The 72,089-nt window shown below is 40.2% G+C and overlaps 1 long non-coding RNA gene across 1 annotated transcript; it reads left to right on the top strand.

Annotated features, from left to right (window-relative positions):
* The first annotated feature begins 14,742 nt into the window (after positions 1 to 14,742).
* Positions 14,743 to 50,727, top strand: LOC118833204. Its single transcript, XR_005009293.1, has 5 exons — positions 14,743 to 14,812; positions 19,207 to 19,352; positions 24,056 to 24,121; positions 24,906 to 24,955; positions 49,281 to 50,727. It is a non-coding gene; the product is annotated as an uncharacterized LOC118833204 (long non-coding RNA).
* The last annotated feature ends 21,362 nt before the right edge of the window (positions 50,728 to 72,089 follow it).

The raw sequence follows: 72,089 nt of genomic DNA, 5'->3' as shown, positions 1-72,089 counted from the left end.
AAAGGGTATATATACTCTGAGGTTAGCATTTTACTTTGGGCCTCACTCATTGGAAGAGTGTTCATGTGATTTTGCCAGATGAGATTCTGGGTAGCTGTTAGTGCGCACCGCACCCCCCCCCCCTCCGCCACAGCTTTGCAAACCCAGATATTGTCGCTACTCTCTCTGATAACTATGTATGTGTAGTGTTGGTCAGACAGTTGGATATGTCTGTTGATCTGTGCTAACTTCTCGACATCCCTGTCTCTTCATCTTTGCTGTTTGTAATTTCTGCTTGTAATTTATATTTGTATTTTCTCTGAAGTTCAGGATGCTGATTTTTCCTATGAACTAAGTGAACGATATATATGTTTAATTTAAGTAAGATTGTTGACCCCTTTAAAGCTGCTTTCCTTTACAAAAGCAGATCAAAGAATCTGTGCAAGGAGTGCTCCTGTGCGCTGGTCTTACTCTTCCCCAGCAACTCCAAGTAGCATTGCTGTTACAGTAATATGTAAGTTTTTGCCTGCTTTTATGATACCTCCCCTACATATTCCTTATCATCCAGAGTCCTTCACCTGCTAGTTTTCTCTCAAGGTTCCAATCCCTGCTCAAGTTTTAACAGTAGGGTATTATGACCAAAAATTCTACAAGGACCAATAACTAAAGCCTCTAACAGTGGAATTCCAAACAGCTTGAGAGTAAATGGGAGAGAGATTTTGAGCAGGGTAGGGACCTAATGAATCACATCACGTAAGTCATGACTCGCTCATGTGGTTGCTTAAGTTTACTCTTACAAGAAACAGGATAGAGAAACTCTTTAGTGAGGTATTACAAACCCATAGAAGGAAGGAAAAACAGAGAGAAGGTCTGAAACCATCTGATATGATTTCCCTTATCTCTCCTCCTTCAGACTTGCAAACCTCTCTACTCTCTGTTAAATTTCTTTCTTTCCAGTTTCAGTCATTTAGTCAATAAACATTAAATACCTATCTTATTGTCAGGCCCTCTGATAAAGCTCTAGGGATACAAAGAAAGGCAAGAACTTGTTGCTGTTCTCAAGGAGCTCACAGTTTTAAAGGGGGCAGGGGAATAAAATAGAATCTAGATAGCCAGTGAATTTCACTTCAATTCCTAAGAAAATTCAAGAAGAGATTATTAAAGAGCTCTTAGAAAGATAATAGGTGATTATAAAGAGTTTATAGTTTCATCATGAACAGACAAAATCAAACTAACCTTATCTCCTTACTGAGATTACTAAAATGATAGTTGAAGAGAATCCTATGAATATCCCTAGATTTAAAAAAAATAATTGATTAAATATTGCCTAGATTTTGGAAACACTTTTGATAAATAATGCTACTTTTAAAGAAGATGAAGAGATATGGATTAGATAATAATTTAGTCAGATGGATTTAGAACTAATTGGATGCCCAAATTCAAAGACTTCCTATTAACATTTGAATTTCTTTTTTTGTGTGTTGTGAATTTTTTAAAATTTATTTGATATATTAAGTTTTCAGCATCGATTTTCACAAGAGTTTGAATTACAAATTTTCTCCCCATTTCTACCCTCCCCCCCCCCAAGATGGCATATATTCTGGTTGCCCTGTTCCCCAGTCAGCCCTCCCTTCTGTCACCCCACCCCCCTCCCATCCCCTTTTCCCTTCTTTTCCTGTAGGGCAAGATAAATTTTTACACCCCATTGCCTGTGTATCTTATTTTCTAGTTGCATGCAAAAACTTTTTTTTTTGTTTTTGAACATCTGTTTTTTTTTTATTTTTAATTTAAATTTATTTATTTAACATATTTAGTTTTCAGCATCGATTTTCACAAGAGTTTGAATTACAAATTTTCTCCCCATTTTTACCCTCCCTCCCACTCCAAGATGGCATATATTCTGGTTGCCGTGTTCCCCAGTCAGCCCTCCCCTCTATCACCCCACTCCCCTCCCATCCCCTTTTCCCTTCCTTTCTTGTAGGGCAAGATAAATTTCTACGCCCCATTGCCTGTGTATCTTATTTTCTAGCTGCATGCAAAAACTTTTTTTTTTGTTTTTAAACATTTGTTTTTAAAACTTTGAGTTCCAAATTCTCTCCCCTCTTCCCTTCCCACCCACCCTCCCTAAGAAATCAAGCAATCAACATAGGCCACATGTGTATCATTATGTATAACCCTTCCACAATACTCATGTTGTGAAAGACTAACTATATTTTGCTCTTTCCCAACCGATCCCGCTTTATTGAATTTTCTCCCTTGACCCTTGTTTGTTTGTGATTACCTGCACCCCCATCTGCCCTCCCCTCCATCATCCCCCCCCTTTTTATCTTCCTCCCTCTTCTTTCCTGTGGGGTAAGATACCCAATTGGGTATGTATAGTATTCCCTCCTCAGGCCAAATCTGATGAGAGCAAGGTTCACTCATTCCCCCCTCACCTGCCCTCTCCCCTCCTGTAACCAGAATGGCCTTTGTTTTCTTTGAATGACTCAGCTTACCTCATTGAGCCTCTGGACACTGTGGCTTGCTCTTCCGGGGAAGGAAGCCCAAAGAGCATTCCAGGAAGCAGACAACTTCCTGTGTGATGAGTCATGGGGCTGGCTGAGGGGAGGTGTTAGCTCCAGAACCTGTTCTACGCTAGGGGGAGGGGCCAAGTCAAGAACCAATCGGCCCTGGTCATTCAGGCGGTGCTTGATGATGTCAAAAACCCTATAAGAGGGGAGAGGACAGCTTGAAGCTCTCTCTTTCCTCTTCAGGTTGGTGTTGGAAGCAGCGGCAAGCAAGTGTGACTGTGGGCCAGCCCTTGCTCTCGGGCCGAGCCCAGATGTTGGTAACTATGAATTGTACTGGGTCTGTCTGTTGATATTTGTAATTTGTTTATATTTTGGTTTTGAGGTTCGGGGTGCTGGTTTGCTTTTTCCCCCGAACTAAATGAATGTTTTGAACCTCAGGGTGCTGTTTTTTTTTTCCCCTGAAGTAAGTCAATGAATCTGTATTTGGTCTGTCTCTTGATGCTTGTCTGTATACTCCCCTGAACTAACTGAATGCTAACTGAATGCTGGCATTTTCCCCTGAACTAAATGGATGTTGTCTGTATGCTAAGTGAATGCTGGAATAAAGTAAGCTGGTCATCCCTTTCACCGTGCTTTCCTTGTTTAAGCAGATAAAAAGAACCTGTGCTTTCCCGGCAGCTTCCTGGGTGCCGGCTGTGGGGGAGGGATCTTACGCCCCCACCGAAGCTGCTAGCTGGGTTGTTAAAACATCTCCTCTCAGAGAACTGCTTTTTCTTGCCACTTTTATGTGAGATAATCCACCCCATTCTATCTCTCCCTATCTCCCTGTTTCAGTATGTTCCTCTCTCATCCCTTAATTTGATTTTATTTCTTTTAGATATCTTCCCTTCATCTTCAACTCACCCTGTGTCTGCTCTCTCACTCTCTCTTTTATATATGTATATATATATGTATATATATATATATATACACATACACATACATATATATGTATATATATATATACACATAGATATATACATACATACACATTCACATATATATATATATACATATATATATATATATGCATATTCCCTTCAGCTACCCTAATACTGAGGTCTCATGAATCATACACATCATCTTTCCATGTAGGAATGTAAACAAAACAGTTCAACTTTAGTAAGTCCCTTGCAATTTCTTTTTATTGTTCTTTTTCTTGATTACCTTTTCATGTTTCTCTTGATTCTTGTGTTTGAAAGTCAGATTTTCTATTCAGCTCTGGTGTTTTCACTGAGAAAGCTTGAAAGTCCTCCATTTTATTAAAAATCCATATTTTGCCTTGGAGCATGATACTCAGTTTTGCTGGGTAGGTGATTCTTGGTTTTAATCCTAGCTCCATTGACCTCCAGAATATTGTATTCCCAGCCCTTCGATCTCTTAATGTAGAAGCTGCTAGATCTTGGGTTATTCTGATTATGTTTCCACAATACTCAAATTGTTTCTTTCTGGCTGCTTGCAGTATTTTCTCCTTGATCTAGGAGCTCTGGAATTTGGAGACATTATTCCTAGGAGATTTCTTTTGGGGATCTGTTTGAGGAGGAAAATGGTGGATTCTTTCAATTTCTATTTTGCCCTGTGGCTCTAGAATATCAGGGCAGTTCTCTTTGATAATTTCTTGAAAGATGATATCTAGGCTCTTTTTTTGATCGTGGCTTTTAGGTAGTCCAATAATTTTTAAATTATCTCTCCTGGATCTATTTTCTAGGTCAGTGGTTTTTCCAATGAGATGTTTCACATTGCCTTCCATTTTTTCATTCCTTTGGTTCTGTTTTATAATATCTTGATTTCTCATAAAGTCACTAGCTTCCACTTGCTCCAATCTCATTTTTGAGGTAGAATTTTCTTCAGTGGTCTTTTGGACCTCCTTTTCCATTTGGGTAATTCTGCCTTTCAAGGCATTCTTCTCCTCATTGGCTTTTTGGAGCTCTTTTGTCATTTGAGTTAGTCTATTTTTTAAGGTGTTATTTTCTTCAGTGTATTTTTCAGTATTTTTTTCAGTCTCCTTTAGCAAGTCATTGACTTGTTTTTCATAGTTTTCTCGCATCCTTCTCATGTCTCTTCCCGATTTTTCCTCTACTTCTCTAACTTGCTTTTCCAAGTCCTTTTTGAGCTCTTCCATGTCCTGGGACCAGTTCATGTTTTTCTTGGAGGCTTTTGGTGTAGGCTCTTGCACTTTGTTGACTTCTTTAGGCTGTATGTTTTGGTCTTCTTTGTCACCAAAGAAAGAATCCAAAGTCTGAGACTGAATCTGGCTGAGTTTTCGCTGTCTGGCCATATTCCCAACCAACTAACTTGACCCTTGAGTTTTTCAGCGGGATATGACTGCTTGTAGACTAAAGAGTTCTATGTTCCAAGTTTGCGCCGGATGCGCCAGCTCTGCCACACCAGCACTCTTCCTTCCCCAAGAACCCCCAACCCTGACTGGGCTTAGATCTTCAGCAGGCTGTGCACTCCTGCTCTGATCTGCCACTTAATTCCTCCCACCAGGTGGGCCTGGGCCTGGAAGCAACTGCAGCTGTAGCTGCCCCACCTCAGCTGCCCCGGGGCGGTGGCTGAACCTCGAACTCCTTCCACTCCCGCAGCTTTTCCAACTAACCTTCTCCACTGTCTTTGGTGTTTGTGGATTGAGAAGTCTGGTAACTGCCACAGCTCACTGATTCAGAGCGCTAGGGCCCGCTCCACCTGGCACCTGGTCTGGTTGGTCCGCGCCGCTCATGCTGGGCTCTGCTCTGCTCCGCTCCCAGCTCCCAGCTCCGTGTGGGATAGACCTCACCAAGAGACCATCCAGGCTGTCCTGGGCTGGAGCCCTGCTTCCCTCTGCTGTTTTGTGGGTTCTGCAGTTCTAGAATTGGTTCAGAGCCATTTTTTATAGGTTTTTGGAGGGATTCAGCAGGCAGCTCAGACTAGTCCCTGCTATCCAGGTGCCATCTTGGCTTCTCCGAGGAAGTGTTTTTCGGAACTCAAAGTTTTAAAAGCTGATGTTCAAAAAAAGTTGTTTTGCATGCAACTAGGGAATAAGATATACTGGCAATGGGGCATAGAAATCTATCTTGCCCTGCAAGAAAGTAAGGGAAAAGAGGATGGGGGGGAGTGGGGTGACAGAAGGGAGGGCTGACTTGGGAATGAATTAATCAGAATATATTCCATCTTGGAGTGGGGGTGATGGTCGAAATGGGGAGATAATCTGTACTTGAAAATCTTGTGGAAATCAATGCCAAAAACTAAAAATATTAAATAAAAAGAAAGACACATGTGGTTGGTGTGGAAATAAAGAAAATGTCTGTGATGTGTCAAACCCTGGGAAAAAAATAGAAAACCGTGGAAAATAAGTCAAGGACTTGCCAAAGGTGACCCAAAAAATACTGAAGAAAAGAACACCTTAAAAAATGGACTAACCCAAATGTCAAACGAGCTCCATAAACCCAATGAGGAGAAGAATGTCTCTAAAGGTAGAATTAGCCACATGGAAAAGGAGGTCCAAAAGACCAGTGAAGAAAATACCCCCTTAAAATTTAGATTGGAGCAAGTGGAAGCTAGTGACTTTATGAGAAATCAAGATATTATAAAACAGAACCAAAGGAACGAAAAAAAAAATAGAAGACAATGTGAAATATTTCATTGGAAAAATCACTGACCCGGAAAATAGATCCAAGAGAGATAATTTAAAAATTATTGGAGTGCCTGAAAGCCATGATCAAAAAAAAAAAAAGCCTAGACATCATCTTTCAAGAAATTATCAAGGAAAACTACTCTGATATTCTAGAGCCAGAGAGTAAAACAGAAATTACAAGAATCTACCAATTGTCTGTTGAAAAAATATCCCAAAAGAAAAACTCTTATTAATATTGGAGACAAATTCAAGAGTTCCACATCAAGGAGAAAATATTGTAAACAGCTAGAAAGGAATAATTCGAGTATTGTGGAAACTCAATCAGGATAACACAAGATCTAGTAGCTTCTACATTAAGGGATCGAAGGCTAGGAACATGGTATTCCAGAGGTCAAAGGAGCTAGGATTAAAACCAAGAATCACCTACCCAGCAAAACTGAATATAATATTTTAGGGTAAAAATGATTTTCAATGAAATAGAGGACTTTCCAAAATTCTTTTTTTTTTTCAAGTTATGGACAAGAACCGTGATCAATGAAATGAATCATACAAAAGAAGAAACAGGAACAAAAAAAAAACCGAAAAACAAAAACAAAAGAGAGAAAAAGAAAAAAAAGGCAGGGGGGGGCGGGAAGGCTAGCATGAAGTGTGCCTCAGTCTGCATTCATACCTCATAGTTCTTTCTCTGGATGTAGATAGCATTCTCCATCGTGAGTCCTTTGGAGTTGTCTTTGTAACTTGTGTTGCTGAGAAGAGCGAAGTCTGTCAGGGTTGGTTCTCACAGAATCCATATGTCTGTGGTTGTGTATAATGTTCTCCTGGCTCTGCTCCGCTCACTCAGCATCATGTCGTGTACATTTTTCCAGGTTGTTATGAAGTCCATATCATCCCCATTTCTTATGGCACAATAGTATTCCATTACCTTCATATACCACAGCTTGTTCAGCCATTCCCCAATTGATGGGCGTCCCTTGGATTTCCAATTCTTAGCTACCACAAAAAGAGCTGCTATAAATATTTTTGTACACACAGGTGCCTTTCCCACTTGTGTAATCTCTTTGAGATACAACCCTAGAAGTGGTATTGCTGGGTCAAAGGGTATGAACATTTTTATAGCCCTTTGGGCATAGTTCCAAATTGCTCTCCAAAATGGCTGGATCAGTTCACAACTCCACCAGCAATGTAACAATGTTCCAATTTTCCCACATCCTCTCCAGCATTTATCATTTTCCTGTTTTGTTATTTTAGTCAATCTGACAGAAGCGATGTTGTATCTAGGAGTTGTTTTGATTTGCATTTCTCTAATCAGTAGTGATTTAGAGCATTTGTTCATATGCCTATAGATATCTTTAATTTCTTCCTCTGAAAACTGCCTGTTCATGTCCTTTGACCATTTCTCAATTGGGGAATGGCTTGTATTCCTATATATTTGGCTCAGTTCCCTATATATTTTAGAAATGAGGCCTTTATCAGATATACTAGTTGTAAAGATTTTCTCCCAATTTTCTGCTTCCCTCCTAATTTTTGTTGCATTGGCTTTTTTGTACAAAAACATTTCGATTTAACATAATCAAAATTATCCATTTTGCATTTTGTAATGCTCTCTATCTCTTGTTGGGTCATGAATTCTTTTCCATAAATCTGATAGGTAAACTATTCCTTGCTCTCCCAAATTACCTATAGTATCACCCTTTACTCCTAAATCATGAACCCATTTTGCCTTTATTTTGGTATATGGTGTAAGATATTGGTCTATGCCCAGTTTCTGCCCTACCATTTTCCAATTTTTCCAACAGTTTTTGTGAAATAGTGAATTATTAGCCCAGAAGCTGGCCTCTTTCCGTTTATCAAAGAGTAGATTGCTATAGTTGTTGACTGCTCCATCTTGTGTTCCTATCCTATTCCACTGATCCACAACTCTGTTTCTTAGCCAGTACCATGTAGTTTTGATGACTGCTGCTCTATAGTACAGTTTAATATCTGGTATGGCTAGGCCACCTTCTCTAGCATTTCTTTTCATTAATACCCTAGATATTATAGACCTCTTGTTCTTCCAGATGAATTTTCTTATTATTTTGTCCAGCTCAGTAAAGTAATTTTTTGGTAGTCCAATTGGTACGGCACTGAATAGATAGATTAATTTAGGTAAAATTGACATTTGTATTATATTAGCTCAGCCTAACCATGAGCAACTGATATTTTTCCATTTATTCAGATCTGACCTTATTTGCATGAAAAGTGTTTCATATTTATGTTCATATAGGCCCTGGGTTTGTCTTGGCAGATAGACTCCCAAATATTTTATAGTGTCTACAGTAACTTTGAATGGAATTTCTCTTTCTGTCTCTTGCTGTTGGGCTTTGTTAGTAATGTGTAGGAATGCTGAGGATTTATGTGGGTTTATTTTATATCCTGCAACATTGCTAAAGTTGTTTATTATTTCAAGTAGTTTTTTACTTGATTCTCTAGGATTCTCTAAATAAATCATCATGTCATCTGGAAAAAGTGATAATTTAGTTTCTTCTTTTCCTATTCTAATTCCTTCGATTTCTTTTTCTTCCCTTATTGCTACAGCTAATGTTTCTAGAACCAAATTGAATAGTAGGGGTGATAATGGACATCCTTTTTTCACCCCTGATCTTATTGGGAATGCATCTGGCTTATCCTCATTACAAATAATGCTTGTTGATGGTTTTAGGTAGATGCTATTTATAATTTTAAGGAAGGTTCCATTTATTCCTATGCTTTCTAGTGTTTTTAATAGGAATGGGTGTTGTATTTGGTCAAAGGCTTTTTCTGCATCTATTGAGATGATCATATGGTTTCTGCTAGTTTTGTTGTTGATACGGTCAATTTTGCTAATAGTTTTCCTAACATTGAACCAGCCTTGCATTCCTGGAATAAATCCTACCTGGTCATAGTGTATTATTCTCGTGATAAGTTGCTGCAATCTTTTTGCTAATATTTTATTTAAAATTTTTGCATCAATATTCATTAGGGAAATTGGTGTATAATTTTTTTTCTCTGTTTTGACTCTACCTGGTTTGGGTATTAATACCATATTTGTGTCATAAAAAGAATTCAGTAGGACTCCTTCTTCACCTACTTTCCCAAATACTCTACAAAGTATAGGAATTAGTTGTTCCTTAAATGTTTGATAGAATTCACATGTAAAACCATCTGGCCCTGGAGATTTTTTCCTAGAGAGTTCATTGATGGCATGCTCAATTTCTTTTTCTGAGATGGGGTTATTTAGAAATATTACTTCCTTTTCTGTTAACCTGGGCAATTTATGTTTTTGTAGACATTCATCCATATCTCTAAGGTTGTCAAATTTATGGGCATACAGTTGGGCAAAATAATTCCTAATTATTGTTTTGATTTCCTATTCATTAGAGGTGAACTCACCCTTTTCATTTTTGATACTGGTAATTTGATTTCTTCTTTTTTTTTAATCAAATTGACCAAAGGTTTATCAATTTTATTGATTTTTTCATAAAACCAGTTCTTGGTTTTATTTATTAATTCAATAGTTTTCTTGGTTTCAATTTTATTAGTCTCTTCTTTGATTTTCAGTATTTATAATTTGGTATTTAATTGGGGATTTTCAATTTGCTCTTTTTCTAGCTTTTTCAGCTGTATGCCCAGATCATTGATCTCCTTTTTCCATATTTTATTCATGTAAGCATTTAGGGATATAAAATTTCCCCTAAGAACTGCTTTTGCTGCATCCCATAAGTTTTGGTATGTTGTTTCATTATTGTCATTCTCTTGAATGAAGTTATTAATTTTTTTTTGAGGGAGGAAGGCAAGGCAGTTGGGGTTAAGTGACTTGCCCAAGGTCACACAGCTAGTAAGTGTGTTAAGTGTTTGAGGAGAGATTTGAACTCAGGTCCTGCTGCTATGTATATCCCTTTCAATCATCATAATACCTGTACCATTCTCAAGACTGACATATATATGTCTACATATAAAACATACATAAGATGATATTATCTTATACAAAGATGCAAATAATTTGCCTTTATTGGTTAATAAGGTTTGTGGGGATTTTCCCCCTGTTTACCTTTATATGTCTCTCTTGAGTTTTGTATTTGGAGATCAAATTTCCCATTGAGTTCTGGCCTTTTCATCAGGAAGGTCTGGAATTCCCTTATTTTGTTGAACATCCATCTCCTTGCCTCAAAAATTATGCTTAGTTTTGCTGGGTAGTTGATCCTTGGTTGCAGTCCTAGCTCCTTTGTCCTTTGGAATATCATATTCCAATTTCTCCTGTCTTTTAATGTGGAAGCTGAGAGATCCTGCGTGATCCTGACTGTAGTTCCACGATATTTGAATTGTTTCTTTTTGGCTGCTTGCAGTATTTTCTCCTTGACTTTGTAGTTCTGAAATTTGGCTATGATATTTCTTGGTGTTTTCAGTTTGGGATCTCTTTCAGGGGGTGATTGGTGAATTCTTTCAATGACTATTTTGCCCTCTGATTCTAGGACCTCTGGGCAGTTGTCTTTGATCATTTCTTCAAAGATACTATCAAGGCTCTTTTTTTAATTGTGGATTTCTGGTAGACCAATAACTCTTAAATTGTCTCTCCTGGATCTATTTTCAAGATCAGTTGTTTTCCCAGACATTTCACATTTTTTTTCTATTTTTTCATTCTTTACATTTTGTTTTACTACTTCTTGGTGCCTCATAGATTCATTAGCTTCCACTTGCTCAACCCTAATTTTTAATGAGTTAGTGCTTTTAGTTTTCTTTTGAGTCTCCTTTTCCAATTGGTTGATTTTGCCTCTCAGGGTGTCATTTTATATCTTTAGATTCTGAATCTCCATAGCCATTAAGATTGGCGACAATCTTATTCTTTAGGGACTTGATTTCATCGGTGGATTTTTTTTCCATATTTTCTTTTACCTCCCTAATTTGGCTTTTAAAATCCTCCTTTAGCTCTTCCAGCAATGCTTTTTGGGCTGGAGGCCAGTTCACATTACCCTTTGAGGTATCAGATGGATCTACATTGTTATTGCTGTCCTTTTCTAAATTGGCATTTTGATCCTGCTTGTCTCCATAAAAAGAATCAATGGTCCTCGGTTTTTTTGTGTTCTTCTTCATGTTGGTTTGCCTTCTCCTGGCTTTACAACAAATATCTTCCTTTGGGGCTCAGGGCTCTCTGTCCCAGCTTTCTTATTCTGGGGGTTGTGAGTCTAGAATTATATCCTTCAGTTTCCAGAGGTGTGGGGGTGGGGTCTGGCTTCCTGACATCTCTTTCCCTAGGGGTGCTCTCCAGCATTGTTGCTCTTCAGCAATGGTCTCAGCTGTTTGTTGTTTGAGCTGATGTCTGGCACTTCCCCTGGGGCAGCAAGATTACATCTGGGCTCCTGGTGTTGGCCCCTGCCGGCTTTGCCCTTCTGGGACTAATGAACTTCTACTATTTGAGCACTGAAGCCCCACTTCTTTCTCCTCTGTCCCAGCGTTCCTTTTTTTTTCCCCCGAGGAATTCTCTGGGTGGGTAGGGGAGGGGAGGGATTAGAACCGTTTACCTGGCCATTATGGCTCCCAGAAGTTCAAGAATCCCCGTTTCATACCTTTGGGCTGCAAGCCTCAGGAGTTGTTTTTTCACAGCCGGTGGTGTTGTGCTGCCTCTCCTCGCTTCCACAGACTGCCATCCTGTGTTGGGAGGCCTGGGGATCTCCGCTGGTTTCAGGTTCCCAGCTTTCTCCCAACCTGCCTCCCATGTGGGTTTCCCGGTTGGCCGCTTCCGCTTTGGTCTGGAGCAGCTCTGCACGCCGAGCACTCTCCAAGCCTACAGATTCGTGCCTTCAGCCTTTCAGACTCTCCCGGCTCGGAAATTTACCACACTCAGACTGCACAGACTCTCAAATCTGCTCAAATTCACTACTTTATAGGAATCTGACCGACCTTGTGAGAGAGCTCTGGTAAGATGCTGTTTTCATGCAGCCATCTTGGCTCTGCCCCCCAGGAGAGCTCGACTTTCAAACATTCTTGATGAAAAGACGAGAGCTGAATGGAAAATTTGACTTTCAAATACAAGATTTAAGAGAAGCCTGATAAAGTAAACAGGAAAGAGAAATCAGAAGGGATTTACTGAAGTTGAACTGTTTGCATTCCTACATGGAAAGATGATATTTGTAACTCATGAGACCTTTCTCAGTATTAGGGTAGTGGAAGGGAATATACATATAGACAGAGGGCACAAGGTGAGTTGAATATGAAGGGACAATATCTAAAAAATACAATGAATGGGTGAGAGAGGAATATATTGGGAGAAGAAGAAAGGCAGAGATAGAATGGGGTAAATCATCTCATATAAAAGTGGCAAGAAAAAGCTGGAAGGGAAGAGGGGATAGGTGAAAGGCAATGAGTGAATCTTGCTCTCATAAGATTTGGTTGAAGGAGGGAATAACATACACACTCAACTGGGTATCTTACCCTATAAGAAAGTAGGGGGGAAGGCAATAAGACAGGGAGAGGAATGATAGAAGGGAGGACAGATTGGGGGATTGTGTAGTCAAAAGCAAACACTTTTGAAAAGGGACAAGCTCAAAGAAGAAAATTTCATAAATTAGGGATGGGATAGGTTGGAGGGAAATATAGTTAGTCTTTAACAACATGACTATTATGGAAGTGTTTTGCATAATGATACATGTATAACCTATATTGAATTGCTTGCCTTCTCAAGGAGGGTGAATGGGGAGGGAAGAAGGGAGAGAGTTAGGAACTCAAAGTTCTAAAAACAAATGTTCAAAATTGTTTTTATTTTCTCTTCTTAAAAATTATTTTTACGTGCAACTGGGAAATAAGATACATAGGCAATGAGGTATAGAAACCTGTCTGGTCCCACAAGAAAGTAAGGGGGAAGGGGATGAGCAGTAGGGAGTGGGGTGATAGAAAGGTGTAATAGTAATTAAGGTGGGACTTTTTGCTGTTGACCTTTAGTGATTCTGGCCTTTGTTTGAATGGGGCAGATAAAGTGGGATGTTTTTGTACTTGTCAGCACTGAGACAATTGGGAGCCATTGATTTGTATCTGATGTGATATTGGGGGTGGGGAACTTCTCCATGCCCAGCCTGGGTGAGGTAGCAGCGTCGGGGCCCTGAACAGGATATATAAGCACAGAGGTTAGCATTGTCTCTTGGAGCTCTGAGCCACAACAGGAGTGGCATGTGACTCTGGGCCAGCCATTCTAATGAGCTCCCCAGCTGTACACCCAGATGTTGATAACTATGAATTGTATTTGGTCTGAAGTTCAGGGTGCTAGCTTTTTCCCCTGAATTAGGTGGATGATATTTGTATGCTGGATTAAAGTAGGATTGTTAACCGCTTAACGTTGCTTTCCTTAGTAAAGCAGATGCAAAGAACCTGGACTTGCAGCGTTCTGTGAGCTGGCTGTTGTTGGTTTCACACCCCCACAGCAGTTGCTAGCCAGATTGTTGAAACCAAAGGATGGCAGACTGGGGAAAGGGGCAATCAGAATACATGCCATCTTGGGGTTGGGGTGAGTAGTGATGGAGAGAACATTTGTAATTGAAAATCTTGTGGAAAGGAATGTTGAAAACTAAAAATAAATAAATTAATCTGAAAAAAATAAGGAGAGAGGCTAGGGGTGGACATACAGAGATTTGAAATTTAGCTCCATAGAGAGTATAATTAATCCCATGGGATCTGATAAATCACTGAGTGAGAGAATACAGAGACACAATAGGAAAGGGCCTAGGGTGGAGCTTTGGGCAACACCTACAGTTAGGAGTCCTGACATATATAACGAATCGGCAAAGGAGACTCTGAAGGTTGTGGGCAGACTGGTAAGAGAAGAACCAGCAGAGAACAAAGATACTAAAATCTAGAGAGGAGAGAATATTCAAGAGAAATGGTTGGTAAGTAGGGTTAAATGTTATAGGGAGGTGCAGAAGGAGTGAGAAAAAGCCATTCGGTTTTGCCATTGAGAAATCATTGTTAATCTACAGGGATACTCCATTTCCTCCCAATTATCTGCATCCACACTGGGTCATTCGTGGTGGCAACAGTTATAAACCTTAACCCACATGTATTAATGCAAGCTTTATTATCATTATTATTATTATATCTTATATAAAATTAGAGATAACAGAGTGTAGCATACTATGTAAGTGATTGGATTTGGAGTCAAAAAGACTTCAGTTCGAAGTCACTTGCTGACAAGTGCCAAGAGGACCAATTAATTTTTAGATATTGTTCTGTACCTATGACTAGCATGAAGAAATATGTAGAATGCCTATTTCAGACTTTCATATACTGCAACAGAGGTGTTTTGAATTATAGTTGTTTTAAAAAAAAATTATTTTACGTATAAGCCAAAAAAAAAAAAAAAGAAAACTGGAAGAAGAAAAGGAGGTCATTGGGTTTCTCCATTAGGAGGTCATGGATGATTTGGGGGAGAACAGTTTGATTAGGGTCATAGGAATGGGAGCCAGATCGCAAAGAGATGAGGAGATCCTGGTTATTGCCAAAGTCGAGGCCTGAGGCATAGACAAGTTTTTCATGAATTTGGCTGGTTCGGGGTAGAAGGAAAGGATTTCTCTTTTTCAGAAGAACGGTGGACGCTTGAGACTGCAGACAGGAGAGGGAAAGACTGAAGGTGATAATAACACTAAGGAATGACATTCATGGGATTGTAAAGGTTGGTAAAATCGTCCTTTTCGTACCTGATCTCACGGAAGCCCAACAACCACCCTGTCGAGTAGGCTTTCTTACCTACCTCATTTTACAGATGAGGAAACTGAGGCTCAGAGAGCCCCTCTCCCCCCCTTCTCTCTCTTTGTGAACAAGAGGCAGTATAAGGCAAAGGGAAGAGTGTGTACTTGCAGACAGAGCACTTCGTCTTAAACCTCGGCTCTGCCAAGTATTCCCTAAATTGTTACAGTAACAGTAGCATAAAAGTGAGTCCCGGCAGCGTGGCTGAGGCCGTGGGGTGGGGGCCCCGTGTGAGGAGGGGCCGGAGGCGGAGGCGGGAGGATCTGAGGCGGCTGCCTCCGCGGTGGGCTTGTTTATTCTGGGGAAGAAGTTTGGGAAGCCGGAGGAAGGGGACGAGGAAGCGGAGGGGGAGGGAAAGAAGGATGCGACACAGCGGAGGCAGCCACACCGGGAACAGCCCACCTTACCTTCCTCCGTCCCCGCCTCCGCCCCTTCCTCCGTCCCCCCCTCCGCCCCTTCCTCCGTCCCCCCCACCGCCCCCGCCTCCGCCCCTTCCACCGTCCCCCCCACCGCCCCCGCCTCCGCCCCCTCCTCCGTCCCCCCCACCGCCCCCGCCTCCGCCCCTTCCTCCGTCCCCCCCACCGCCCCCCCCACCGCCCCCGCCCCTTCCTCCGTCCCCCCCACCGCCCCCGCCTCCGCCCCTCCCTCCGTCCCCCCCTCCGTCCCCCCCACCGCCCCGCCTCCGCCCCTTCCTACCGTCCCCCCCACCGCCCCCGCCTCCGCCCCTCCCTCCGTCCCCTCCACCGTCCCCCCCACCGCCCCCGCCCCTTCCTCCGTCCCCCCCACCGCCCCCGCCTCCGCCCCCTCCACCGTCCCCTCCACCGTCCCCTCCTCTGTGCTCTGCGTGAGAGGAGCCGTGGTCAGGACGCCCCGCCATCCCCGCTGCCGAGCCCGGTAAAGTACTGAAGTGTGTATTACTGACCTGATAATAAAAACCTGCAGTAAAATGCCATGTCCAGGGCACCCACCTCACCTCCACCTGAAGAGATAACTTGTGGGCCTATAGCCGGAAGTTGGTGTTATACGCAGGTTAAAGTGCTAAAATTGTCCTACATGTGGACCATTCATCACTTCGGCTTTTGTGGAGAAGAAATAGGTGAAGTTTTAAAAAGTTCTGCATTTTCATCAGGCCCAAATGATAAAATGAAATGGTGCCTGAGAATAAATCCAGAGGGATCAGATGATGAAAGCACAGACTGCTGGTCCTTATGTTTGCTTTGAGTCAGCTGCTATAAGTTAATGCATGGTGGACGATACTGAAATTCTGCATAATGTGAACAGGGCAAACCATTTGAAAACTCCGTTTCATAAGCCAGTTCTTATATGAATTTTAGCTTTACATAACATGTTCAGTGTTCCATAGCTTTGCTTACAATTCGAGGGGGGTGGCATACCTGCAGTGGTGCACAGTACAGGAAGAGCAGGAAAGTAACAGTTGAGTTACTGCTTTTAATTTAATAGTGATAATACATAAATTGATTCTGGGCAAAAACAATTTTGTTTGATGACAAAGAAAGAAGTGTCTCACTGGAAAATAAAACAGTTTACATATATATATATATATATATATATATATATATATATACACATATGTATATACAGTTACACACACACACACACACATATACGTTTATAATTTTATTCACAAAAAGATTGTAGTTTGCCTGTAGAGTTTTACAGTACACGGCAAAAGACTTTAAAATTTATCTTCCAAAATAATTTGTGGTTCCCAAGTCTTCATTAGTAATCTTAATGTTTAAGGAAGAGAATGTACACGTGTTTGCACTTAACACTGAAAAGTAAACATTTATTTACAAACTGGAAAGACTTTAAAGGTTCATACTTTAAAATCTTTAAATCTCTTTCGGTGGTTTTAACTGTATTTGTCAGTTTTGAAATTGGAAATCATTCCTTGGGCAAGCAGAAAGATTAAAGTTGAGCAGAAGATTCCTTCCTTGATAACAGGCTCCTTCTGTCCTTTGGAGCAGGGAGAAGAGTAAAATGGATACTTCTCTTGACTCCACCATGAGATTGAGGGATATGCATTTACAATGTGAAGTTAGTTATTTTCAGAATTTTCTTAACTCCCCCTAGAGATCTCTGAGACTGGCTACCTGAGGTATAAATAATGTTTCCTCCACCTCAATTTAGTGAAATCTTTCTGCCATGGGTTATAGTAAAATTTAAGGTATGCATATGTGTGATATGTGCTGTATGCGTGTGTATATACACACATATATACACACAGATATAAAGATATAAGTACATATACACACATTCACAAGTATATCTCGCACCATGCATAAATTCACTGCTGAAAACGACAGCTCTAAAATACAGTGACTTCAGTAATGTTGATTACTGTGCAACATTCCCTTCAGCTTGTTCTAATATAATATCGCTGTCTACTGGAAAGCTTAAGGATTTTCTGATGAAGATTTTGTAAAGCTCAATAGCACATTTTCTACCAAAAATGTCGAACGCTGTGCTCTAAGAATATCTACATTTGTAAAAAATGTCCACTTTTCAGATAATTCATTACATTACCTTCCTTACACGAACAGACAATTGCATGGCATTGTTTTGCTTATTTTTATTTATTATGTATATTTTTAGTTTTATTATGTCTTAAGGAAAAGGTAAACAGTTGCTGTATTCTCAACTGGATGCATTCATTATTAGGATTTTGGTTGCATTTAAATCCCATGCAACATTCTTACTGGGTCTTGTCCTTTTGAATCACCAGCTTGCCCCTATGTCCCTTTTTTGTTACTTCCGAGGGGGCTTTCCCCTAGAAATGTAGTGATTAATTTCAGATGTTCTGCATTATAAAATAACCATCACAAAGTGTTTTTATTCAGTCTAAGATTTTAAAATAGTGTGTATGTATGCGTGTGTTTTGTTTTTTAAAACTGTACGAGTGTTTGGAGCACAGGTGTGATGGTGCCATAACATTTGGGCTTGTCAACATTATTACCTCCTTAAACATTCGCCTCTACTACCTTCAGACTTTTTTGGGGAATCTTGCATGTGTTATGTGGTCATGTTGCGTGTATATACACACTTGTATATATGTGTGTGTGTGTGGTATTTTTACAGAGAGAGATTTTTCTGAAAATAGGACTCAAATATTAGAATTACAAGTTAGTTTCAGATATTTCATTTCAACTTGTTTTATTTAGGAGGCAGTTCATGAAGCAAGGAACCTATAAAATATTTTTATATGGTCAATTTACTGCATACTGAACTAAGAAAATGCAGTGCCTTTTTAGTACTTCTATTATAAAATTAAGTTATAAAACATTAAAATATCTTACGTTTTCTCAAGTATTACTGATGTATATGTAAATTACATTGAAAATAAATTATGAAAAGATTGGATTAATTTATTTCCCTTTTTAACATTGTAGTAAGCTTACAACTGAAATACGAAAGCAAATGTGCTTTCCTGATGTGTAATTGAGAACAACATTCCTAAATCCTAAAATCTAGCCAAGTCCTTTATTCAGATTTTTAAAAAGTCTAATGCAAGCGGTCCTATGTAGTGTTCTTGAACAAGTTTTTTTTTTTTAATTCAAACATAACGGATATTTATATTTGCATTCTCATGGTCTAAAATAAGTATCTTAAGAATGAAATTGTAAGAATTCATTATTTCCTTGTAAAGATGTTTCATAGGTTAAAATCAACATTTCAGTTTCGATTGAAATGTGTATCCAAATTTTGAGTATCAACTTCATTTATTTGAAATTGATTCAGTAATATTTATCATTGGTTTTAATGTATTGGAAAGATACACACACACACACACACACAGATCTTATAAACTATCAAGACTGAACTAGTTTGAGCAGTTCTCTGCACATAGTAAGTGCTTAATAAGTGTCTTCTGAATTGGATTAGACTCACTGCTTGTTTTCTGTTTGCAGTAAATGGATTTCATATTTGAAAGGGAATTTGTGAGAATTATTTAGATGTTTGACTTCACCATCCTGCACAGCAGTTCAGTTCATTCTGGATTCTGTGTTTAGAAGGAAGGCTTAACTTAAATGACTCGGTTTGGGAAATAAACACATTGTTAAAATGATTTAAAGACCAATATTGGGGTGGATATGATTTAGAAAATTCATAATATATGTATAAACACTTGCATCAAACCAGCCAGCCTCTTTTTTAATCAGCTGATGTTAACGTTCAGATACTTTTTGTATCTTGTTGCTGAAAATGTTTTTGCATTTCAACACATCAAGTTACAGTAAAGTTACTAGTTATGCAGAAAAAAAATAAAAATAGCATAAGTAACTCCATTTTGTTTTTTAGCCACCATTTTGGGAAGTTCAGTTTCAACTCCATGTAAGTCACCAGGTTTTGGAGATGACACAAGATGACTCCCCCTCCCTACTGTCACCCCACCACAAGAAGACCACTCTACCCTTCACCTGAGTGTCTCCAGATCTCCTCTACCAGTAAGAAACCAGGAGACTTTATCCTTAATCCTGTTTATCACTCTCTCCAAATTGTATATTAGCCATATAGAAACAAGTGTTCAGGGCCTCTTGTGTTACTGAGAGCCTTGGGCCTGATTTGTTTCTGCAAATACATGCCTTGCTGGATAAATTGTGTGGATGATGGTCATTTTCTCTATTTCACTGTAACAGTATGTCCTTGGACAAATCGTGGAGACCTCTATTTGTATGTGTTTCCTACTTAGTAAGAGAGGGAAGGGAATCTAAAAACAGACGGGCCTGGAATATAGGAGTCACATTGGTAGAGTTTGGCCAGGGTATTGGGTGCATGAACAGTGAATGGCTAAGAGATGCCTGGGGATATGGGTAGCAATCAGATCATGGGGAGGCCCAGGGAGCAGATTGCCTACGTCATTTCCCCTGATGAGTGTTCCAAACCTTTCCCTGTCTCCTCAAGCCCCAACCAAAGCACTGGACACCCTACACACACTCTCCTTGTAGGCTTAGCCCCACGAAGGGAATTGAGGGCACCTAACTGGATTTCCCGAATTCCCTTTCTCCACTCCTCAGAATTTCTCACTACCTGCAGCCATTTTCTCCCCTCTCCTGCTTGTTTCATGACTCCTCATTTAAGCACATCCCTCTGCCTGTGCCAGGTGGGTCCTCACACCTTTGCTTGTTCTATATCCCCTCTCCCCTTTCTGAGTGCTGAACTTGGCAGAGGCAGGAAGAATTAGGCTCCAGTCGAGCTCCAGTCTTACCACTTATGAGACCATGGGTGGGTCTCTGAGCTTCATTTTTCTCTTCTGTGAAAAGAGGCAGGCCAGGCCAGTAGTTCCTACTTAAGAGGGTGGTTTGAGGGTCCAGTGATATCAGGTAGGGAAAGGATAGTTTGCAAACCTTGTGTTTCCATAAGTGCCAGTTGTTATTGTTGTTATCATCTTCAGTCTTTCTTCAGGCCTTTCCATCTATCTACAGTCTCTTCTCTCTAACCTGGTTGCCTAGGAGAGACTGCCAGGGTCCTCCTGTGGTCCTGGATGGGGGAGGGGTTGTGGTGCTTGCGATGCTGATTGGAGGATGGACGAGTCACTGTAGTGGAGGCTGCAGCAGGGCACATGTTCTCCAGGGTGGGGGCAGAGAGCAGCCAGGAGCAGGTAAAAGAGGATGGATGGGTGACACAGGTGCCCCTCTGCCCCAGATGCTGTGAAACTGGTGAGTGGGAAGTTGGGGGACTGGAACCTGGGGATGTGTTAGTCTGACTCCTCCCTCTTATTTCCTGCCCCCCCCTCCATCTCTATTCCCTCCTCCTCTTTCTGTTACCTCAGCCCCCCTCCTTCCTGCCATCTGTCTCTCTCTGTTTTTCCCTCATTTCTCCTCTCCTTTCCCCTCCTGTTCCCCTCTTCCTTGTAACCTTCTCCCTCTTCCTCCTTCCCCTCATCTTCCTCTTTCTCCTCCTCCTTCCTCCTCCCTGCCTGTTCTCTTTCCATTCCCCTGCCTCCTAGAATTCTGAGCTTCTTCTAGGCTACATCCCACATGAAGGCTTTCCCTGTCTGGATACAGCTAGGTGCCAATGTATTTGGAACTAGGAGGGAGGGGGAATCTTTTAGGAATCCTCCTGAGGCCTCTCTTTCTGAAGGTGACTTTCAGGTTCCCAGTGGCTCATCTCCTCAAGAAGCTCTTGGAGGTTGGCTTTATTATGTTCTCTCCCTCTATTTTCTGGGTACTTCAGTTGCTGTTCATGGTAACTTTCTGGATTTGACTTGCATCTGGAGAGCAGCAGCCAGCAAGGTGACTGGTCTGAGTGGCCAAAGTCAAAACCTCCAAGAATCTTCAACCCTTCCCCTCCCTCCCTTAGCTGTATCTGACCTTGGGTTTGTGTAGCCCTTTTTATGCTTGAAGAGGCAGTGGGTGACAGTGGACTTGGTGTAAGGAAGACCTAGGGTCCAATCCCTCTGCTGTCTCTACATCTCCCACTGGACCATAGATTCAGAACTGGAAGGGTGCTTTGAGTACATGTCGTCTACCTCTTCCTCCCCAACCCTCCATTTCACAAATGAGGAGCTGAGACCCAGGAAAGTTAAGTGCTTTGCCCAGTTAAGGAAGCCCTAGTCAGACCAGTCCTCAAACCCAGGTCATCTGACTCCAGCCCAGAGCAAATTCCCCTCCACCAAGGCCACTTTCCTCAATGTTCTGGATTCTAGTTTGGACTTGGGATTGACATGGAATGCAAGAAGAAGCAGTAGCAGTTGATGAGAGGGACCACAAGCAAGATGCCCTATTTCAACTATAAGCAAGAAAAGTGGGGGACAGCTAGGCGGTGGAGTGAGTAGAACACCAGCCCTGGAGTCAGGAGGACTTGAGTTCAAATCTAGCCTTGGACACTTGATACACTTACTATCTGTGTGACATTGGGCAAGTCACTTAACCCCAATTGCTCTGCCTTCCCCCCTCCAAAAAAAGAGCCTGTAGTGAAGCTCATCATAAAGATAAAAATATTTTGGGGGCACCTAGGTGGTGCAGTGAGTAGAGCAGTGGCCCTGGAGTCAGGAGGACCCGAGTTCAAATTCAGCCTCAGACACTTGACACACTTACTAGCTCTGTGACCTTGGGCAAGTCACTTAACCCCCAATTGCCCTGCCTTCCCCCCTGCAAAAAAAAAAGAAGAAAACAAGAAAGCAGACAACCCCTTTTCTAGTGTTCTGCATTCAATCTCAGTCTACACCTCAACTGTGCCAGGGTTGGTGCACTTTCAGTACAGAAGCTCTCTCCACCTGAGGAAGGTCAGCCACTCAGCTAGAATTACCTTGGGAGAGGGGTGCCTCAGGGTCTGAGCAACGATGGACAGCACTGCCTCTCCAATCACAAACATGCAAGTTTCCAGGAGCTTTGTCTTTGCAGATTAGAGGCAAATCAGGCTTACTTTGTCATCATGATGATGAAGCGATATCACTACAGACCCCATCTTTTCTACAAATGTTCAATCCAATACCACTTGTTACATAAGTTTAGGTTTAATATGTTTAGATAAGGTAATCCATTTCCTAAGACTTAAGAAGCAAAAGAATGCCAGACTTTTATCAGGCAGTTTTTCTCCCGGTCTTTCTCTAAAACATAACTATATCCTCACTAAATGCTTTAAATATGAAGGTTCTTATACTTTTTAATTACCTGTATGTTAATGTGAATACTTTTTGGGAAAAAGTGTCTGTCACTTTGGTTGAGATGAATTCCCAATCTGAGAACCGTATAAGACTTTTTGGTGCCTGTTCCGAAGAATTCGATATGTTATAGAGGTGGCATATTCTAGACATGGTCTCCTCATCACTATCACTCTTAGGTGCATGAGATGATGTGCAATTTGCATGGGATCACATGGCTGAATCTGGGCCTAAACACACACACTGGCACCGTGTGAGGTAGTGAAAACATGGCCCCTCTCTCATCATCATAATCCTATGGTACCTACTATGTTCCAGGCACCATGCTAAGACCTTTACAATTATCATCTCCTTTTTTCCTCACAATCACCCTGGGAGGAAGATGCTGTTTTTAGCCCCATTTACCCCAGTTGAGTGAATGAAGGCAAAGGAGGGTTAAGTGACTTGCTCAGGGTCACACAGCTAGGAGGTGTCTGAGGCCAGATCTTCCTACAGGCCCAGGGCTCTATTCATTGAGCCACCCAGCTGCCACTGACAGCAGAGACCTGTCAAAAGTGGGATGACACCCCCTGCCTCCATACAGACCATGTGGGTGTGTGATTGAATGAATCATAAAAATCACCAAAGCTCCTTATCTTGCCAAGTGTGCTAGTAATGGCTCTGTGTCCTGGTATTGCTGTCTATTTTCATGGACCCCAGTATGACTGTCAAAGAATTCTTAGTTCTGAGGATTTAATATGTCCCATTCAAGGTATTGAAATTTTTAAGAACCATTGTCTTGTTCCCCTGAGAAGGGCTCTCAAATGCTTTAAAAGAGGAAAAGGTTCACTGGAGTCTTTGGTTTTTTTGCACCATCAATGTTTCACCCAGTTTCCCTCCCCCTCCCTCTTCCAGAGAGCAATAAGACAAATAGTATATAACAAAGCGTGTGCTTTCAGTTTCCTTTTCTTGTCTTGTTGCTGTTGCTGACAATCCTACAACAATACCAGATAACAGGGGAAAGGGTGGGCATCCTTGTTTTAGTCCCATCCTTCTTGAAAAGGGCTCTGGTGTGTCTCCACTGCCTATGATTCTTGCCTTTGGTTTTAGAACTTATTTTGATATTAAAAAGGTCCCTGCATGCCTCTACTCTGTGGGGGTTTTAGCATACAGGTGTGTTGTACTTTGTGAAAGGCTTTTTCTGCTTCTAGTGAGATAATCATGTGGTTTGGGTTATTTTCATTTTGAGGATGATGAATGGTTTTGGAGGGTTTTCCCCATGTTGAGCCATCCTTGCCTCCCTGGGATAAATCCATCTTGGTCATAATGAATCACTTCTTGGGTGATTTGCTGCAGTCTATTTGACAGGATTCTATATAAGTTTTTTGAATCAATTTTCATGAATGATATCGGCATCTAGTTCTTCTGTGTTTTATTCTACCATAGATTAGGTATTGGGAATTTTCTTTGTCTCATAAAAGGATTCTTGTAGGGTGCTTTCTTTCTCAGTGTTTGAGAATAATTTGTGTTGTATATGTACTAATTGTTCTTTTAAACATTTGATAGAATTCTGTCAAAGCACAAGAACCAGGACGTTGCTCCCCCACCCCGGCCTTTGGTTGTTCCTTCACAGTAAGTTCTATTTCTTTTTCTGATATAGTGTTTTTAAGTTCTCTATTTGGTCTCTGTCATTTTTGTATTGGGTATTTTTGAAAGTATTCCTCTTTGTCTTTTGTATTCTCAGGTTTTTTTTTATTTTTTGCTTTTCACACATATCTATAACTGATTATCCTTTTTAATTACTTCTGGCTTTGTTCTGATTTTCCATTACTCTACCACCAGGCACCATGGTAAGTGTTAAGGATGTGAAAGAAAGAAAAGACAGTCCCTGTACTCAAGGAGATCACAACACATTGGGAGAAAATAATGTGGAAAAGGAAGCTGAAAAGCTGGGGTTGGAGTTAAAGGGGCAGGGGAAGTCGGTACCCAGTGGACAGCCCAAAGATTGCAGGCTGGTAGCCAATGAAAATATGGCTGGCCCAGGAGTCCTCTTTAAATGGAGCAGTTCCTTGCTCCAGACCCTGTAGTCCTCCACTCAGAGAGTGATGTGGCAGTGTGAGTACGAAAGCTGATAAAGCCTCCCTGGATGATAAGTATCCTGATAGGAAGGTTCCTGGGGCTTGGTGGTATCCAAGGAATACAGGATGGTGGGAAATTTTAGGAGGCTTTGCAAAGAACCAGTTTTTAGTTATCGTTTCTGTAGAGATTTCTTTGTTTTTCAGTTTGTTTCCAATTTATTTGCTTCTCTAATTTCTAATAGCTCCTTTTTCTGCTTATTTTAAAGTTATGTGTTTATTTTCTAATAGTCTAAATTTATATTCAGTTCATTAATCTTCCCTTTTTCTGTGTTTGCAAGGTTATGATTTTCTCCTTGAGGACTGCTTTGGTTGCATCTCAGAAATTTGGGTATGTTGTTTGATCGTTATCATTTTCACATAATTATTAACTATTTCTTGTTTAGAATTTCATTATTGTCTCTATGTGGGCCTGTATCTTTTTTTGTAGTCCCTAAATGGAGCACAGTTTTCTCTTTTCTTATGGTGTGTAAAGGATGGGTTTTCCCTACCTAATAGTATTTCTTTTTTTCCAATTACACGCTAAGATCGTTTTCAGCATTCACTTTTACAAGATTTTGAATTCCAAATGTTTTTCTCCCCCCTCCCACCTTCCCAAGACAGCATGCAATCTGATACAGGGTATACATGTACAATCATATTAAACATATTTCCACATTAGTCATGTTGTGAAAGAAGAATCAGAAGAAAAGGGAGAAACCATGAGAAAAAAAGACAAAATGGTATGCCTCTCTCTGTATTCAGATTCCATAGTGCTTAGAATTGTCTTAGATCTTTGCATTCTAGAGAAGACCTAAGTCTGTCAAAGTTGGTCACTGCCCAATGTTGCTGTTACTATGTACAATGTTCTGGTTCTGCTCACTTCACTTAGCATCAGTTCATGGAAGTCTTTCCAGGTTTTTTGCTCATTATTTCTTATCAAACAGTTGTATTCCATTACACTCATATACTACAGCTTCTTCAGTCACTCCCCAATTGATGGGCATCCCCTCAACGTGCAATTCTTTGTTCCTACAAGAAGAGCTGCTATAAATATTTTTGTACATGTAGGTCCTTTTTCCTTTTTTATGACCTCTTTAGAATATAGACCTAGTGTTGGTATTACTGGATCAAAGGGTATGCACAGTTTAGTAGCCCTTTGGGTATAGTTCCAAATTGTTCTCCAGAATGGCTGGATCAGTTCACAACTCCACCAGCAATGCATTACTGTTCCAATTTTCCCACATCCTCTCCAATATTTATCATTCTCCCTTTATGTCATATTAGCCAATCTGATAGATGGGAGGTGGTATCTCAGAGTTGTTTTGATTTGCATTTCTCTAATCAATAGAGATTTAGAGCATTTTTCATGTGATATAAATAGCTTCAATTTCTTCATCAGAAAACGGGCTGTTCATAACCTTTAACCATTTATCAATTGGGGAATGACTTGTATTCTTATAAATTTGACTCATTTCTCTATATATTTTAGAAATGAAGCCTTTATCAGAGGCCATGGTTATAAAAATTGTTTCCTATCTCTCTGCATCTCTTCTAATCTTGGTTGCATTTGCTTTGTTTGTGCTACAACTTTTTAATTTAATGCAATCATATGATCCATTTTACATTTCATAATCTTCTCTATCTCTTCTTTGGTCATAAATTCTTCCCTTCTCCATAGATCTGACTGTTTTTTGTTCTCCTAATTTGCTTATGATATCACCCTTTATTTCTAAATCATATACCCATTTTGACCTTATCTTGTTATATGGTGTAAGATGTTGATCTGTGCTTAGTTTCTGAATACTGTTTTCCAGTTTTCCTAGCAGTTTTTGTCAAATAATAAGTTCTTTGCCCAGAAGCTGGTGTCTTTGGTTTATCAAACACTGGATTACTATAGTCATTCAAAGTGTTTTATGTGCCTAACCTGTTCCACTAATCCACTACTCTATTTCTTACCCAGTACCAGATAGTTTTTGATGATTGCTGCATTATAATACAGTTTTAGATCTGGTATGGCTAGGCCACCTTCCCTTGCATTTCTTTTCATTAATTCCCTTGATGTTCTTGAACTTTTGTTCCTCCAGATGAATTTTGTTTTTTATTTTTTCTAGCTATATAAGATAAATTTTGCTAGTTTGATTGGTATGGCACTGAAGAGGTAAATTAATTTAGGTAGAATTGTTATTTTATTATGTTAGCTCAGCCTACCCATGAGCAATTGGTATTTTTCCACTTATTCAAATCTGACTTTATTTGTGTGAAAGTGTTTTGTAATTGTCTTCATATAGTTCCTGGGTCTGTCTTGTCAGATAGATTCACAAATATTTTATATGGTCTATAGTTATTTTAACTGGAATTTCTCTATCTCTTGCTGCTGGACTTTGTTAATAATATATAGAAATGCCGGTGCTTTATGTGCATTTATTTTATGTCCTGCAACTTTGCTAAATTTATTTACTATTTCAAGTAGTTTTTTTTCCTTGATTCTCTAGGATTCTTTAAGTATACCATCATATCATCTGCAAAGAGTGATAACTTTGTTTCTTCTTTGCCTACTCTAATTTTCTTCAATTTCTTTTTCTTTTCCTATTGCTAAAGCTAACATTTCTAGTACAATACTGAATAAGAGTAGTGATAATGGACATCTTTTTTTTCACCCCTGATGTTACTGGGAATGCTTCTAGCTTATCAGCATTACATATCATGCTTGCTAATGATTTTAGACAGGTGTTACTTATCATTTTAAGGAAAATCCCATTCAGCCCTATTCTCTCTACTGTTTTTTAATAGCAATAGATGCTGTATTTTGTCAAAAGCTTTTTCTGCATCTATTGAGATAACTATATGATTTCTGTTAATTTTGTTATTGATGTGGTCAATTATGCTGATAGTTTTCTTATTGCTGAATCAGCCCTGCATTCCTGGTATAAATCCCATCTGGTCATTGTGTATTATCCTCATGATAAGTTGCTGTAATATCTTTGCTAATATTTTATTTAAAAATTTTCGATCAATATTTGGTAGGGAACTTGTTCTATAACTTTCTTTCTCTGTTTTGGTTCTTCCAGGCTTAAGTATCAGGACCATATTTGGGTCATAAATGGAATTTGATAGGACCCCTTCTTTGCATATTTTTAAAAACTTTTTTATTTATTTAATATTTTAGTTTTTAACATTGATTTCCACAAGATTTTGCATTATAAATTTTCTCCCCATTTCTACCCTCCCCAACATTCCAAGATGGCATATATTCTGATCGCCCCACTCCCCAGTCATCCTTCCCTTCTGTCACCCCACTCCCCCCATCCCCTTTCCCCTTACTTTCTTGTAGAGCAAGATATATTTCTATGCCCCATTACCTGTGTATCTTATTTCCCAGTTGTATGTAAGCACAACTTTTTTTTGAACATCTGCTTTTAAAACTTTGAGTTCCAAATGCTCTCCCCTCTTCCCTTCCCCCCCTCCCTCCCTAAGAAGGCAAGCAATTCAACATAGGCCACACATGTATCATTATGCAAAACCCTTCCACAATACTCATGATGTGAAAGACTAACTATATTTTGCTCCCTCCTATCCAGTCCGCCTTTATTCAGGCTCTCCCTTGATCCTGTCCTTTTTTGAAAGTGTTTGCTTTTGATTAACTCCTCCCCCTATCTGCCCTCCCTTCTATCACCCTCCCTCTTTTTACCCCCTCCCCCCTTCTTTCCTGTGGGGTAAGATACCCTATTGAGTGTGTATGTTATTCCCTCCTCAAATCAAATCCAATGAGAGCAGAATTCACTCATTCCCTCTCACCTGCCCCCTCTTCCCTTCCAACAGAGCTGCTTTTTTCTTGCCATTTTATGTGAGATGATTCACCTCACTCTTTCTCTCTCCTTCTCCTTCTCTCAATATATTCTTCTCTCATCCCTTAATTTGATTTTATTTTTTTTAGATATCATCCTTTCATATTCAACCCACCCTGTGCCTCCTGTCCATATATATGTATATTCCCTTCAGCTACCACAATACTGAGAAAGGTCTCATGAATTACACACATCATCCCTCCCTGTAGGAAAGTGAACAAAACAGTTCAACTTTAGTAAGTCCTTTGTGATTTATCTTTCTTGTTTACCTTTTCAGGCTTCTGTTGATTCTTGTGTTTGAAAGTCAGATTTTCTATTCAGCTGTGGTCTTTTCACTGAGAAAGCTTAAAAGTCCTCTATTTTATTGAAAATCAATATTTTGCCTTGGAGCATTCATTATACTCAGTTTTGCTGGGTAGGCGATTCTTGGTTTTAATCCTATCTCCTTTGACCTCCGGATTATCATATTCCAAGCCATTTGATCCCTCAATGTAGAAGCTGCTAGATCCTGTGTTATCCTGATTGTGTTTCCATAATACTCAAATTGTTTCTTTCTGGCTGCTTGCAGTATTTTCTCCTTGATTTGGGAGCTCTGGAATTTGGCAACAATATTCCTAAGAGTTTTCTTTTTGGGGTCTTTTTCAGGAGCTGACAGGTGGATTCATTCAATTTCTATTTTACCCTCTGGCTCTAGAATATCAGGGTAGTTCTCCTTGATAATTTCTCGAAAGATGATATCTAGGCTCTTTTTCTGATCATGGCTTTCAGGTAGTCCAATAATTTTTTAAATTCTCTCTCCTTGATCTATTTTCCAGGTCAGTGGTTTTTCCAATGAGGCATTTCGCATTGTCTTCCATTTTTTCATTCTTTTGGTTCTGTTTTATAACATCTTGATTTCTCATAAAGTCACTAGCTTCCACTTGCTCCAATCTCATTTTTAAGGTCATATTTTCTTCAGTGGTCTTCTGGACCTCCTTTTCCATTCGGCTAATTTTGCCTTTCAAGGCATTCTTCTCCTCATTGGCTTTTTGGAACTCTTTTGCCATTTAAGTTACTCTATTTTTTAAGGTCTTATTTTCTTCAGTATTTTTTGTGTCTCCTTTAGCAAGTCATTGACTTGTTTTTCATGGTTTTCTCGCATCCCTCTCATTTCTCTTCCCGATTTTTCCTCTACTTCTCTAACTTGCTTTTCCAAATCCTTTTTGAGCTCTTCCATGGCCTGAGACCAATTAATATTTTTCTTGGAGGTTTTTGATGTAGGCTGTTTGATTTGTTAACTTCTTCTGGCTGTATGTTTTGGTCTTGTCACCAAAAAAAGATTCCAAAGTCTGAGTCTGAATCTGAGAGCATTTTCACTGCCTGGTCATGTTCCCAGCCAACTATTTGACCCTTGAGCTTTTTGTCGGGGTATGACTGCTTGTACAGTAGAGAGTACTTTGTCACAAGCTTCAGGGGCTGCGCTGTTGTTTTCAGATCTACTTCTACACAGCAGTCTCTGCCACACTAGTGCTCCTTCTTTCCCAAGAACCACCAACCAGGATTGCAGCCCAGATCTAGGCAGGGCAAATTGCATTCCTGCAGTAATCTGCCACTTAATTCCTCCCACCTGGTAGGCTTGGGTCCAGAAGCAACTGCAGCTGGTACTCTCGAAGCAGCCTCAGTGCTGTACCACCTCCACTGCCCCTGGGGCGGTGGCCAACTGCACACTCCTTTCACTTTGTCCCAGAAGTTTTTCCCACTAATCTACTTTGGCGTTTGTGGGTTGAGAAGTCTGGTAACTGCTGCAGCTCAGTGATTCAGGGACCTACCGCCTGTTCCACCCAGCTCCAGGTCTTGTTGGTCCTGACGTGATCCACGCTGGGCTGTGCTGCTCTCTGCTCCCAGATCCATGTGATAGACCCTTCCCACTGATCATCCAGGCTGTCCTAGGCTGGAGACCTGCTTCCCTCTGCTATTTTGTGGGTTCTGCAGCTCTAGTATTTGTTCAGAGCCATTTTTATAGGTGTTTGGAGGGACCTGGGGGAGAGCTTAAGTAAGTCCATGCTTTCCAGCCTCCATCTTGACTCTGCCCCCTTCTTTGCCTATTTTTCCAAATAATTTATATAGTATTCGAATTAATTGTTCCTTAAATATTTGGTAGAATTCACTTGCAATTTCTTCTGGCCCTGGATATTTTTTCTTAGGGAGTTCATGAATAGCTTGCTCAATTTCTTTTTCTGAAATGGAGTTATTTAAACATTTTATATCCTCTTCTGTTAATCTGGGCAAAATTTATATTTTTGTAAATATTCATCCCTTTCACTTAGATTGTTAGATTTATTGGCATCCAATTGGGCAAAATAGCTCCTCATCACTGTTTTAATTACCTCTTCATTGGTGGGTGAATTCACCCTTTTTTTTATAATTCTGACATATAAATTAGTACAATCACTTCGATTTGGTTCTCCAGTTTTGAAACTTAAGAGAATTTCAGTTAATTTGTTATTTGCTGTTTCTTTCCTTACCTAAATCCTGTGCCTGGTATAAGAATCCTTTAAAATGTGAGGGTCCAACCATAAAATGAGCTCATTTGCCTTTTAAAATTATCAGCGACATACTTTAATAAAAGGGAAAGATAATGTCAGTTACTTTTACCGCTATCTTGTACAATTTTGGGGCAGAAATACAAATTTGAGATCTTATTACCAAAATATGCTTACAGCTTGAATTTCCATGATAGATACATTTTGGAAGCCAATCATATCCATCTGTACATAATTCTTAGAGGAATCAGTCTGATCCTGTTGCTTTTCTCAAAATTTGCTATCCTTTTTAGTTAAACATCTATCACATTACATCTTTGTCTTATTACTTTGTCTAATAATTTCCTCCTATGAAGGATATTATCTCTATAGTATATATATTTGGCCTTGAATATAGTTTAAAATTGTCAGCTATTCATTTTTGCATCCTCTTATAGTGACTCAGAGATCTTCCAGTTTCCACTATTATTTAATAGATTTAGTATTATACCTAAAGAACTTCTTAATAATAGAAATTTGCTATAAAAGAAAAGAAGGGACAATGTCATATATCCTAAGAGAAGGAAAGAACTTCCTCGTCTCTGTTTGAGTCCATGCATGAATAATGTCTGACTTCCAGTCATGAAGTTACTAAAGGTTAAAAGCAGGGCTGAGGATTAATCAGGTGGGGAATTTTCCTTTTCAGAAAGGAAGTGGCACAATTGGGAAGGAGAGTCAGGAAGATCCTACCTTTATTGGCTGTGTCCAAGGTTGTCATCAGAACTCTTCCCAGGCACAGACATCCACCTTAAGTAGTTCTCAGCTTCCAGCAGCCATTCTACTATTGGCTTCATGAGAACTCACACAAATGTCCCTGTGATCAAAGCTCAAAACCATAGTAAATTGCAGTTCCATAAAGTCTTGAATAGCAAGTTCCAATAATCAGGGCTTCAGATGAATTTGGCTCTCAAGGATCACGTATCCTAGATAATAAGAAAGTAATCTCACACTGAGAAGAGTAAGATTGATCACAGAAAGATACTACTGCTCTCAGAATCCCTTTAAATAATTGTAACCAGAATGGACTTTGTTTTCTTTGAATGACTCAGCTTACCTCGTTGAGCTTCCCTGGACACTGGGGCTTGCTCTTCCGGGGCAGGAAGCCCAGCGGCCGTGCCGGGGATCAGGGAGCTTCCTGTGTGATGAGTCATGGGGCTGGCTGAAGGGAGATGTGTTAACCTGGTCTATGCTAGGGGAGGGGCCAAGTCAAGAACCAATCGGCCCTGGTCGTTCAGGTGGCGCTTGATGGCGTCAAAAACTCTATAAGAGGGGAGAGGACAGCTTGAAAATCCTCCTTTCCTTTTCCAGTTGGAGCCAGAGATGCCTACAGCTGAAGCTGAGCTGCCGGTAGCAGAGCTGACTGGAGGCTAGTGGGTAATCTTCTTACTGTAAAGCATGTATACGATTTTGCCTTATACCGTCTCACTTTTCTGTGGCCTCCTGGTTACCCTTGTGAGGCGGACTTATTGGGCCTGGAAGCTTTTGATGAAAATATCACAATGGGGATGCTGGTGTCTGGGATTGTTACGGTGGAGTGTAAATACATGCTTTAGTTCTCCTGCCTTCTGCCTAGAGAATTCCTTATATCCTGCGGTTCCGGACCTTTTAGGCACATATGAGATTCTCTTTGAAATCATAAATTCTGCCTTCCTAATATAATAATGGAAACATCTTAAGGTGAGTCTTAAGCAGTTTGCACAAATTTTTGCACATGTTCTACTTCCAGATTTAATAGAATATTGGATTTCCCATTAAGATTACACAAAAGAGCTCATACGTTGCTACTTCTCACTAACATTCCTTTCTGTTAATGGAATTCCATTCCTTAAATGAAACAAAAGGTTCCTAACTTTAACCTCACAAGTTGATGAATTTATGTCCTTGTTTCACAAGCTTGTTTATCCTTCTCTAATTATACTCAGTCTGGAAGAACGAGACACTTCAGGAATTAAATCCTATACATATGATAAGTTCAAACACTAATTGCGCTCTTGCTTAGGCCTTGGAATGAATATGAATTCAGATCCAAACTGCAAGATCTTTTCTGCTTTAAAGCTCATTACATTAGTTTACCAATAAATTATCTTGGAAATGAAAATTTAGTAAATCTTCTAAAAATCACACAAGGTTTTTCAAAACATATTTCCCCTAAACATATTTGCCTTTCTTTAAAAACAGTTTTAATATTTATCCTTAAGTGAAGAGGAAAAATCACTAAACTTTTATGAAGAGAATTAGCTGGAAAGTTTTAAAGTTACAGATATCTCTCTCTTCCTCCTTAAAGCAAAAGTAAACCTTTAAAATTGGAATTCATTCAAACTAAGTTGGTATAAAATGTCTTTAAGTAATGTAAATTCCCAAAGTATTATAACAAACTAAATTCCTAGTTAATACAGAATTCCTAGATATCACAAAGTTCCTTAGTCAAAAAGGTGTTTGTAATGGAGAGGTGATTGTTTTCCTAAGTCAAGGAAAACATATCCAATTAACTTAGCCTTATCATAATGACAAAGATTATCAGGCCTTTAAAAATTTACTTAGTATCTTTTCTTTCCTTTGTCTTTAAATGTATCCGTAAAAACTGGGAAAATTATTACATTCTGAAATCTCACATAGATAGTGAATGTGGTAGTCCATAAAACTCCAAATTAACTTACGTAAATGTATCCTTAGATACAGTAGGCTTGAAAATCACACCCATGCATTTTTTAAGTATTCTCATTTGCACAATAGGAATTCCACAACACAAACTTTTGCACAGTTTCTAAGAACTTTAAGTGAAACTTCCTCTTAAATATAGACAAAACTTGAAGGTTTATCCTAGCCCATGCATTCTCCTCCATTTTTTTAAACAATTCTTCATCTAGCATCTAGTTCATAAGAGGAACTGCTTTTTCAAGAACATAGCTGATACAACTGTTTAACAAATTACACATTTTAGAAATGTAGCCATATCCTAAATATTATTGCGTATTTAAAACTTGAAACAACCCATTACCAATTTAGATGAATCACTTCTGAATCACTTTGCACAGAGAATCATTCATCTCATCATTAATATGTTGAAGCTATAATTTTAAACCACCATATATTTTGATAATAGCTAAGATTTTCAGAAGAAAATTCTGCTATCATGTTAAATATCAGTATTCATCTGTTTATAACCAAATATACCTCATTAAATATTAACAGTTTTCAAATCCTCTAATTTTATCACATCCTTTAAAAACCCAGTTGATACGCAATAAAATCCAGATTAAAAGTTGCTTTAACCCTGTTTGCAATTCTCAGTGGCCTCCCAAATTTTACAATTTAAGAGAGTTTGGAAATTTTAGAATTTTAGAAATACAGTAATAACACAAACAATAAATTTCAGATGACATCAATTGCATTTCCGGATCATCACATATGGAAATTATTGATCTCATTACTTTTGGTATTTAAAAACCCAATTGAATGTCATCAGGCATGGAACAATTACATTAAATTGGAGAGAGATAATAATAATAATGCTGTACCTGACATACTCCAGTCATTGCGTTAAGCATTTTACAATCATTATATCGTTTTGATCCCATAACAACAACCATTATTATTTTCCCTTTACAAATCAGGAAATGGGGCAAACAGATAAAATAGCTTGCCAAAAATTGATAACATTTTACAACTGGAACAGTGAAATATGGGGTTTACCAAGAGCAGAGGCTGGCTTCTGAGCTCATAGTGGCATGCCAGGCTTTGCCAGGGGCTCAGGTGGCTGATGCCAGAGGCCTTCCAGTGATGATAATTCTTGGTGGCAGGGCTAGGGGAATATTTTCCACAGCCCTGACTTGTCCACCTCTCCCTTCCCCCAGAGTTGCAGAATGTACTGAGCCTTGGGCAGTTTGCAGCTGCTGGGGCAGTGTGGGCAGAATTAGGACCCAGAGAACACCTCTGAACATTGTTGCCTAGAAGGGTGACCTGCAAGGTGCCCAGGGGCACAGGGCTGCTAGGGCTACTGCCAGTCTGTGATTACTGTCCTTCCCCTCTTTTTGCCAGGTTGGGAAGGGTGATTTGTTTTCCCTATAGTTCTTCTGCATTCTCTTCTCTTACTCTGATCTGGGATGAGAGGGGTTAACAAGAACCTTTGTTGCTGTTACAACCCCCAATACCCTTTTAACTCCAGGGATGGAGAGGAGAATGCTGAGTAATCAGGATTGGGGGGGGGGTGTTTCAGAAGTTCCTGGAATTGTCCCAAAAGTTACAGGAGTTTTCTCCTTCAGTCCCCAAATGATCAGTTTCCAAACTCCTCAGTGATTAATCTGAAAACCTCCGTAATGTGCTAGGATGTCTTTAGCTGTATCTAAATTTTCATTGTACCTCCAGGTTGGCCAGACCAGGAACTACAGGTTTCTTTGGTTGCTTTTCTAGCTGGAGCCCTTAGAAGTCTCTGATTGCCTGCATTTTAAATCTTACAAGGTTAATAGACTCATTCACAGCACATATGAGGAACAATGAGGAACAGGGGGAGGGAAATTCAAATCAGAGATTGGGATAAAAAGCTGTGTATTTGTCTGAAACATGTGTGCCCACTTGTGGGTCACCCACTCTTGCTAGAACGTTAAATAAAAGTCCGTCCTGATTGACTACCAGCCACGTGAAGTTCTCAGTAAGACACTTGTTTCTTACCATTATCACAACGTATTGGGAGAAAATAATGTGGAGAAGGAAGCTGAAAAGCTGAGGTCAGGGTGAAGGGGTCTGGTGAAGTCGATACCCACTGCACAGCCCAAAGAGTGCAGGCTGGTGGGAGATGAAGAGATGGCTGGCCTGAAGCCCTCTTTAAGTGGAGGAGTTCTTTCCTCCATCCTGTAGACCTCTACTCAGAGAGTATTGTGGCAGTGTGAGTAGCAAAGCTCATGAAGTCTCCCTGGATGATGAGTATCCTGATAGGAAGGTTCCTGGGACCTGGTGGTGTGCAAGGAATGCAGGATTGTGGGTCTTTTCAAAGAACCAGTTTTTAATTATTGTTTCTATGGAGATTTCTGTGTTGGCAACCAAAAATGGGCTCCTTAGCACTTAGTCAACAAGTGGCCTTGACTAGTTTGGCTTTTTCCCCTGAACTGAATGCTGTTTGTATGTTGGACTGGAGTAAGCTTGTCGGCCCCTTCACCTTGCTTCCCTTGCTTAAGCTGATGGAAAGAATCTGTGCTTTCCCGGTCAACCCCTTCACCTTGCTTAAGCAGATTGAAAGAACCTGTGCTTTCCCCGGCGTACCTTACACCCCCGCAGAAGCTGGATGGTTAAAAGCAGCTTCTGTTGGAGCCAGAGGCTGCTACAGCCACAGCTGCAGCTGGCAGTAGCAGAGCTGACCCTACGGGAGGAAGCTGAACAAGGACTTGAGTCCGGTGGGTAATCTTTTTACCATAGAGGGGGAAGCATGATTTTGTTTTACATCATCATGCTTCTCTGTAGCCTCCTGGTTACTCTTGTGAGGCGTACTTATTGGGCCTGGAAGCTTTTGATCAATATGTCAAAATGGGGTTGCTGGTTCATGGGTTGGTTACTGTGGAGCCTAAATATATGTTTTGATTCTTCTGCCTCCTACTTTGAGAGTTTCTTATATCCGGCGGTTCCGAACCTTTCAGACATGTTTATGATCCTCTTTGAGATTATAAACTCTGCCCTCCTAATACAATTTCTTTGTTTTTTACTTTGTTTCTAATTTATTTGCTTCTTTAATTTCTAACATCTCTTTTTTTGTGCTTATTTTAACATTGTGTGTTTACTTTCTAATTGTCTACATTCATATTCAGTTCATTAGACTTCTTTTTTTATGTTTGTAGGGTTATAATTTTCTCCCTGAGGACTGCTTTGGTTGCATCTAAGAAATTTGGGTATATTGTTTGATCGTTATCACTTTTCACATAATTATTAATAGTTTCTTTGATTTGTTCTTGTACCCAGTCATTGTATAGAATTTCCTTGTTGTCTCCATGTGGGCCCGTATATTTATTTGTGTTCTCTAAATGGAGCACGCTTTTCTCTTTTATTATGGTGCATATAAGATGATATAACTTTATTTTTTTGAATTACATGCTGAGATAGTTTTCAACACTTATTTTTACAAGATCTAGAGTTACAGATATTTTTCTGCCTCACACCTCTCCTTCCTCTCCTAGATGGCATGTGATCTGCTACAGGATATACATGTACAATCATATTAAACATAGAAGAATTAGGACAAAACGGAAAACTCAAAAGAAAGGAAAAAAAGAGAGAAAATAGTATGCTTGGTTCTGTATTCACACCCGATAGGGCTTAGAATTTTCTTCGATTATTGCATTGTTGAGAAGAGCTAAGTCTATTAAACTTGTTCATTGTAAAATGTTGGTGTTACTAAGTACAATGTTCTCCTTGTTCTGCTCACCTCACTTAGCATCAGTTCGTGTAAGTCTTTCCAGGTTTTTCTGCTCAGTATTTCTTATAGAACAGTTGTATTCCATTATATTCATATGCCATAACTTGTCCAGGCATCCCCTCAATGTTCAATGCTTTGCCACCACAAAAAGAGCTGCTATAAATATCTTTGTATATGTAGGTCCTTTTTCCTTTTTATAATCTCCTTTTATTTATTTATTTTTATTTTTTTAATTATAAATTTATTTTTTTATTTTTAGTTTAGAACACTCAGTTCCACAATTTTGGGGGATCCAAATTTTCTCTCCCTCTCCTCCCCCGGACCCCCAAGAAGGCATGTAATTATATGTAGGTTCTACATATACCTTCACAATGAAATTATTTACATAATAATCCAGTTGTAAAGAAGAATTAGAACCAATGGGATGAATCATGAGAAAGAAGACATGAAACCAAAAAAGAAGAAAAAAAGGAGAGCAAATCATTTGCCTCAATCTGCATTCAGACTCCATAATTCTTTCTCTGGATGTGCATTGCTTTTTCCATCATGGGTCTTTTGGAGCTGTCTTTGAACCTTGCATTGTTGAGAGGAGCCAAGTCTATCAAAGTTAGTCCTTACAGATACCGTGTGTCTATAATTGTGTCTAGTGATCTCCTGGTTCTGCTCCCCTCATTCAGCATTATATCATGTAGGTTTTTCCAGGTTATTATGAAGTCCGTGTGCTCCTCATTTCTTATAGCACAATAGTATTCCATTACATTCATATACCACGACTTGTTTAGCCATTCCCCAATTGATGGGAATCCCCTTTATTTCCAGTTCTTTGCCACCACAAAAAAGCTGCTATAAATATTTTTGTAGGTACTGGTCCATTTCCCACTCATGTGATCTCTTTGGGATACAGCCCTAGAAGTGGTATTGCTGGATCAAAGGGTATGCACATTTTTATAGCTCCTTGGGCATGGTTCCAAATTGCTCTCCAGAATGGTTGGATCAGTTCACAACTCCACTAACAATGCATTAGTGTTCCAATTTTCCCCCATCTTCTCCAGCATTTATCATTTTCCTGTTTTGTCATGTTAGCCAATCTGATAGGTGTGATGTCGTACTTCAGAGTTGTTTTCATTCGCATTTCTCTAATCAGTAGCGATTTTAACATGACTATAGATGGTTTTAATTTCTTCATTTGAAAACTGCATGTTCATATCCTTTGACCATTTCTCAATTGGGGAATGACTTGTATTCCTATAAACTAGTCAACACTTAAAAAATGTCAGACTGTTCATCAGAAGGTCAAAGAGTAAAGCTGAAGCTTAAATACTCTGGCCACATAATGAGAAGATGGGACTCATCGGGAATGACCCTGATGTTGGGGAAGATCAAAGGCAAAAGAATGAGGGGACAGAAGAGGATGAGATATCTAGAGAGTGGCATGGAAACAATAAATTATTACCTTGGACAACCTTCAAGAGATAGTGGAGGATAGATGGGCTTTGTGTGCTGTGGTCCATGTAGTCACGAAGAGAAAGATACGACCGAAACACAAGAAGACTACTGGAACCATATTTGAGGAATAAATGAGCCCTTTTATGTAAATTATTCAAGGATTCCATTGTCAATATATGAGTAACTCTAGACAGATTTGTATGTTTTTACCATTCTGTTTTGAAATTTATATCAATCTGGAAAGGCTTTGCATATAGTTGGAGCGACTGATAAACTCTTTTCTAAGAACTGAACAGAAGTTTGTCATCAGTAAAATGGCTAATGTATGATGATTCCTTTGGCTATAGTATCCCATGAAAGAAAGTGAAAAAGAAATTGGCTTCTGCTCTTTCCATTTTTGAAGTGACAGTGACAGTGAGGTATAAAATGTGGCAGCAGAGTGGGTGTTCTAAATGTAAGAGGCCTCTCCAGTAGCCAGGAAGTGGAACAAACTACTAGAAAAAGTAAATCACATCAGTTTCAATATTCTGTCAGTAAATGAAACCAGAAGATGAAAGAAGCCCAGCTGAATGGAAGGATGGTTCACAAGTTCTGCTTTGGAGATGCAAATAAGGGACATGGTGGAGTTGGTTTTATCATGTATCCAAGATGTATAATATCATTGGGGTAGTTGGTTTTCTGGTGCTGCAGTGCTCATGGTAGGCACTTGGAAAAATATCACAAAGATGCTAATTACAACTTATAGATGAAACATCAGTTGAAGAAAATGAAGAGGAAAAGAAAGTATAAGTATTTAAGTGGTTGTTCTAAGTTGTTTCTAAGATCATCGTTTCCTTCGAAAGTTTAGTTGATATAAATCAATCTCTACAAGGGCCTGCTAGGTGGCGCAGTGGAGAGAGTGCCAGCCCTGGAGACAGGAAGTCTTCCTGAGTTCAAATCTGGCCTCAGACCCTTACTAGCTGTGTGATCCTCGGCAAGTCACCTAACCTTATTTGCTTCAGTTTCCTCATCTGTAAAATGAGCTGCAGAAGAAAATGGCAAACCACTCCAGTATCTTTGCCAAGAAAACCCCAAATGGTGTTATGAAGAGTTGAACATGACTGAACGACAACAAAAACTTCTACAAAGCAGTCACTAAGTGAACTTAGAAGCATTCTTAGCAAGCCAACATTTGGCCTGGGTCATCTCTGATGAAACTAATTTAAAAGACAATCAACAAAAGTCAATAGGCATGCAGGCTGGGAATTTTGAAGCCAAAAAGGTACTTAACTGAAGTAGCAAAAAGAAAATTAGAGTAGAGCAAAGCTTCACTGAATAGCAATGCTGGAGGCAGGGACCCATCTTCCCCTGTGGCTTTGGGAATGAGCAACAGCTGTGATGAGAGTTAGGGGTGATTGATGATGGCCAAGGCAGAAACAGCTGATTGACAGTGAATGATACAGTGTCTTGCTCAGTGATAGATTAGGAGAAAAGGGACTGTTTGGAGAGATGGTTGAGAAGGAATTCAGGGCAGCCTTCTCTTGAAGTGCCATGGAATGATGAGTTAGGAGATGTGAAGTTATTCTAGCAATGGATCAGGACAGTCCCTTCTTCCTGTGACTTTGGAGAATTACTCCATCTTCTCCTGGATATTTGTTTCCTTTTCTCATCTGGCACAAAAATCTTTAATGGAATTGTTTGCTATTGCTTTATGAGGGGAAAAGGACAATTTTATCCTGTGGGGTTTGCTATTAACTGCATTTGTTGATATGATTGAATTAAATATTTTATTATTTGATTTCCAGTGATTGATCTATGAGTAGTGTTTGTACTGGACAGGTCTGGAAACAAGAGTATATTCCCTTTTCTCCTCCTGGAACTCAAGTCAAAGGGATTCTCAGAGCAGAACAGAAACTCTTTACATTTCTGTGTGTTCATGGTTCATGGTATTCTAGGTTGTTAGAGGTTTTGCTTTGATTGGAACTTTTTAAAAATTCAGGCATAAAGTAAAAGATTCCCCCCTTACTCCCATTATATTGATTTCTGTGGGAGTTCATCTTGGCTGGTATTATTAAGGTCAAGCTAAATCTATACATACTGGCACTCATTGATTAAAACTTTTTTCTCCCTCAAAGTCTAGACAGGAAGTCTTAGCCGGGAAGTTTTTTTTTTTTTAGGATTTTGCTGTTTGTTTTTGTATTGGGGCCAATTCTGTTAGTCATCCAAGCAACTTGAAATAATAACAAGCCTATAACAGTGTTCTCTTATAGTTTATTTGTGAATGGCCACCATAGGTACCCAATTACTAGAGAGCTAGTACTCAGTGGCAAAACTGGACCCCCATCGAGGTCTCTTTGTTTTGTGAACGCCTATTGACTGTGATAACGATGATATCAAAGGGACTTTGCTCCACACCATGCAAACTTGGGAGTGATGCAAAATACTGAACAAGGTGAACAGAAAAGATTATGACACTGTTAATTGTACTATATGAGCTGCCTTAAACTGTGTGAAACATTCCCAGATACCTAAAGAGATAATTGGCTACCATGGCATATGGATAATGCCCACTGAATCTGCGACTATTAAACCAAGGGTGGGAGAATGAATATAATGTTCTCATAATGAGAGCAGAGTAGACTGAGGATGTTGCAAAAAGCCCACTAAGGGAAAAGATCCCCTCCCAAGCATCCCAATGACGCAGGACAGAGAGCATTTCCTGTAGCAGCCAGCGTCCCTATAGCAATACTGGAAGGGCTTAGAAAGGCTTTCCTCCTACATATACAGTTACTGGGGAGTTGAGATGGAAAAGTCATGATCATTCTCAGGGGGACATCCTCAGTCCCTAGAAAAGGAACCTTTTGAGTCTTGGTTGGGGTGGATTTCCCAAGTAAAGGCAGGGTGTAACCATACTAATGCAGAAAAACAGAGAACCTCAGGGCCCTGATTTTCACCTCATGTGTAGTTTGAAAATTCAGCAGCTGAGGTCATGGTTCTGTAGTGACAGAAGATTCTTTAAAGCAAGCTTGGAGGCACTGAGAGTATACAGTGAAGCTCTATACAGTCAAGTTCCCAATATGCTGGAGCAGGAAGGAGAAAGATCTTCTAACTTTGTACTGCAATTGAAAATGTTTCCTTTCAAAGAGAGTTGTACCTGTTGTGCAAATAATCATTGCTAGACTGACTCAAATGACTATGGATTGGCATATAATACAGATCTAAGGCTGACCCAATCTGGCAATCTTTGAGCTTACCATTTACCTAAAATTCACAGGAAAGGTCAGGAAAATTAAGGTAATGATAGTGGGCTCAGAAGCAATAGCCAGACCTGAGTGTTTCCAAGTCATCTCCTGAACTATGGGTTACAGAGACTGAGAGATATGAATTCAATTAAAATAGTTACAATAATATTAATAATAATAAAGCTTTTATATAGTACTTGAAGTTTTGCAAAGTACTTTATATACATTATTACATTTGATCCTCTATCAGTAATTAAGGTGGGACTTTCTTTTACTGTTTTCTCTTTTAGCACTTATTTAATCAAATGCCCTTGAAGAGTCTGGCCTTTGTTTCTTTGATTGGAGCTGGAGTCTTTGATGACTTGCTTGCGTCAAGGGAAAGCCTAGTTTACGTGAAGTTCAGGGTGCTGGCTTTTCTTCCTGAACTAAGTGAGTTATATATGTATGTTTGATTAAAGTGAGATTGTTAAACCCTAAAGATACTTTCCTTAGTAAAGCAGATCAAAGAATCTGTGCTGGCAGCTCTTGTTGCTGTTCTTATTGGGTCTTACACCTCAACAGCTGCTAGCTGAATTGTTGCTACAGATCCTCACAATAACCCTGAAAGGGAGGGGCTGTTATTATCCTCATTTTAGATATGAGGTTGTTGTTCTTTGTCCTTTTATCATTCTCCCTTTATGTCATATTAGCCAATCTGATAGGTGTGATGTGCTATCTCAGAGTTGTTTGAATTTGCATTTCTCTAATCGATAGTGATTTAGAGCATTTTTTCATGTTAGTATAGATAGGTTTAGTTTCTTCACCTAAAAACAGCCTGTTCATAACCTTTGACTATCAGTTGGGGAATGATATGTGTTTTTATAAATTTGACTCATTCCTCTATGTATTATAAAAATGAAATCTTTATCAGAGACCCTGGTTGTAAAAATTTTTTCCTAGCTTTCTATTTCTCTTCTGATCTTGCTTTCATTGGCTTTGGTTGTGCAAAATCTTTTTAATTTAATATATCAGAATGATCCATTTTGCATTTCATAATCTTCTCTATTCTTTGGTCATAAACTTTTGCCTTCTCCATAGATCTGAAAGATAAACTATTTCTTCTTCTCCTAATTTACTTATGGCATCACCCTTTATATCTTTTTTTATAATTAAGATTTTTTATTTTTAGTTTACAATGCCCAATTCCACGTAATTTTGAGCTCCAGATCTTCTTCCCCGCCCCCCTCCCCAATACGGCATGTAATTCGATATAACTTCTACATAAGCATTGAACTTACCTATACAATAGTCAAGTTGTAAAGAAGAATTATGACCAATGGGTCAGGATAAAGCAGAAACAAAACCAAAAAAAATGAGAAACAAACAAAAGAAAAAAAAACAAAGGGAAAACAAAAGAGGAAAGCAAACAGTGTGCCTCAAGCTGCATTCATACTTCATAGTTCTTTCTCTGGATGTAGATAACTCTCTCCATCGTGAGTCCTTTGGAGCTGCCCTTGCACCTTGCATTGCTGAGAAGAGCAAGGTCTACCGCTATAAATATTTTTGTACATATGGGTCCTTTTCCCACTTGTGTGATCTCTTTGGGATACAACCCTAGAAGTGTTATTTGTGGGTCAAAGGGTATGAACATTTTTATAGCCCTTTGGACCTAGTTCCAAATTGCTCTCCAGAATGGCTGGATCCATTCACAACTCCACCAGCAATGTAACAATGTTCCAATTTTCCCACAACCTCTCCAGCATTTATCATTTTCCTGTTTTGTCATTTTAGCCAATTTGACAGGAGAGATGTCGTACCTAAGAGTTGTTTTGATTTGCATTTCTCTAATCAGTAGTAATTTTGAGCATTTGTTCATATGCCTATAGATACCTTTAATTTCTTTAATTTCTCTCTCTGAAAACTAACTGTTCATATCCTTTGACCATTTCTCAATTGAGCAATGACTTGTATTCCTATAAATTTGACTCATTTCCCTGTAGGTTTTAGAGATGAGGCCTTTATCAGAGACACTAGTTGTAAAGATTTTCTCCCAATTTTCTGCTTCCCTCCTAATCTTTGTTGCATTGGCTTTTTCTGTACAAAATATTTCAATTTAACATAATCAAAATTATTCATTTTGCATTGTTCTGTATTTCTTGTTGTGTCACGAATTCTTTGCTTTTCCATAAATCTGATAGGTAAACTATACTTTGCTCTCCCAAATTGCTTATTGTATCAGCCTTTATTCCTAAATCATGAACCCATTTTGGCTTAATTTTGGTATATGGTGTAAGATATTCGTCTATGCCCACTTTCCGCACTACTGTTTTCCAGTTTTCCCAGCAGTTTTTGTGAAATAGTGAATTATTAGCCCAGAAGCTGGCCTCTTTCGGTTTATCAAAGAGTAGATTGATATAGTCGTTGACTGCTACGTCTTGTGTACCTAACCTATTCCACTGATCCACGACTCGGTTCTTAGCCAGTACCAGGTAGTTTCGATGGCTGCTGCTTTATAGTACAGTTTAATATCTGGTATGGCTAGGCCACCTTCTCTAGCATTTCTTTTCATTAATACCCTAGATATTCTAGACCTCTTGTTCTTCCAGATGAATTTTGTTATTATTTTATCGAGCCCTGTAAAATAATTTTTTGGTAGTCCAATTGGTATGGCACTGAATAAATGAATTTAGGTAAAATTGTCATTTTTATTATATTAGCTCTGCCTAATCACGAGCAACTGATATTTTTCCATTTATTTAGATCTGACTTTATTTGCGTGAAAAGTGTTTCATAATTATGTTCAAATAAGCCCTGGGATTGTCTTGGTAGATATACTCCCAAATATTTTATAGTGCCTACAGTAACTTTGAATGGAATTTCTCTTTCTATCTCTTACTGTAGGGCTTTGGTAGTAATATATAGGAATGCCTAGGATTTATGTGGGTTTATTTTATAACCTGAAACTTTGCTGAAGTTGTTTATTATTTCAAGTAGTTTTTTTACTTGATTCTCTAAGTAAATCATCATGTCATCTGGAAAAAGTGATAATTTAGTTTCTTTTTTCCCTATTCTAAATCCTTCAATTTCTTTTTCTTCTCTTATTGCTACAGCTAATATTTCTTGTACCAAACTGAATAGTAGGTGTGATAATGGACATCCCTTGTTTCACCCCTGATCTTATTGGGAATGCATCTAGCTTATCCCCATTACAAATAATGCTTGTTGATAGTTTTTGGTAGATGCTATTTATAATTTTAAGGAAGGCTCCATTTATTCCTATGCTTTCTAGTGTTTTTAATAGGAATGGGTATTGTATCTTGTCAAAGGATTTTTCTGCATGTATTGAGATGATCATATAGTTTCTGCTAGTTTTTTTGTTGATATGATCAATTATGCTGATAGTTTTCATAATATCGAACCAGCCTTGCATTCCTGGAATAAATCCTACCTGGTTGTAGTGTATTGTTCTTGTGATAAGTTGCTGCAATCTTTTTGCTAATAGTTTATTTAAAATTTTTACATCAATATTCATTAGGGAAATTTGTCTATAATTTTCTTTCTCTGTTTTGACTCTTCCTGGTTTGGGTATTAGTACCATATTTGTGTCATAATAAGAATTTGATAGGACTCCTTCACCTATTTTCCCAAATGGTCTATAAAGTATAGGAATGAATTGTTCTTTAAGTGTTTGATAAAATTCACATGTAAAACCATCTGACCCTAGAGATTTTTTCAAAGGGAATTCACTGATGGCTTGCTCAATTTCTTTTTCTGAGGTGGGGTTATTTAGGAATTTTACTTCCTCTTCTGTTAACCTGGGCAACTTATATTTTTGTAGATATTCGTCCATATCCCTAAGGCTGTTAAATTTATGGGCATAAAATTGGGCAAAATAATTCCTAATTATTGTTTTAATTTCCTCCTCATTGGAGGTGAATTCACCCTTTTCATTTTTGATACTAGTAATTTGATTTTCTTTTTTTAATCAAATTGACCAAAGGTTTATCAATTTTATTGGTTTTTTCCTAAAACCAGCTGTTGGTTTTATTTATTAATTCAATAGTTTTCTTGATTTCAGTTTTTTTTTTTAATCTCTCCTTTGATTTTCAGTATTTCTAATTTGGTATTTAATTGCAGATTATCAATTTGCTCTTTTTCTACCTTTTTCAGTTGCACACCGAATTCATTGATCTTTTTCTCCATTTTATTCATGTAAGCATTTAGAGATATAAAACTTCCCCTAAGAACTGCTTTTGCTGCATCCCATATGTTTTGGTATGCTGTCTCACTATTGCCATTCTCTTGAATGAAGTTATTAATTGTTTCTATGATATGTTCTTTGACCCTCTCATTCTTTAGAATGAGATTATTTATTTTCCAATTAATTTTTAGCTTATTATCCCCTGGGTCTTTATTACAAATAATTTTTATTGCATCATGATCTGAAAAGGATGCTTTGACTACTTCTGCCTTTCTGGACTGTGAGGTTTTTATGCCCTAGTACATGGTTAATTTTTGAGTATGTGCCATGTACCACTGAGAAAAAAGTATATTCCTTTTTATCCCCATTCAGTTTTCTCCAGAGGTCAATCATATCTGCCTTTTCTAAAAATTTGTTCACCTCCTTAACTTCTTTCTTGTTTATTTTGTGGTTAGATTTATCAAGTTCAGAGAGGGAGAGTTTGAGGTCTCCCATTATTATGGTTTTGCTGTCTGTTTCTTCTTGTAATTCCCTCTACCTCTCCTCTAAGAATCTGTGTGCCATACCACTTGGTGCATATATGTTAAACAATGATATTGCTTAATTGTTTATGGTGCCTTTGAGAAGGATGTGGTGTCCTTTCTTAGCTCTTTTAATTAGATCTATCTTTCCTTTTGCTTTGTCTGAGATTGGGATTGCTACCCCTGCTTTTTTTTTTTTCAGTTTAGCTGAAGCATAATATATTCTAATCCATCTTTTTACCCTTACTCTTTGTGTATTCCCCTGTTTCAAATGTGTTTCTTGTAAACAGCATATTGCAGGATTATCCTTTTGAATCCATTCTGCTATCCTTTTCCATTTTATAGGAGAATTCATCCCATTCACATTCACAGTTATGATTACTATCTGTGCCTTTTTCTCCATCCTATTTCCCCCATTTATGCTTTTATTTCTCCCTTTCCCCTTCTGCTCCTCAACAGAGTTTTGCTTTTGACTGCCACCTTCCTCAGTTTATCCTCCCTCTTGATTTCCCTCCCTTATCTTGCTGTTTTCCACTTGCTACTTCTTCCCGTCCCTTCTGACCACCCTCTCCCTTTTCCCCCCTTTCCCCTCCTACTGCCTGTAGGATAAGTTAGATTTCTATACTTAACAGGGTATGTTATTCCCTTCTTGAGCCAAATCCAATGAGAATAAAGCTCAGATACTGCTCTTCTCCCTCCCTTGTTTGCCTCTACTACAATATGTTTTTGTGCCCCTTCATGTGATGTAATTTACCCTTTTATACTACCTCCTTACCTCTTCTCCCAGAACCATCACTTTATATCTCTATAATTATAGGTTTTTTCCTAATTACGTCGGTTATTTTATTCTGACATCTACAATCTATGATATCCCTTTCAATTGTCTCAAGATTGACATGTATATTTATCAAACATATATAAAACAAAATAACCCTATATAAGGGTGTAGTTAATTAGCCTTACTGATTAACTAGGGTTTTTCCCCCCATTTACCTTCTTATGTCTCTCTTGAGTTTTGCATTTGGAGATCAAATTTTCCATTGAGCTCTGGCCTTTTCATCAGGAAGGTCTGGAATTCCCTTACTTTATTGAATGTCCATCTCCTTGCCTGGAAAAATTATCCTCTGTTTAACTGGGTAGTCGATCCTTGGTTATAGTCCAAGCTCCTTTCCCTTTCCAAATATTGTATTCCAATTTCTCTCGTCTTTTAATATAGAAGCTGAAACATCCTGTGTGATCCTGACTGTAGTTCCATGATATTTGAATTGTTTCTTCCTAGCTGCTTACAGGATTTTCTCCTTGACCTGGTAGTTCTGGAATTGGCCTATGGCATTTCGTGGAGTTTTCAATTTGGGATCTTTTTCAGGGGGTGATCGATGGATTCTTTCGATGACAATTTTACCCCCTGGTTCTAGGACCTCCAGGCAGTTTTCTTTAAGGATTTCTTGGAAGTTACTGTCCAGGCTCTCTTTTTCATCATAGCTTTCAGGTAGACCAATAATTCTTAGATTGTCTCTCCTGGATCTATTTTCCAGGTCAGTTGTTTTTCCAATCAGATATTTCATATTTTCTTCTATTTTTTTTATTTTTTAGATTTTGTTTGACTGATTCTTCGTGTCTCCTAGAGTCATTAACTTCTACTTGCTCAATTCTAATTTTTAATGTTTTGTTTTCTTCCTTTATCTTCTCTATCTCATTTTCCACTTGGTTGATTTTACTTTTTTTTTATTATTATTTAATATATTTAGTTTTCAGCATTGATTTTCTTTTTTTTATTAAATTTTTTTAAATTTATTTAATATATTTAGTTTTCAGCATTGATTTTCACAAGAGTTTGGATTACAAATTTTCTCCCCATTTCTACCCTCCCCCCCCACTCCAAGATGGCATATATTCTGGTTGCTCTGTTCCCCAGTCAGCCCTCCCCTCTGTCACCCCACTCCCCTCCCATCCCCTTTTCCCTTCCTTTCTTGTAGGGCAAGATAAATTTTTATGCCCCATTGCCTGTGTATCTTATTTTCTTGTTGCATGCAAAAACATTTTTGTTTGTTTTTGAACATCTGTTTTTAAAACTTTGAGTTCCAAATTCTCTCCCCTCTTCCCTTCCCACCCACCCTCCCTAAGAAGTCAAGCAATTCAACCTAAGCCACATGTGTATCATTATGTATAACCTTTCCACAATACTCATGTTGTGAAAGACTAACTATATTTTGCTCCTTCCCAACCCATCCCGCTTTATTGAATTTTCTCCCTTGACCCTGTCCCCTTTCGAAAGTGTTTGTTTTTGACTACCTCCACCGCCATCTGCCCTCCCCTCCCTCTTGAGATGTCTGTGAGCATAGAACTGACATTAGAATGTAATGCCTTGATGAAATTCACACCAGTTCTTTTGTAGTCATAGTAGGTTCACTGTCAATGATTTTGTTGAGTTTTGAGACTGGAAGCTGATTCCCCATCAGTGGCATTTTAGCCCATGTTCTTCTTTATTTTTCCCACACAGGTCATATGAAGAACGACTCTTTCTGGAAGATGAATACCCCGAACCCAGGGTTCGTAGACAATCTCTGTCCTTTTGCTCTTCCCTGATGTGACTTCGTACTCTGATGTCTATACCTGTCCTCAGTTGTGTGAGGCTGGGTAAGGAGAAAATACATTTGAGCCAGATGGAATTTGCTCCTATATCTCCCCTCTAAGACCTATATGAGTATCATTAAAATATGGATATTGTATGCAAGAGAAGAAAGAAACCATCCAAAGGAGGCTAATTGAATCAATGATAATTGAACTTTTAGTGTTTAATATTTTGTTACATTCATATTGTTTACTTGTGTACCATTTGTAACCTCAAAAGGAGCAATCCCTTCCACCTTCCCAGTGTAGACCATCTCTTAAGCTCATCCACTTTGTTCATGTGACAGGATACCTACAGAACCTTTCCATCTTCTTTGGCGCAGAAGTGATGACTCTTATTTAACCTGTTGATATAGTAAGCTGCCGTGGAAATCCTTTCAAATCTCTCATTTCAAAGGTAAAGCAAGAGCCAAGGAAGTTGTTCGTTCAGGATGGACGATCCTTTACTAGGCAGGAAATGAAAGAACTCAAATCAGACCAACGAGTGCATCACTATCTGGAACACTGAACTACATTCAGTCCTTACAACATGGAACTCTGTATATAGGGGAAATGATTTTTCTTTTAAAATTTCCTAAAGAAATTTATCCCTTACACATCTAGTCTTAGAGCACATATAGAGCTGAGAGGAACCAAGTGAGATATGGGGATAAGTGCCACCAAGATTTCCTGGTTACACCTCTGATCTTTGAGTCAGGTAGACCTGAATTCAAATCCTGTTTCAGGCACTCGCCTTCAGCCGCACTGTTTCAAGCAAGTCACCTCTCCTCTGTTGGCCTCTGTCAAATAAGGGGTTTGATGAGATGGCCTCTGAGGTGCCATCCAGGTCTAGTTTCTGACTATGAGCCTGTGAACCTTATTTAGGGACCTCAGGAGTGGCCGGGTGGAGAGGAAATTTAAGACAGCAGATGGAGACCATACGTTTGGAAAAGTTGGCAGTGATGAGAGAGAGACAGACAGAGAGACAGAGACATACAATCACAGAGCATTTTCTTCAGACTGGAGTGCTTCCTTCTTTCTTAGAGGAAAATGGAGGATGTGCTCCAGTAGTAGGACCACTGAAATTGGAGTCAAAAGCACCAGGGGAAATCCCATATTGACTATGAAGTACAATGACTGTAGCAGTAGGCTCATTTACTATCTGACTTTAAATCCTGCATTACTCAAAAAAGGTAGAATTAAAGATTTTTATAAGCCTTGGACACCTAGACAAGTATTCATCTGCATGTCTGATTTAATACCAGCAAAATGTTAGTCAACCTTGTGACATCTGTTTTATAATTTTCCTTCAAAGTTAAGAAATGCTATTAAAATGATCAGCCACTTTCCTTGTTTTATTCTTCCAAGATTTATTCTCATAGATGGGCAAGGGGTACATCATAGACAGGAATCAGCTCAATATCATCTCTACTGATACTGAGTCTAATTCGGTATCAGATGACCTTTAATAGGGATAAGAATGTAACTGACAGTTTTAATGGGGGTGATTAAGTCTGAATTCATATTGACACTGGAGGATTTCATAAGTTACTTCACTTCATACATGGCACCTTTATAGGCATTAGGGAAGGTGCCAGCAGACAGAGAGAGAGAGACAGAGAGAGAGGTAAGTGTTAGAGATGGAGTAATCTGTTGGAGGAGATGGGATAGAATGGTAGGTAGAGGGGAACTAGAAGGTTAACCTTGGTAAGGAGTAAGTCTCTTCATGTGAGATAGTGGTGAAGGAGGAGATAGCAGCAGAAGACATCTGTACGATAGTGGAAAAGAGAGAAGAAGGTGGAGCTCATGGAAAATGACTTCTGCTTTTCTCTGTAAAATATGAAGCAAGCTTCTGAGCTGAGAGGGTGGAGGAGGGGAGCCATGGGAGGTTTGAGGAGGGATTCTTTGGAAGAGCCACTGTGTAGAGGAGGAGAGTAAGTTTGATAAGGGAGAGATCAAAGGAACACCATCAGTAGGGAGGGCTTAGGTGAGGTTGAGTAACAAATTTGTGGTAGACCCAGTCAGAATGATTTTCTGATTTTCTCCACTTTCCGTCGGCAGTAGTAGATGATGGGAGCAATCCAAGACTGATTGGAGCTAAGGACTCAAGAGAAAAGGACAGTGTAGAGTTGGACTGGTTCCCAAAGGGGTCAAGTTGGGGAGACAGTGGGTAGTGCAGGGGAAATGATCTGGGAGAGAAGTGAGGAATAAAAGGTCATGGTGTGGAGTCAGAGTTGGGTTTTGTTAGGGAAGGCAGAGGGGGAGGTGCAAGGTAAGAGATTTCAGAATTCTTGAATATAGAGGTGGTGCATTTGTGGGTGGTGGCAAGATCAAGGGTATGACACTCTGTGTATGGCTGAGGTGGAGTGGAGAAGTAGGTCATAGAAGGTGTAGGTTAAGGCACTGAGTAGTTAGTGTGCTGTAGAAAACACACACATATCAATGGATAGCTAGATAGATAGCTGGGGAGGTGAGTAACATTGTGAACCAGATAATGAACTGAACTGAGGAAGGAAGGGCAGTGACCCACTGTGGGGGGGAGGAGGGAGAAGAAGGGCGGTAGGCAATAGCTACCAGGATTTGAATTAAGGGGCAGAGGTATATTTTATTAACCTCAAAGGAGTAAAGGTTACTGAGTGGTGGAGGTAGGGGGAGAACCTGGCCATCCAGACAAAAGATTTGACAGTTCTCCCTAAGCATGTAAACCAGAGCATAGTTTGAACTACAAGGGTGTAATCACAGCATTCGTATCCAAACAGGAGCTAAAGTCTGATATAGGTATTTCACTCTCGGTATCATTCTCTCAAATTAGTTGTATTATATGGCACTTTCCAAAATTATAATGTAAGAAAGCAAGCATAATACTATAATAGTATGGATTTAAAACATAGAAAAGAAAACTTATTGCCAGGCAAATGACATTCATCCATTTGAATGCATTTTTTAAATTATCTTAGAGAAAAATAAAACAAGCCAACAAATCCCTCAAAGGTTTTCTCTTCTATCCTATGTGTACTCGGAGAAGTACTACTATAGGGTAATTAAAATCCAGTTTCATTTATAGTTGCAAAACGGCTTTTATTCTTGATGTCTATAAACATTTTGTTTGATCTTTGGGGGAACATCCTTTTTCTTAAAAGCAGGATTATCAGGAGGAGGAGACAGAAGATAGGTATTAGAAGAAAAAGTTCTTACTTGGTTCATTACAAAGGAAGGAATGTGTATCCCTGTTAGCCCAGTCATTTACACTAAGCTCCGACTCTAACCTTTCTTTATACGTCTTTATTCAGATCGGATATAGAGAAGGGGAAAGGCTTTTCTAGGTCCTTTCGAGTCCTCCAACCTGGCTCCTCCCAGCTGATGCCCCCCCCCAGGGCCTGGCATGGATGTGGTGTGGTACCTAACTTTGACCTTTGGAAGCAATCCAACACCTTATTTTCCAGCCTGCCCTGCCAACTTTTTTTTTTTTTTGGTCCTCCTTTTAATGATCATAGCCTGGATTCTGTGGTTGTTTTAGGACACCGTCGAGTGGAACGACTGGTACTGAGTGGTCGCTGCAGGGACGCCCAGGGTGCCTGTGCAGGCTGTGAACTGGCCAGGACAGGCCTCTGCTCTTACCCTGTTGAATGGCAACAGTGGGTGGTGGGGGCACCTCTAGAGCACCCACCATTACAGAGAGCACGACTGTGATGTATTTCCTGAATGCTTTTGCATTCGGGGAGGGCATCAACAATTTCAGTACAGCTCTCTGTCTGACGCTGAAGCAGAACAGACCAGTCCCGGGACAACTTCCACAAGGGCCGGCTGAGAATCCCTTTCTCAGGACTAGTGGGTCTCCCAAGCCCACCGGAGCCTGGGCATAGCCGACTTGCCCCGTGCGACAGCGCTCACCCAAGCTACAAGCTCTTCCTGTAGGGAGACTCTATGGAGACTTAGAAACTCAAAGTTGATGTGGATTGCCAGCGTTCTTGTTTATGGATTGTGACCTGAAACCCTGGCCCCAGAGTCCAACCTGGACTCCGCCTTCCCCTCGCCCCACCCCCGCGCCCGCCCCCCCCCGGTTGCCATAGCGACCACTTGAAGAGGAGGGATTGGTGAAATCAACATTCCAGACCTAGAGCAAACAAAGGGACGCCCTTCCCCGTCACCATGGTTACCATGATGTTTCCAGGGTTGACCTGGCAGCCCTGGACTCCGCCATTTTCCTTCCCAGGCTTTCCCGGCATCAAGGAGGCAAGCTTCCCGGAATTCCTGGAGAGTTCGGTGAGTTCTACTACCGGCCAGTTGGCCGCCAATCCGGCTCCCGCCGGTAGAAGGTCCCGGGAACTCACGTCTGTCCCCGTCGGTTTCGGAAAGGGCAGTTTGGGCCCCTCCTTGTCTCTCTTCTCCATCCCCTTTTGCCCCGCTCCCCTTGGTCCACCCGGCTGCCTGGACTATGGACTCTCCCTGGGGTCTTCCCCACGCTCCAGCCCTGACATCTGCCCCAGGGGTTGGATTAATTTGGGGTGGAGGGGAGGGATCTGTAGCCGCAGCTGGGTAGGGAGCCTAAACGGGCGGAGGGGGGCACCGCGGACGCCAACCCAGGACAGCCCGAGGGAATGGATGCTGGGGGAGCGTGTGACTGTCATCCTGCCGACCTCGAGGCCGAGGAGGGTGGCGGGAGGTCCAATCAGCCTCAGCCGAGCCTGGAAATGAGCATGGTTAAGACCACCGTTCAGCCAGGTGGTTCGCCCCTAGGGTTACAAGTCCAAGTTCAGTACGGGTCTGGTGGAGGCTCGTGGCGGCGGGGGCCGTGCTTGGGCCAGATCCGAGCTTGGGATTGTGCGTTTAGGGAGACTTTGAGAGGTCCACCGGTGACCAGGGCTGGTGCTCTCTCCTGGGGTATTGCAGACTGCCTGCTGAAGTACTGGTCGGGCAAGCACTCATGAAGGATGTGGGAGTGGGCCAGACAAACTTACGATCGGGTTGGTTTGAGAGCGTCCCGAAGATCTCACCCCTGGCGCTGTCCCTCGCTTAGTATCTGTTTTCCGGAATCCTGGCGCTGGAGAGGGATGGGCGAGGTGGGGCCAATGGGCTGGTGGTCTGCTAGATTTGGTGTTTATGGGGATTTTGTGGACTATTCACCACCAAGTTTCTCAGGCAACTTTTCTTCCCGAAATCCTTAGGGAAACTCATTATTAGCTAGTTATTGTTCCTTAAATGGTCTTTGGAGCCAAGAGGGCGGATTATAATCACTGTAAACTTTTTATCGTTTTATGTCTTAGTGACAGGGAGAGGACTGCAATATAATGTCCCTTAGGCTAAATTCTCCTAATGTCTGTAAAGCAGATGAGAATCACAAGCTGGGAGTTTCGGACTGGATCAAGTGCTCGTTCTGCAGTTAACATTCAACGCTCCCACCAGTTTGTGGTCGAGTAGAGGAAATTCCCAGCATCTGTAATAACCCCCAGAACTTCGCCAGACTCTAGATTGGATTAGGATCGCCTTCCTCTCCTATTTCCCGCCTGTGCTCAACCAAGCCCATCCTCAGGGTACTTCATCTAGACACCTGAACCCCAACTTGGAGCATGTTCCATATGTCCCCCTGCCTTTGGGTGAGTTGCTTGAATGCATGGGGATGAACCTCTGTCTGTTTGTATTGTTTGTATATTGCCGAGGGAAGGGGGCTTTAAAAAAAAAGCCTGCTTACAGAGCAGAATAATAATGAAGTTCTTGTTTGTATCTGTTTCCCCCAATATCAAATTCCTTGAAGTTCCTGAATGCACATGTTTACTTCAAGCCCAGCCTTGAGGCCAAATAAATCCCTCAGGATCCAAACTTCCTGCTTCCTTCCACTTAGGTGCTGTGGGCAGGTTAATCTCAGTGGCCATCTCCAAGGATGTAACCAAGCTTAAAAGCCTTCAATGGCTTCCTATTGAGAGAAGTGCAAATTCCAGCTGAGTAGACTTTAGTAGACAGACACCCTACTCTGTTTAGAAAATTGCCTTAGAAGTTAAAAGACATATAACGTTTAGATAAGCTTTGGTCCCTTCTCTCAGGGAATTTACACGTGTCCTATGCAGATCTGATATGCAAAAATAACTAATATACAATAACACAAGATAAATATGTGACAAAGACACAGAGTCCTCTGTGAGATCCCAGGAAGTAAGGTCTTAAATGATGGAATATCAGGGAAAGATGTCTGGAGAAGGTAGAATTCTACTAGGGCTTTAAAAGAGGAATAGAAATTTAACAAATGGCATGTGATTCCATGGTATGGAAGTCCGTAAATGAGAAAGGGAGGCTTATGGAATGTACTGCACAGGAGGAGTATTTTCATCTTATTGGAATATAGAGTAGGCTGTATGTATGAGATCAAGATAAGAAGGACCATATTTTGTAGGTCTCCAATGCCAGGCAGAAAGATTGAACCTTTGCTCGGTAGGCAGTAAGGCACCACTCTGTGACCTGGGGGAGAGCAGTGCCATGACCCAAAACATGACTAACCCTGATTTTGGCAATAATGTGAAGGAAATATTGGAGGAGAGAGAGAATAAGATAGAAAATTCTGTTATCAGGCAATTATTGCAGTAGTGAGGGCATATAATAGAGAATTAACCTTGGGAGACAGATGGTGGGATAGGAGAGAAACTGAAGCAAAAGGACTTGGTTATTGGCATACGGTAGGCACTTAATACATATTTGTTGAAAACTGGAAGAAGAAAAGGAGGTCATTGAATTTGTCCATTCGGGGATCATGGATGAGTTGGGAGAGAACAGTTTGATTAGGGTCATAGGAATGGGAGCCAGATTGTAAAGAGATGAGGACATCCTGGTTATTGCCAAAGTAGAGGCCTGAGGCATAGACAAGTTTTTCATGAATTTAGCTGGTTCAGGGTAGAAGGAAAGGATTTCTTTTTTTTTTAGAAGAACAGTGGACGCTTGAGACTGCAGACAGGAGAGGGAAAGACTGAAGATGATAATAACACTAAGGAATGACATTTATGGAACTCTAAAGGTTCGTAAAGTTGTCCTTTTGAAACCTGATCTCATGGAAGCCCCACAACCGCCCTGTCAAGTAGGCATTCTTACCTACCTCATTTTACAGATGAGGAAACTGAGGCTCAAAGAGCCCCCCCTTCTCTCTCTTTGTGAACAAGAGGCAGTATAAGGCAAAGGGAAGAGTGTGGACTTGTAGACAGAGCACTTGGTCTTAAACCTTGGCTCTGCCAAGTATGCTCTGTATTATTACTTTAAAAATAGCATGTGACTCCATTTTGTTTTTTAACCACCATTTAGTGAAGTTTCAACTCCATCTAAGGCACCTGGTTTTGGAGATGACACTAGTTTACTCCCCCTCTCTACTGTCACCCCACCACAAGAATAGAAATCTCCCCTCGACCTGGGTGTCTCTAGATCTCTGCCAAGAAGAATCCGGGTGGCTTAATCCTTAATCCTGTTTATCACTCTCTCTAAATTGTATATTAGCCATATGGAAAGCAGGGTTCAGGGCCTCTCGTGCTACTGAAAGCCTTGGGCCGGATTTGTTTCTGCAACGATGTGCCTTGCTGAATAAATTGTCTGGATGATAGGCATTTTCTTTATTTCAGTGCAACAGTACGTCCTTGGACAAATCATAGAGACCTCTCTTTGTATGTGTTTCCTACTTTGTAGGAGAGGGAAGGGAACCTAAAAACAGACAGGCTTGGAATAGAGGAATCACATTGGAAGAGTTTGGCCAGGGTATTGGGTACATGAACAATGACTGCCTAAGCAATGCTTGGGGAGATGAGTAGCAATCAGATTTTGGGGAGGTCTGAGTAGCAGATTTCCCAGGTCATTTCCCCTGATGGCTGTTCCAAACCTTTCCCTGTTTCCTCAAGCCCTCAAACAAAGCACTGGACACCCTACACACACTCTCACTTGGAGACTTAGCCCCCTCCTTCACTAAGGGAATTGAGGGCACCTAACTGGATTTCCTTCATCCCCTTTCTCCACTCAGAATTTCTCAGCACCCACAGCCATTTTCTCCCCTCTCCTGCTTGTCTCATGACTTCTCCTTTAAGCACATTACTCCACCTGTGCCAGGTGGGTCCTCACCCCTTTGGTTGGTTCCTATCTCCTCTCCCCTATTTCTGAGTGCTGAACTTGGCAGAGGCAAGAAGAATTTGTCTCAAATTCCAGCTCCAGGGCTTACTAGTTATGAGACCACAGGTGGGTGTCTGAGCCTCAGTTTTCTCTTCTGTGAGATGAGTCAGGTAACCAGGCCAGTAGTTCCTACTTAATGGTCCGGTGATATCAGGTATGGAAAGGATAGTTTGTGAACCTTGGGTTTCCATAAATGCCAGTTGTTATTCTTATCATCTTCAGTCTTTCCCTCTCCAGTCCTTTCCATCTATCTACAGTCTCTTCTGTCTAGGATACATTGCCAGGGCCCACAGTTCTGCATCCTTCTCCTCCTGTGTCCTGAATAGGGGAGGGGAAGTGGTGCTTGTGATGCTGATTGGAGGATGGATGAGTCACTGCAGTGGAGGCTATTGCGGGGTGCATGCTCTCCAGGGTGGGGGCAGAGAGGAGCCAGGACCAGGTAAAATAGGATGGATGGGTGAGACAGGTGCCCCCTGCCCCAAATGCTGTGAGGCTGGTGAGTGAGAATCTGGGGGACTGAAGGCTGGGATCTGTAAATCCACCTCCTCTCCCTTTCCACCCCCTTCCTCCCCTTTCCTCCTCTTTTTCCTCTCCTCTCCATCCTCTTCTTCCTTCCTGCTCTTTCTCTTCCCCCTCCCTATATTCTCTCCTCATTCTTCTTCTTTCTCTTCTCTCCTCCCCCCCTGTCTTTTCTCTAATTTCCTCCCCACCTTTGCTCTTCCTCCCCTCTACTTCTCTGCCTTCCTTCTCTGTTCCCTTCCTCCTCTCCCTTCTCCCCTCCTCCTGCACCTTCCACTCTCACTGCTCCCTCCCCTTTCTTTTACCTCCTCCCCCTCCTCTGCCCCCTTTCTGCTCCTCTCCCCACCTCTTTCTTACACCTCAGACCCCTTCTTTTCCTCTCCCCTTCTGCCGGCTCTTCCCTAAAACATTCTTTGTCTTCTTCCTCCCCTCTCCCTCTCCTGTCCTTACTTTCTCCCCTTCTCCACCCTTTTCCTCCTTCTCCCTCTCCTTCCTTTCTCTTGCTCCTTACCTTCCGTCTTCCATCTCTGTACTCCTTCTCTGTCCCTGTCCTCTTCTCCTTGTCCCCATCCTCCCCTTTCTCTCTCTTTTACTTCCCTTCCCTTTCTCTTACCTCTGCATCCCCTCCTTCTTTTTCTAAATTTCTGCCACCTCCTGCCCCTACGTTTCTTCCTCCTCTTCCTTTCTCTTCCTCCCACTCCCTCTCCTCCTCCCCAACTCCTCTCACCTCCTCCCTACTCCTTCCTAATTTTATCTCCTCCCCCTCCTGCTTTCCCACCCCCTTTTTCTCACTTCTTTTCTCTCCTCCCTTCTTCTCTGCTCTCTCCTCCCCTCTCTGTCTACCTCTCCTCCTCTTTTCCTCCTCTTTCCGTTACCTGCGTCCCCACCTTTTCTTTATGTTACCCCAGACCCTTCCTCTTCCTCTCCCTTCCTCCTCTCTCCCTCTCTTGTTCCTCCCCTAACTCCTTTTTTTAAATCATTATTTATTTATTTAGTACTTTTAGTTTTCAGCATTACTTTTCACAAGAGTTTGAATTACACATTTTCTCCCCATTTCTACCCTCCCCCCACTCCAAGATGGAATATATTCTGATTGCCCCGTTCCCCCATCAACCCTCCCTTGCCACCCCATTTCACCCCATCCCCTTTTCCCTTACTTTCTTCTAGGGCAAGATAGGTTTTTATGCCCCATTACCTGTATATCTTACTTCCGAGTTGCATGCAAAAATTTTTTTTTGGACATCTGCCTTTAAACCTTTAAGTTCCAAATTCTCTCCCCTCTTCCCTACCCCTACCTCCCTAAGAAGGCAAGCAATTCAACATAGGCCACATGTGTATCATTATGCAAAACCCTTCTACATTATTCATGTTGTGAAAGACTAACTATATTTTGCTCCTTCCTATCTTATCCCCCTTTATTCAGTTTTCTCCCTTGACCCTGTCCCTTTTCAGAAGTGTTTGCTTTTGATTACCTCCTCCCCCTGTTTGCCCTCCCTTCTATAGTCCCTCCTTTTTTATCTTCTTCTTCCTTTTTTCCTGAGGTGTAAGATACCCAATCGACTGTGTATGTTATTCCCTCCTCAGATCAAATCCAATGAGAGCAAGATTCACTCATTCCCCCTCACCTGCCCCCTCTTCCCTCCCAACAGAACTGCTTTTTCTTGCCACTTTTATGTCAGATAATTTACCTCATTCTATCTCAACCTTTCTTCCTCTCTGAATATATTCCTCTCTCATCCCTTAATTTGATTTTATATTTTTTATGTCCCTTCATATTCAACTCACCCTGTGCCCTCCCTCTCTCTATATATGTATGTATACACACACACACACACACACACACACACACATACATGTATATTACCTTCAGCCACCCTAATACTGAGGTCTCATGAATTATACACATCATGTTTCCATGTAGGAATGTAAACAAAACAGTTTAACTTTAGTAAGTCCCTTATGATTTCTCTTTCTTGGTTACCTTTTCATGCTTCTTGTGTTCGAAAGTCAAATTTTCTATTCAGCTCTGGTCTTTTCACTGAGAAAGCTTGAAGGTCCTCTATTTTATTGAAAATCCATATTTTGCTTTGGTGCATGATACTCACTTTTGCTGGGTAGGTGATTCTTGGTTTTCATCCTAGCTCCATTGACCTCCAGAATATCATATTCCAAGTCCTTTGATCCCCTAATGTTGAAGCTGCTAGATCTTGTCTTATTCTGATTGTGTTTCCACAGTACTCAAATTGTTTCTTTCTGGCTGGTTACAGTTTTTTCCCCTTGATCTGGGAGCTCTGGAATTTGGCAACAATATTCCTAGGAGTTTTCTTTTTGGGGTCTTTTTCAGGAGGCAAACGCTGGACTCTTTCAATTTCTATTTTACCCTCTGGCTCTAGAATATCAGTGCAGTTCTCCTTGATAATTTCTTGAAAGATGATATCTAGGCTCTTGTTTTGATCATAGGTTTCAGGTAGTCCAATAATTTTAAAATTACCTCTCCTGGATCTACTTTCCAGGTCAGTGGTTTTATGAGATATTTCACGTTGCCTTCCATTTTTTCATCCCTTTGGTTATGTTTTATAGTATCTTGATTTCTCATAAAGTCACCAGGTTCCACTTGCTCCAGTCTAATTTTTAAGGTAGTATTTTCTTCAATGATCTTTTGGACCTCCTTTTCCATTTGGCTAATTCTGCCTTTCAAGGCATTCTTCTCCTCATTGGCTTTTTGGAGCTCTTTTGCCATTTGAGTTAGTCTATTTTTTAAGGTGTTGTTTTCTTCAGTGTATTTTTCAGTATTTTTTTGGGTCTCCTTTAGCAAGTCATTGATTTGTTTTTCATGGTTTTCTTGCATCACTCTCATTTCTCTTCCCAATTTTTCCTCTACTTCTCTAACTTGCTTTTCCAAATCCTTTTTGAGCTCTCCCATGGCCTGAGACCAGTTCATGTTTTTCTTGGAGGCTTTAGACTTTGTTGACTTCATCTGGCTGCATGTTTTGATCTCCTTTGTCACCCAAAAAAGATTCAATAGTCTGAGTATGAGGCCTTTTAAGCTGCCTGTGTATGTTCCCAGCCAACTACTTGGCCCTTGACTTTTTTTGTCAGCGTATGACTGCTTTAGAGTAGAGAGTACTTTGTCCTAAGCTTTATGGGCCTTGCACTGCTATTTTGAATCCCTATTTTTTTCTTTTACAGTTTCACTCCCTAATTTTCACTTTCTAAATTGGACAATTTGACTCCCTGTTATTGACTTTTCATTTTTGACTTCCTTATTTTGACAATTTGACTTCTTAATATTGACTCCTTAATTTGGACACTTGATTTCTTCATTTAGGCAATTTGATTCCCTAATTTTAGCTTCCCAATTTTTACTTTTTAATTTTGACAATTTTTTTAATGTTTATTTTTTTTCTTAATTTAAATTTATTTATTTCACATATTTAGTTTTTAGCATTGATTTTCACAAGAGTTTGAATTACAAATTTTCTCCCCGTTTTTACCCTCCCCCAACTCCAAGATGGCATATATTCTGGTTACCCTGTTCCTCAGTCAGCCCTCCCCTCTATCACCCCACTCCCCTCCCATCCCCTTTTCCCTTCCTTTCTTGTAGGGCAAGATAAATTTCTACACCACATTGCTTCTGTATGTTATTTTCTAGTTGCATGCAAAAACTTTTTTTTTGTTGTTTTTGAACATCTGTTTGTAAAACTTTGAGTTCCAAATTCTCTCCCCTCTTCCCTTCTCACCCACCCTCCCTAAGAAGTCAAGCAATTCAACATAGGCCACATGTGTATCATTATGTATAACCCTTCCACAATACTCATGTTGTGAAAGACTAACTATATATTTCTTTAAATTTATTTAACATATTTAGTTTTCAGCATTGATTTTCACAAGAGTTTGGATTACAAATTTTCTCCCCATTTCTACCCTCCCCCCAACTCCAAGATGGCATATATTCTGGTTATCCTGTTCCCCAGTCAGCGCTCCCCTCTGTCACCCCACTCCCCTCCCATCCCCTTTTCCCTTCCTTTCTTGTAGGGCAAGATAAATTTCTACGCCCCATTGCCTATGTATCTTATTTTCTAGTTGCATGCAAAAACTTTTTTTTGTTGTTTTAGAACATCTGTTTTTAAAACTTTAAGTTCCAAATTCTCTCCCCTCTTCCCTTCTCAGCCACCCTACTTAAGAAGTCAAGCAATTCAACATAGGCCACATGTGTATCATTATGTGTAACCCTTCCACAATACTCATGTTGTGAAACACTAACTATATTTTGCTCCTTCCCAACCCATCCTGCTTTATTGAATTTTCTCCCTTGACCCTGTTCCCTTTCCAAAGTGTTTGTTTTTGATTACCTCTACCCCCATCTGCCCTCCCCTCCATCGTCCCCCCCCCCTTTTTTTATCTTCCTCCCTCTTCTTTCCTGTAGGGTAAGATACCCAATTGGGTATGTATGGTATTCCCTCCTCAGGCCAAATCGGATGAGAGCCAGGTTCACTCATTCCCCCCTCACCTGCCCTCTCCCCTCCTCCCACAGAACTGCTTCCTTTTGCCACCTTTATGCAAGATAATCCACCCCATTCTATCTCTCCCTATCTCCCTCTCTCAGTATGATGCTCTCTCATCCCTTAATTTGATTTTATTTCTTTTAGATATCTTCCTTTATCTTCAACTCACCCTGTGTCTGCTCTCTCTCTCTTTTATATATACACATATATATACATAGATACATACACATTCACTTATATATATATATATATACATAAACATATATATATATATATGTATATATATATATATGCATATTCCCTTCAGCTACCCTAATACTGAGGTCTCATGAATCATACATGTCACCTTTCCACGTAGGAATGTAAACAAAACAGTTCAACTTTAGTAAGTCCCTTGCAATTTCTGTTTCTTGATTACCTTTTCATGCTTCTCTTGATTCTTGTGTTTGAAAGTCAAATTTTCTATTCAGTTCTGGTCTTTTCACTGAGAAAGCTTGAAAGTCCTCTATTTTATTGAAAATCCATATTTTGCCTTGGAGCATGATATTCAGTTTTGCTGGGTAGGTGATTCTTGGTTTTAATCCTAGCTCCATTTAATTCCTAGCTCCGGAATATCGTATTCCAAGCCCTTCGATCTCTTAATGTAGAAGCTGCCAGGTTTTGGGTTATTCTGATTGGGTTTCCACAATACTCAAATTGTTTCTTTCTCGCTGCTTGCAGTATTTTCTCCTTGATCTGGGAGCTCTGGAATTTGGCGACAATATTCCTAGGAGATTTCTTTTGGGGATCTATTTGAGGAGGCGATTGATGGATTCTTTCAATTTCTATTTTGCCCTGTGGCTCTAGAATATCAGGGCAGTTCTCCTTGATAATTTCTTGAAAGATGATATCTAGGCTCTTTTTTTGATCATGGGTTTCAGGTAGTCCAATAATTTTTAAATTATCTCTCCTGGATCTATTTTCCAGGTCAGTGGTTTTTCCAATGAGATATTTCACATTGTCTTCCATTTTTTCATTCCTTTGGTTCTGTTTTGTAATATCTTGATTTCTCATCAAGTCACTAGCTTCCACTTGCTCCAATCTAATTTTTAAAGTAGTATTTTCTTCAGTAGTCTTTTGGACCTCCTTTTCCATTTGGCCAACTCCGCCTTTCAAGGCATTCCTCTCCTCATTGGCCTCTTGGAGCTCCCCTGCCACCTGAGTCAGTCTGTTTTTTAAGGTGTTGTTTTCTTCAGTGTGTTTTTCAGTATTTTTTTGGGTCTCCTTTAGCAAGTCATTGACTTGTTTTTCATGGTTTTCTTTCATCCTTCTCATTTCTCTTCCCAATTTTTCCTCTACTTCTCTAACTTGCTTTTCCAAATCCTTTTTGAGCTCTTACATGGCCTGGGACCAGTTCATGTTTTTCTTGGAGGTTTCTGTTGTAGGCTCTTTGACTTTGTTAACTTCTTCTGGGTGTATGCTTTGGTCTTCTTTGTCACCAAAGAAAGAATGCAATGTCTGAGACTGAATTTGGGTGAGTTTTCACTGCCTGGCCATATTCCCAACCAACTAACTTGACCCTTGAGTTTTTCAGTGGGGTATGACTGCTTGTAGACTAAAGAGTTCTATGTTCCACGTTTGGGGGGGAGGTGCCAGCTCTGTCACACCAGCACTACTCCTTCCCCAAGAACCCCCAACCCGGACTGGGCTTAGATCTTCAGCAGGTTGTGCACTCCTGCTGTGATCCGCTACTTAATTCCTCCCAGCAGGTGGGCCTGGGGCCAGAAGCAACAGCAACTGTAGCTGCACCACCCCCGACGCCCCCGGGGCTAGAAGCTGATCTGTGAACTCCTTCCACTCCCCCAGCTTTTCCCACTTACCTTCTCTGTTGTCTTTGGTGTTTGTGGGTTGAGAAGTCTGGTAACTGTCACAGCTCACTGATTCAGGGCGCTAAGGCCTGCTCCACCCGTCTCCTGGTCTGGTTGGTCTGAGCAGCTCACTCTGGGCTCTGCTCTGCTCCGCTCCCAGCTCCATGTGGGATAGACCTCACCCAGAGACCATCCAGGCTGTCCTGGGCTGAAGCCCTGCTTCCCTCTGCTGTTTTGTGGGTTCTGCAGTTCTAGAACTGGTTCAGAGCCATTTTTTATAGGTTTTTGGAGGGACTCGGCAGGGAGCTCACGCTGGTCCCTGCTTTCCAGCCGCCATCTTGGCTCCTAATTTTGACAATTTGACTTAGAAATCTTGACACTCTTATTTTGACAAGTTGACTCTCTATTTTTTATTTTTAACAATTTTATTCCCTAATTTTGATTCCCTCTTTTAGGCAATTTGGCTTTCTAATATTGACTCCCTGATTTGGACTTCTTTATTTTGAGAATTTAGCTAAGGAACTGGGTTTCTCAGCAAAGAGTGGGGAACCTCCTTTGGGTGAACATGGCCATGGTAATATGAACCCCGCTGTAGAAACCAAGGGCTAATGAGGGAAATTTTATGTTTTTACTGGAAAGGGTTATTATGTGTCCTGTACCTTTAATTCTAAGAGGGCATACCACCCATGTCTCAATCGAGATTAACTGATAGTCTACCACCTAATTAAGGCACTTGGCTCCTCTGGAGGGATTTAAACAATTTGAAGAATTTCACTGCTAATTTTCTCTTCCTTATTTTGACAATTTGGTTCAAAAACAGGGAGCACCAGGATAATGAGGGGAACCTACATCATGTGAACATGGCACTGTGAAGGCCTATGGAGAAACCAAGGCCTGATCAGGGAAATTGGTGTGTGTGTGTGTGTGTGTGTGTGTGTGTGTGTGTTTTGTGTCCTGTCTCTATCATTCTGAAAGGGCATACCTCTCACATCTCAATTGGGATTAAATATTAGTCTCCCACCCATGCCCCTCCGGAGGAATTTAATCTGTTTGAATAATCTTACTCCCTAATTAGAATTTTCTCATTTTGCAATTTGCCTATTTAATTTTGATAACCTAAGTTTCACAATTTCACCTCCTCATATTGACTCTCTAGTTTTCACTTCCTGGTTTTGACAATTTGACTGTAATATTGATTCCCTTATTTAAAATTTTGACTGCTTTATTTAGTCAATTTGATTCTTCACTTTTAGCTCCCCAATTGTGGCTTTATAACTTTGACAAGTGGACTCCTTATTTTTTAATTAAGTACAACAGTTGGCTTCCCTAATTTTGAATTTCTAATTTTTGCAAATTGACACCCTAATTTTAAATAATATTTCATTTTCTCCCAATTACATATTAAAACAATTAATTTTTTTAAAGTTTAGAGTTCCAAATTCTGTCTCTTTCTCCCCTCCCATCTCTCTGAGATGATAGGCAATCCCAAATGGGTTATACATGTCTAATCATGAAAAACCATATTACTCATTCTGACACCCTAATTTTGACTTCCTGATTTTGAGCATTTGACTCCCTCATTTTGACTGTCTAATTTTGAACTCCTAGTTTTTAAAATTTGTTTGCCTAGTATTGACTCCTTAATCCTGAATAATCTACTTTATAATGTAGAAATTTTTACTCTATATTTTTACTTCCTATATGTGAGAATTTGACTCATTACTACTGATTCCCAAATTTTGTCAATTTAACACCCTAATTTTTCCATTAATTTTCACAATATGATTCTCTAATTCTGAGGTTCTAATTTTTATGATTTGACAACCTGATTTTGACAATTTCCTTCCATTATTATGACTTTCTAATTTTGAATCCCTAATTTTAAAATTTACTTCCCTAATATTGACTCTTCAATTCAGAAATCTTGACTTTTTAATTTAGAAATTTTGACTCCCTAAGAGTGACATTTAATTTTGCCAATTTGACTCCCTAATTTTTTAAAATTTTTAACAATTTGATTCCCTAATTTTGAATTTTAGAAATTTGACACCATAATTCGACTTCTGAATTTTGACAATTTCACTACCTTATTTTGATTTTCTAATTTAAATTGTTGATTTTTACAATCTGTCCCAGTGAGATTGACATTCCAGTTCTATAAATTTGACTTTTTAATATAGAAATTTAATTCTCTGATACTCTCTAATTTTGACAGATTTAAGTTTGACTGCCAAATTTTGACAGTTTGAATCCTTAATATTTACTTTCTAATTTTGACTTCCTAATTTTGACCATTTGTCTCCTTAATTTAGATTGCCTAAATTTTACAATTTGACTCCTTATATATATTTTTTAAATTTTCAGGTTTTGATTCCCTAATTTTAATCCTTAATTTTTACAATGTCTTGATGAGGATACAAACAGTGCCCTAAGAGTTAAGAGTTACTTTTCCCTAGTTTTTTCTCTAACCTGAGGGCGTCCTAAAGTTTTTTTCCCTCATCTTGAAATACCATAAAACTTCCCCCTTATCTTGGACCTTGAAATTCCTTGTCTCCCCCCATCCTGGGTCATAACGTTTCCCTTATCTCTCTTATCCTATCCTTATAAAAACAAGCCTCTGTCCCTCTGTAAATAGCTAGTCTTTCTTCCAGGGCTAGGCAGCTGCTACTGTGTCAATAAAGCTCCCAATGGCTACAAAGAAGGTCTAAGTGAATTCTTTCACACTTGAACCAACTCTAGCAACCCTAAAGCTTGTCAATCACACCCTAATTTTGACTTCCTAAATTTGAGGATTTGATTCTATAATACTGACTCCTTATTATTGACTCCCTACTTCTGATAAATTGACTCTCTAAGTTCATTTCTTAATTTTGACCATTTGACTTTTTAAAATGGATTACTTTATTATAAAAATTTGACTCCCTTATGTAGGCAATTTTTAAAATTCTTATTTTATTATTTAATATTTTTAGTTTTCAACATTGATTTCCACAAGATTTTGAGTTTCAAATTTTCTCCCCATTTCTACCTTCCACCCCGACTCCAATATGGCATATATTCTGATTGCCCCGTTTCCCTGTTAGCCCTCCCTTCTATCACCCTACTCCCCTCCCCCATCCTCTTTCCCCTTATTTTCTTGTAGGGCAGGATAAATTTTTATACCCCATTGCCTGTATATCTTGTTTGCCAGTTGCATGCAAAACAATTTTTTTCCTTGAGCATCGACTTTTAGAACTTTGAGTTCCAAATTCTCTCCCTTCTTCCCTCCCCACCCACTCTCCCTAAGAAGGCAAGCAATTCAACATAGGCCACACATGTATCATTATGTAAAACACTTCCATAATAGTCATGTTGTGAAAGACTACCTATATTTCCGTCCATCCTATTATGTCCCCCTTTAGTCAATTTTCTCCCTTGACCCTGTCCCTTTTCAAAAGTGTTTGCTTTTGATTACCTCCTCCCCCAATCTGCTCTCCCTTCTATCATCCCCCCACCTTATCCCCTTACTCCTACTTTCCTGTGGGGTAAGATACCCAATTGAGTGGGTATGTTATTCCCTCCTCAAGTCAAATCCAATGAGAGCAAGATTCACTCATTCCCCCTCACCTGCCACCTCTTCCCTTCCAACAGAACTGCTTTTTCTTGCCACTTTTATGTGACATAACGTACCCCATTCTATCTCTCCCTTTCTCCCTCTCTCAATACATTCCTCTTACCCTTTACACACTCCTCAGTCCTGGTATGGTTGGTCCTGGCTTGGCCCATGCTGAACTCTGCTCTGCTTCCTGTGTGGTGTGATAGACCCTTCCCAGCAACTATCCTGGCTGTCCTGGGCGGGATACCTGGTTCCCTCTGCTATTTCATGGGTTCAACAGCTCTAGAGTTTGTTCAGAGCCATTTTTACAGGTATTTGGAGGGATTTGGGGGAGAGCCTAAGCGAGTCCCTGCTTTCCAGCCACTATCTTGGCTCTACCCCCCCCCCTTTATATACACAATTTGATTCCCTAAATATAGCTCCATAGTTTTGACAGCGACAATCCTTTCAGATCATTTGAACTCCAGTAATATCCAAAGCATCCCAGCTGCTTTTGCTCTATTCTAAAAATGCCCCTTTCTGTGTCAACAACTTCAAAGACCGCATAAGATTGACAAGGGATATCTTTCCTGTTGGTGACAGGATGTCTGCAACCAGAACAGTGGGCTTTCTCTTATCTTGATATTCTAGGGACATTTGCATCTTGGGATCATAAACTCTAAGTGACACTACCTTGTCAATTGTCTTGTTCAACTATCTAAGAACTTCTTTCTTATGATATGGAGACCATAAGATTGAGTAGCACAGACATGCTGTGCTCATTCCTTTGTTGAGACAGGTAGAACTTATGATCTGGCTCCTTGTAAGTACAAGTAAACTAGCTTCACTAGCTTTAAGGGAATAAACATCATGAATTTACATATCACCTAGCTTGTTTGCCTCCTTTAACCAAACTTTCAGGTCAACAGTTATGGTGCCATAGACTGCGGATGGAACTGATGGAATGGGACAAAGAACAGCAGCCCAACCTTGCCAATGCTAATGATTCAGGCACCTCAGGATTCATTCTTTCCTGGAGTCTTGGCCTTGATGAGGTTGGGTAAGTTCTCCTTATTCCCAGCTTCCAAAGGACTCCAACTAGTTTGGTTGAAGTCAGTAATTCCCTTTGTGCTAGCTCTGGGGGCAAGGACCAATTTGCATTAAATTGCTTTGGATTAATTAGGTCCCTTTTGCAGATGGATCTTTGGAAATTAGTACAAGTATGGCGCTAGTGTCAGTTAACTAAAGATAGCCCAAATTATGTTGGCCACAATAGGGCTCTTTTGGACCAGTCAAAGTTACTTTATATTAAAACCAAATTAAGTTTAAAGGCCAACAAACAATCTAGCCAGGGGTGGGAATGTTTTCACCTTGGGTTTGCTGAGATGGCTGAGCAAGAACAAAAGGCAGAAGCCTCTTCCCTTAAGGCTCACAAAGCTGCTTCAGCATCTTCCCCAGTATTGGCTAATTCCCTCCACCTCACTCTCCCCTCTTTTCCAACAACTCCAGCCCTAGCTGTTCCTCTACTCTTTCTGCCCTATTTGTTGCCTCCTCCCTCTTCCCTTTCCCCCTTCCCTTAAGGGCTCTGTTCTCAAGGAGGACAGCTACACTCTGGATATAGGTTATGGAGAGTCAGAAAAATCAGGGATGCCAAGGCTTCCCCCAAAGACCATAGAGGTGCTCTGAGCAAAGGTTGCAGGATCTGACCCTCATCCACTCCTACCCTGTCAGGTCATATCCTTGCAAATTCCCCAACCCCGTTTCCTTGGAGTAATAATAGCCAATTGGTGATAGGAGTTTCTAACAAGCCTCAAATTCTCCCTCTCTCTGTCATTAATTTTTTTTTTTTGTATTTGTCCTTTTAATTGTCAAATTGTCTGTGTGTGTGCTGTGAAATGAGTCTATTACTTTGTAAAATTTGAAATGCAGACAGCCAAAGATTTCAAAGGCTGCAGCTAGGGAAACAAATCTCTTTTCCTTGTAATTTCTGGCCTGGCTAACCTGGAATTACAGTGGAAACATAAACTAAAACATTTTAGCAGATTCTGAAATTAATCATTAAAAAGTTTGGAAACTGATTAGTTGGAATTACCAGAGGACTCCTGAGACTGTAGATCACTCCAGGAGCGTACTCATGTTAAAACACCTCCTCCCAATCCTTATCATTCATTTCCCACTCCCTCCCCAGCATTAAGAGGGTATCTCAGTGTGGGAATTTTTAACAGCCATAAGGGTTTTTGTTAACTCCTCTCATCCCCAGATCAGATTATGAGAAGAGAATGTTGGAGAATTGTAAGGACAACTTAAATCACCCTTCCCCACCTGGCAAAAGGAGGGGAGGGGCAGCAATTCACTGACTGGCAGTAGCTCTGATAGTCCTGTACCCCTGGGTACCTTGTAGCCCATCCTTCTAGGCAAAGCTTGGAAATTTCACCCAGGTCCTATACATCCTGCCCATCCTGTCCCGGCAGCTCCAAACTGCCCCAGGCTCAGTAAATTCTTCAGTTGTGGGGGAACAGAGAAGTAGATGGATTGGGCCTGTGGCAAGCATTCCCTAAGGCCTGCCTCTAAGAATTGTCATCACTGAGAAACCAGCCTCTGCTCTTGGTAACTCTGCACTTCTCTGTTCCAGTTGCAGAGATGTATTTTATCTCTGTTTGCCCCGTTTCCTGATTTGTAAAGGGAAAATAATAATGGTTGTTGTTATGGGATCAAAATGATATAATGATTTCAAAATGCTTAACATCATGACTGGCATATGTTAGAAACATTATTTTTATGTGATTGATAACTTCTGAAGTGGTTTTTAAATACCAAAAGTAATAAGTTGAATTTCTATATGTGATAATCTGAAAATGCAATTGATGTCATCTGAAGTTTATTGTTTCTGTATTTCTAAAATTCTCTTAAGAATAGTAAAGATACTGATATTTACTATGAGAACAGACTTTCCATGTGAAATCTTGTCTATTATGAGAATATATGTGGTGATTCAAAGTTACAGCTTCAACATATTAATGATGAGATGAATGATTCTCTGTGCAAAGTGATTTAGAAATGCATTTACCTAAACTGATAATGGGTAGTTTCAAATTTTACATACATAATAATGTTTAGGGCATCATTACATTTCTATGGTCTAAATGTTGTTAGAATTGTATTGTCTGAGGAAAATGATGAATAGATTAAGAAGCTGGATGATTGCTGTAATTTAAGAAATTATAAACTTCCAAGTTTTATCTTTATTTAAACGGAAGTTCAATTAAAACTGTTTTTGCTATAAATCAAGTGTTTATGCTAAGGCCTTGTTTGGGATCTCCTCTTGTAATTTCTGTCAATTAAGGATACATAGTAAACTGTTAAAAGATGTGAATTTATAGATAATGATCTTTTCTTTTACAGTGCTAAGAGTATTCGGCCTTAGAAATTAAAATGTTGGTCCCAGCCAAGGGTCTGGTTGAGGTGCCTTCCTCTGTGGCCCCTTCCCCTGAAGGGACCCCTACTCAGGTTTGGGCCTCATGGCCTACCCCTATTTTAGGCCCTGCAGTATCCACCACCATGGGCCCTACCCCTGAGGCAGCCCCTATTTAGGTTCCAGCCTCAGGCCCTGCCCCCACGGCAGTACCTCCTCCCCAGCCCCTCTCTCTGAGGTGGCTCCCACTCAGGTCTCTTTGGTATCTCTCTGACCCCTACCCCTCCTCAGATACCAGCTGATCTTCTCCATTGCCAGCCAGATGTCCTGGCCTTGCAGTCTGATCTAGTTCAGCTGGCACCCCCCAGCCCTTCCCTCACCAGAAACAGGACTTCCTATATCCTTCCCCAAGCTCCAGTTCCCACAGTACCTTCAAGGCTTTTTCCCCTGAGGGAAGTGCCTGCCTCCCCTATGGGGACAAGGAGAGTGCATGTTGCATTCTCCATTTCAGATCTCATTTAATTTAAAGAAAAACTGGGGAGATCCTCAGAAGATCCCATTAAGTTTACTGAGGGTTTAGGAATCTGTCCCTACAATTTGAACTTTCTTGGGGTGATTTGCATATTCTTTTCTCTATCTGTTGTACCACTGAGGAGAAAAGGAGAATCTGGGAACAAGCCCAAAAATTTGGGGATAGTTTGGCTAGCAATAA

This window comes from Trichosurus vulpecula (genome assembly GCF_011100635.1).
Source record: "Trichosurus vulpecula isolate mTriVul1 chromosome X unlocalized genomic scaffold, mTriVul1.pri SUPER_X_unloc_3, whole genome shotgun sequence".
Classification (NCBI taxonomy): Eukaryota; Metazoa; Chordata; class Mammalia; order Diprotodontia; family Phalangeridae; genus Trichosurus; species Trichosurus vulpecula.
This window is presented reverse-complemented; position numbering and strand designations above follow the sequence as displayed.